This window comes from Chrysoperla carnea, chromosome 2, assembly GCF_905475395.1.
Source record: "Chrysoperla carnea chromosome 2, inChrCarn1.1, whole genome shotgun sequence".
In the NCBI taxonomy this organism is placed as follows: Eukaryota; Metazoa; Arthropoda; class Insecta; order Neuroptera; family Chrysopidae; genus Chrysoperla; species Chrysoperla carnea.
Window position 1 is genome coordinate 29,187,278 of NC_058338.1, and position 60,948 is coordinate 29,248,225.

The window sequence follows — 60,948 nt, forward strand, 5'->3', positions numbered from 1 at the left end:
TAGGTCTAGAAGTCTGGAAAGGATTGTTACTATAGTAGTTATAACAATAATAGAATCGTCAGATCGAATATGGACACCAAACTAATAGTTGTATTTCTAATCCTTTTATCTCTTTTAATGAAGCCTACATCCTTTAATGAAGTATTTGTTTTATTATTTATTCAAACCCAACAATGTTTAATCTTCTTTAATTTTGCTATAGTAAATTTTTATTTCCATCTACTAAAATAAAAAGACAGCATTTTATATTTGTGTTTGATTTTTTAAACTCTTCTAATTTATTTTTTTTTTTTTAAATCACAAAAAAAGCACTGTTATTCAGCACTTTCTATACAGAGTATTTGAACAATTAACGCAGTCAATTGTTTGTTTTCACTTGTTTATTTATTTATAATTATGATGGAATACATGATGTATGCATGAAGAAGATGCACACAGCTGCATCCTTTCAAAATAATTGGGGAGATGAAATAATAAGCGAAAAAGTTGGTAAAACGTTTAGGGTAACACAATGAACCATAAAAGGATGAGTGTCAGCACTGCCAGATCAGGCCTTCAACTTTAACTAGCGAAGTATATAAAAAATTTGATTACAGCATATCAGATTTTGTTCTTTTTCTGGACAAGCATACATCAACTCTCAGACTATGAACAAATGAATGTTTAGAAAGTGGAGACAGAAGGAAAACAAGGCGTCCACATCTATTTGACTGAATACGAATTGTTTTTGGTTACTATATATAGAACGTGAAGTTGTACAGCTGAATAATCAAACGATATATGTTCAAGCATGATGCTGCCCTGCCATACATTTTACATTCTCATGATGATATTTCTCCCTTACTTTAGTAGATCGTCAATGTGTCCACCGCAAACAAACCCGCCTGTGGGTAATCTGCCACCATCATCATGTTTAGTCTCTTTTCAAAGAGAATATCACTGTAACTGTATATGTTACTGGCAATCGATAAAATAAGCCTTGCAGGTATGCATTTAAAGAGGAAACCAACAACTGCCTGCTAAACTTGATAGCAGCAAAGAATTAAAATTTCAAGTTTATTAGATAGTTTGTTCGAGAGTAATAGCGTAAATATCTTTTTCGTAAAGCCGAATTCGGTTACCTACAAATTCGAGATTTTTAACGGCTGTAGTTTCGAAGATTTAGGGCGATATTTGTAGACACCACTCTAATAAAACAGGAAAAACATGTAATGACGAATGATGCTTGTATCATATTATTTTAGAAGTTTGAATTTTTTGGAACTATGTTCCTTATCGCACGTTGTTTACTGATTGGGAGGTAAAACAAATAAAAACGACCCCAAAATCCAACAAGCAGGTTACTTACTTTCAATTTGTATCGTCCAAAATTTAATTAAAAAAAAGGGTTGTGAGTTATCAGAAGTTCAACATAATAGAGATAATTTAAAGTATGTATAAGGAAATTTTATGTGATATTAAATATCCTGATCAAACAACACATTGGGTTGACTACTTAATCAGAAGTATGTCTTTTTTAAACTAATATTAAAATGAATTCATAAAGTATAGAGTTAAAGTAGCTATAATATTTAATAAAGATAGATTATTTTACACATTACCCAGAACATTATAATGTACAGAATGGTCAGGGATTCTAGATTATATACTTTACCGGTAACATATATAATATATATGTTAGGAATTGTGCTGCAATAACGAATGTACAATAACATGAAATGTAGAAACGCGCGCGCGATGTTTGCGTGTTTTAACGTACGTACATTATGTATATCATTCCGCTACATTATTCACATAAAACTTATTTAGCTCGTTTATATGTACATATTTTAAATATTTTCACATATTTTACTTAAATGTTTTTTTTTTTTTTTTATATCAGGTTTTTTTTTTAAACAATGCTTAATTTTGTTATAATAATATTTTTATAAACTAAGCATAAAATAACTGAATTAAAGGTAGATATACATACAGATGAAAAATCGATTGAGATATGTTACCGGCAAGTAGTCAAGGAGCTATGCATCAGATTATTGTTACAAGAACGTGTGAAGGCAAAAAAAGATTTTAACCGAGATTTTTTAATATCCACAATATCTGAAAATTAGATAGATACCCGACCCGTGATAACTCGACCCATATTAACTCAACCTAGTGCAATGAAGACGCTTTTATTAGCTTCATACGTATGTTAGTTTGTTTCGGAAACTTTGAACATGATTTTGACGCCCTTCAAAACGTCGGATTATCTCTAAATTTGGCATACTTATCAAAGATGACAATACAATAATTTAAAAAGGTTATTTATTTATCCTGATCAGGAATTTCAGGAATAACAATTTCCATATCTGAAAATATATACATTTATTTGCGCTCCCACCATATTTATACTGAATTTTTTTATAAATAAATAATAGTCTTAAAAATAATAGCAAACACAAAAGAATATATGTTTAAAAAACTAAATAACAGGCGTTTTTATCTAGCTGAACTAAAAGGTAAAAATAATTTTTTTAATTCAAAAAAATCATTTTATTTTTTTGATATTTTATAATGACTTTACATTTTCCAATATCTGTCTATAAAATATTTACAATAATTTAAATTTAGCACCCCAAGCTTTTTTACAATAAAGCGATTTTTTTGAATTTAAAGAAATTATTTTCTACCTTTTAGTTTAGCTAGTTACAAAAGCGTGTTTCTAATTTTTTTAAACTATTATTTATTTGTTTTGTTAATAGAGTTTTAGTGAGGGCAATTTGGTGTGGTATTTAGTATCTCGTTTAGAATTTGACAGAAAGTACAATCTTCCAGTGACATATCAGTTTTTATGACGTACCTGACGTACTTCAAGAATTTGTTTTGTACATATTAGGTATTGTCATGAAATGGTTTTAAGAAACAACATCGTTTATACAAAATTAAATGTAGTTGTGAGCGTCGTTCTCTTTTATTACAAGATAAATTTTATGTAAAAATAAAACATAAAAACCACCAGATTTTAAATTTAAATAATTTTTCAATTTATAAAATGATGGATATGAACTTGCAATTATTACAATTATATTACTTGTTACACAATATGTCAAAGTTGGATGTATGTTCGAAATATCTAGGTGTAGATATCTAAATAGATATAAACTGAAATAACTCATTTCATGCAAATACTTTAAAAATTAATTATAACAAAATTTAATTAAAACTTATTATAACTATTTATTATTTTAAACAAATGTTTTTATTTCATTTTATAATGTAATAATGAAATATATTTATTATAAATATGCATAAATTAATTTTATGGAAAAGTAGAGTTTTGTATAAGTAGGTACGAACTAAAAAATTAACTTATTTAAAATCAAAACTAATAGACCAAAAGCGAAATTTCGAGTTATGTATCATATTATGTATCATAAACCAGTTATGTAATATAATTTTAACATATAAATAATTACTATGGAAACGAATGGTCAAATAAATATGGCTCAATTCATTTTAGTAATGGTAAAATAATTAAGTAATTCGAAACAATAATTCAAAGGAACAAAGTCAACTCAAATATTTCAATTTCAATTAAAATATTTCCAAAAATTTGTCCCAAAAAATGATGCTCTCTCAGTATCCTTTTCATTTCATCTGATATCCTTGACCATCACTTTGATTTTGATTTAAGAAGGAGTGTTGTAAGTTTAAAGTGTTTATCTGTGCGTCTGTATGTTTGTCAGTGGCATTGTAGCCCCTAAACGATCGAACTGACTCGATTGAGAACATTTTATAGCAAAGTTTCCAAAAATGGGTTTACAAAGAATAAATCGCATTTGCCGGGGGTTTTTTAAATTTTATAAATTTCACTTGTTAGTTCCGTATTTTTCACACCAAAAAATTACAAAAGACTTTATGGGCTTTTCGGAGATAAAGTCTGTTGGAAAATGGTGTGGAAATTTGAATTAAAACAAATATTAATTTCACTTTTAAATAATTATTTCATTTTAATTATTTAATCCACACGAGAGACGTTGGCTAAGTATCGTCAAAAGAATAAGTTTATGAACTAATAATGGGGGATGAATTGTTGTCCAATTTATACAAACAAAATACACTTTTTTTTATTATATCCTTCAACAAGTCACTGAAGTAAATCCTTTTTCGTTTTCTTTTAAAAATACATTTACAAAAATTACTTAAAAGTGTTGAGATGAACAATTATTTTCCTGTATTTCAAAATACACTTTTCATGTAATAAAGTAAATTGTAAAATACCAACGTCTTTTTTCGAAAAGTGTACGGGTTTGGTACAAATTCGAAATGATGCGTGGAATTATTACGGCTATGGCTCTGAAAAATGCCGTTTTTGAGCAAAAGTGATGTTTTTATCACTTTTGATATTAAATTGGTGTTAAAAGTAGTATGCCCTTACAGTAAAGGATATTTATAAAAACTAACGCTAGTCAAAAGATTTTATTATTTTTTCAAAAATTATTACGTATAATGAAATCGATTTCAAATAAATATATCGAGATAAGATAATTTTATGGTTATTTCATTTATTTTTATGTATTTTTCAAAGTCCATTATTATTAAGTATCCACCATTTTCCAAGAAAGAAAATATTTTGTTAAAAAAAAAAAATCCCTAATACAAATAGGTATGTAAAATAAAATAAATTATACCTATTATTCCCTTTTGTAGGATAAAAGCAAATTTAACAAATTTTTTGATAAATATTTTATAAAAAGGATTAGGTCATATAATCCATATAAAGGACTATTTTTAAACTTATTATGATGCACATAAACCGATTATATTCAATGATTTGATTATAAAAGGTGCGTAGCAGATAACAAACTTTAACAAAGTTTATTTGAAAGTTTTTTATGATGTGGATTGTACATTTTGGGAAAGAAACAGAAGACTTTAAATGTGTACGGTTTACATTTATTTGTATAAAATAGCCCCAATAAGATAGATTTTTTTTATACCGATATATTTTTTCACACCGATACTAGACGATACCCGCCAGTTTTGCTCGGCAATTTCTCCTTTTTAAAACAAAGACTATAACGTTATAGCCCTCACTTATCCTCCTCCCTTTGTTCATAATTTTATGGATTTTAATTTTTCGGTGGGGAACTCAAACTTTTTTGAAAATGAAGTTTTGCCCATGATACTCGCTGACGTTGTAACTTTCTATAGGTCCAATCATTAAAGTACCCTAATTTTTATACTTTTTGGATGAAAATTACCCCATCCACTGAGTTTCTTTTTTTGCGTTTTTCTCATTGTAAAAAATCGATAAATTTTTTTAATCTTTAATTTCGATAACAGTCGTAGACATTTCATACTTTATTTCAAAAATATGAAGATACATCAATTATTCCATTTCAATAAAAAGCATTCTATACTAGTATATAAGGTAATTTTGACCCAAAAAGTACAAAAATCGGGTGCATTTGTTGACTGGTCGAATAGTTTTTGAAATACGGTCTAAAATCGATCCAATTATTACAATATCTCAGAAACTCTGCATCCAATCATTAAATTAAACTGATTTTTATACTTTTTGGATCAAAATTACGCCATCTACCGAGATTCATCAAATTCCGAATCTAATTTTCTTTTGCGTTTTTCTCGAAAAAATATTCTAAGCAACTTTTGCAAAAAAAAATTTTTTTTATATCTCTATCTCTGACAAAATATTAGGAATTGGCCTTATTTGCCAATTTGTAGTAGGCTAAAGTTGAAGTTACGATTTCGGTATGACTGTGCAAAATTTCAAATCGATATTCCCGTCTGAAAATGGAATGAAAACATGAGGGTGTCTTCATGTTAAATGCGACACACGATAAACATATTATTAAACCATGTTTTCCTAAATCCAAAAAAAATAAATGATAAATTAAATATTATATGTTCACGTTCATTCATAGAAATACTTCTCCGTAGTGTGGCATCTGTTGCTTGCCTATTATTAAAAATTGTAAAAAAATTGTATTGTTAAACTATTTATTAAATATTCACCGAGTATATTTTCAAGTGGAAGTCCTTAATATCCTGTACATTACTGTAAAGAACCAGGACGATTGCATATTCCTCTCGACTATAAGAAACCCGCATTATTTTTATCTATTCTTAAACATAATAATAAATCAACAAAATATTCCGAATAATGTTTCCTTACACCTTTTTTTAATAAAGAAAATTTAATTATATAAATAATAATAATGGCTGTTTACGTGATGTACAAGGAAGGTGAAAAAAAAAACACAGAGGAAAGTAAACAAGTCAAAAGTGTGTTTTTGTTTGTATATATTATATATATGGTGTGGAAAATCTAGTAGGATGTTCATTTTGTTGTTATCTAAAATTGTTCAAGTGAGTGAGTTGTTAGTATTAGTACCAACAACGAAACCAAACAACCAAGGAAGCAAACCAAACACCACGTTACTCTGTTTTCACAGTACTGTTATAAAGTTTTCACTTCTGCTAAATATTCAATTTTTATGGCAGGCATGGGCGACTTATTTTAAGTCGAAGTCACCATTGTTATAATTTTATTGTGTGCCATAAACTTTATTGTGTGTCTCTTTATCCAAGTCTGCATTGCTCATAGAGGTGGAAACGAGACGTGTATACGACTCTTCTGTCTACATCAGTTTCTCTTAGAGTAATGAGATAAGTCGAAAAAATGTTGTCTCTCTGTCTTACTCGTATTTTTGGTTGTCACTGGCTAGGTTGTCACTGTCTTCCACGTATTTTAGTTACAGAAGTAAGAGGGGCTTCTCCAAGCCATGTTTGCCCATGCCTGATTTATGGTCTAAGAGATTAGGTCAATCTTCACCCATCTGATTACCAGATGAGTCATACTTTTTTTTGAAATTTTATTGATTTTTAAACACTTCTTTTAAAGTTTTTCTATCAAAAATGTTCATGGCTATTTTGAATTAAATTAATTTTAATTCATTTTTTCCATGAACGGTTTTTTCCAGGTAAGCCTATACCATTATTTTCGTAATTAAATTATCTTTCTTCGGATACCAATTTCGATTGGTTAACAGATCGTTGTAGTTACCTATATTGACTTATCTATTCATATGTTATGAACAGATAACTAATCGAAACATCGATTTGTTAACCAATCGAAATTTTTTTCAGAAGAAAAATAATTTAATTACGAAAATAATGGTATAGGCTTGCCTGAAATAAACCATTCACGGAATGAAATTGATTAAAATTAATTTAATTGAAAATAGACCTGTACACTTTGCAGTAGAAAAGCTATGATAAGTGTTTAAAAACCAATAAAACTTCATAAAAAATATGTCTCATTTGTTTATTAGATGGGTGAAGATCAGCCTTATACCGTCTCTTGTACTATTAAAATTATTTATAGATACTAAAGCATACATTATTTGAAACATTTCAAAAATTTTCTAGGCGTAGGTCTAAGATTCTAACAAAAATCTGCAAATTTTTTAATGCGCCGCAAGCTTAAAATTGATTAAGATTCGAGTTTTATTGTTGTAATAAACATTGCAAAGATGCAAATTCATGCTTCACTTGTGCGAACAGTAGTGATGTATGGCGGGGAAACATGGACGCTACCCGAGGATGATAAGGAAAGATTGAAAAGATTAGAAAGGAAGGTAATCAGGGAGAGCTACTTCGGAGGGAATGATAACAACGAATAAAGAATCCGATAAATGACCCGGTCAAAAGCTCAATTTTCGTTCATACTAAATTTTCCTAAATTAATTTTCTGATTTTAGGCAACTTAAGATACTCAAAAACATCATAGAAATTTCACTTCCTTACAGCTTTAGGTCCGTTTAAGCAAAAATGTTTAATAATTATGGTGGGAGCGCATATAAGCATATAAAAACACAATACAATAAATCTTCTTTAATAATAATATTTCAATCAAATTTAATGAATAATGTATGTTTGTACAATATTTCTAAGGACACTAAATTTTCTAAACTCGATTGTATATACAAACGTTACTCTATCAATCGAATGCCCTAACTATTGATCGAATGATCTAGCATAAAAGACAAATGCTAATAAAATAGATTTGAACTTTTCATGATTACTGTATTATGTACTTCATCGTTCTCCTAGTTTGCTACAATAATATCAGTTATAAAAACTGTAAGTTGGCAACAGTGTTTGTTGGCTGGTATTATCTGCTGATATAAATCACTCTTAAGTTGGCACTATCTTGCCAGTACCAAAATGAGTATGAGTGAAGAACACTTTAAGTCCATTTGGACTTATTTAGCATTGAAAACAAAGACAAATGTTATTTTAATGTGCATATCATTTCTGTTATTAAAATTTCTTCTGAGTAAATATATTTAATAACAAAATGTTTTTCTTCTTCTTCACATTTTTTTTTAATATTATTTTTTATTTTATTTAAATTGTCAGAATATATAATCCACACTAAAATTTATTACCTGTTTTTAGAAACGCCCAAATTATTTTTTATGAATGCAATATCATAATGTTATGTGCTTCTGTTTCTCAATTTATTAATTCAATTTTCTTATTATGTTTAGCAACAGTTTTTTTTTTGTGTATCAAAATTATTTATCTAATAGTAAACCATTCATCAAAAAACAGAATAAAAGACAAAAACATATTTTTAATTAAATATCAGACAAAGTTATCATCCTTTTTAAAGCCATTTTTTAAATATAAAAATGGAAATTCGCTGTTAATAGGCCTAAGGCAATGTGTAAGTTTATAGCAAGAATATTCCAACACAGGATTTATATTTATTTCATGATTTAAAATTAAACATCTATCGATTTTAACATATGATCCATGGTACATGATGTGCGTTCAATTATACAATACCAAAGGCCTATGAAACACACCCTAATGTTTCTGATTGCACTGATTTTACCTGTCGATTGTACTTGTGTAGCATAATACAATGTATGGAATTAAAACATTGAAATTTAAACTCTGTTCAAACTCTTAGTCTCTAACAACAAGTCCAACTATTAGGTGAGTGCCAACATTTGTCAATAGCACACTACGTTGTTAGATTCATGGTACACCAATAACCAATGATCTACGATGAATTCTTTATAAAGAAATATGCAATGATCACCTTGTAAACAAACAATCAGAATAATTATTGACGTTTTTCGCAAAAAAATTATATATTTTTAGTTTATTTGAAAAAAATTCCACTTTGACAATCAGTCTTCAGCTTACCTATATTTTGATAAAATTCTTTCATTTCAACATAAATTCTGTATAGCCCAATGCTTCATGGTACATTATATTTTAAGTACTACATCTTACCTTAATATTTATACAAATGAAATATATGGGGTACATTATTTAGATAAATAAATTGTATTTATAGTTTATTACACAAAAATGTTTGATGGTTGAGTCCAAAAAAATGGGTAAGTGGGTAAGTTGTCAAAAAACCATACAAGAAAAGACATATCAAATATTTTCCGTCTTTGTCATACAGCACTTTTAAATAAAGGTGAAAGATGGAAACAAAAAAGAATCATTTTTTTAATAAAAAGATTTATTAAGCCTGGAATCTAAGGAGATTGTGGATATCAAAAATAGTACATGATTTATATAGAAACAACTCATATGTAAAAAAGTGTAAGCAGAGTCACTGTGGTTGGTTGATATTACAGTATAGTACTTAAAAGTAGCTGTAGAAATATTTATTAACCCCCGAACCAAAAAAGGGGTGTTATAAGTTTGCCCGCTATGTGTCTGTCTATGATCCTCAAAATCGATTCAGTATGGAGAAGGCTCTATGGAAAAAGGTAATTTAATGGAGAGTGTTCTTAGATACGTTTGAAATGCAAATTTAGTGTTCCGTAGTCGAAAAATTTCACGGAAGTTTTTTAAATTTTCTAAATTTCACTTGTATATAGATCAATTTATTATTATATCAATTTAAAATATATATTTAGAAATCAAAATTGTAAATTGATTTTGTATGGAATTATTAAAGTAACTTTTTTATTATATCAAACCTACAGCTTCTACATATAATCCGTTTCCATGGTAAAAGTTTAGTACATAATAGAGAATATTCATGTATTTTTTTTATATTTTTTTACAACGCCCACTCGGGAAGTAGACTTTTCGAGCGCTGTATGTCACCTTCAAAATACACAATAATCGCATACTTAACTATATGTGTTTCATAAACGCACATGTTCGGTTATAGGTGTTTCATAAACGCACATGTTCGGTTATAGACTACATAATTGTATGTACTACTGACACGCCATCTGTACTAAAAAAAAATAAGTAATCAATCTTAACCCTCATTTATTAAAGTTACCACACTGATTGTGTCAAACGCGAGTGTTACATACAAAAAAACAAAATTAAAAATTGAAATTAAAATGAACGAGCAATAAAAATTTGTATGCAATAAAATTTAAATTTAAAATAAGTAAATAAATCATTTCTCAAATTGATAAATTTCTCTCAAAGTCAACTTCCCGAGCGATTGTTGTAAAAAGTATTGAATGCTACTTGCGGAATAACTAGCAAATATGACAGTCGTGATTACGGCATTCGCTCTAAGGTTATGAGACATTCTTATGAAGACTCGTGTGGTTGTCGCAACTCGCCTACGGCTCGTAGCGACATCTACCACACTCGTCTTCATAAGAATGTCTCATAACCTTACGCTCATGCCGCAACACCACGACTGTCAGATTATTTGCTAGTTATCCCACTTGTAGCATTAATAACTATTAATTCATTGTTTACACCGTTATAACAAAGTAAAAAATATAAATACTGCTTTAAAATGCTGTATTTAAGTGTAAACAAATATTTAAAATACATTATAATTTTGAGATATTTAAACGCAGTTTTTTGGCGCTTTCTGTTGATGACGTATAAGTACGTGATTTGTCAATTGGTGACAGTTCAATGTATAATTTACTCTTTCAAAAAATGAATTTACAACACAGAATTTACACTCGTTATTATTAAGTTTTCTAATAAAAAGCTGTAGAATAGTATTATTTAATGAAATACCATATAAAATGTAAGTAATTAATATCATACAGTATGTCAACAAATTTGACAAGCCCGTACTATGATGTCACGTCCGTATAAAAATTTGAATTTACGTTTTAAAAATTTTTAAATGCCCTCACTGAATTTGTACTTTTCTTTTATTAATTTTAAGTAATTAAAAAGATATGAATTACTAAAATAATGGTTTAGTTGAAATGTCCAGTCATTACAGTTACGGAAGAAAAATATTTGAACCAAATTTAAAATTCATGAATATTCCCTATTCAAATGTTTATAATTACTATTATATAAATTTTACACGCATAATTTAGTTGTTTCATGATATTTTTTCTTGCGTATAAAATGACTTTGCAATTGATATCTTGCAAATTTATCACAGATTTTCTCTTAGTCTATGATAGACATTTCTCGTCTGCGTATTTTACAACACTTAATACTAAAATCTCCAACTCTAGCTGTGTAAATATGAGTAGCCAAAAAGTGAATCCTTTCATAAATATAAGCATTTATTACAGTCAGTTAAGTGTTTGCCACACAAATAGATTACAATAGATCAACATCTCCATTACGAGTATAAAAGATAACACATTATATGTAAGAAACACATATTGTGTAAGTAAAGTGATATAACTAGTTGTACGAACTTACTAAGATGTGGAAAATGTGTTTTGAATAAATTACTAACTCATTTGCCCACCAACTAACTCTTAAGATAGACATACATAGAATAACTATTATGCTGGTACTAGTAATACAATGTGATTTATTAAACTGTTTGCGCCAGCACGATACAAGTGCACCTCGCTTAAAACTCGTTAAATTTCCATAAGGCAGAAAAATAAAAGTATAGGATTTACAAAAAAGCCAACACCCATTTACATTATTTTTTGTGTTTTATTTCATTACCCGACTGCGTCAACCAAAGGAGTCTGTCTGTCCGTCTGCTATCACGATTACTCAAAAACGTAAAGAGATATCCAGCTGAAATTTTTATAGCGTTCTTAGGACTCATCTTGTAAACTGTTAGAGATAGAACAAAAGTTTAAATGTAAAAAATGTTTCTTATAAAAAAATAAACAACTTTTGGTTGAAACAATTTTTCGTAAACATCACTGTTAACTCGTGAGAGCGCAAATTATGCAAATTAAGTATGTATTATATGGGAATATCAGTTACATATGTGTGAAATGTATGTGTGTGTAATGTGGCAGAGTAATCAATACTGGCTATACATGGTATTTCAATAATTAACTCAGTCAATTGTTTGATTTCACTTGTTTTTTTAAATATGTTCAATAATTTCCGGACAACCGGAAATGGACTAATTAGGTGATTTTATTAACACCTATATCAAAATTTTGTTCGTATCATCAATATCTTTAAGCATTACAAACGTGGGACTAAACTTAATATACCTTGATATGTTTCATACATACATGGTATAATAAATATCTCGAAAATATCGATGTTTTTGACCAATTCATAGTAAAATATGAATGTAATAACCACTACCATGTATTACATACCTGGTAGTATATCACTATGTATGATATTTATACATTTTATTTCTTATCATACACATAAATAGTAACACTACATTTAAGGCAAACAAATGTGTTTACTATATTTTATATAAAGGATGTTTTTTTTAAAAAAGCTTACACCCTAATATTTCACAAACGGAATGAAAAGTAAAAAATTTTTTTTTCTGCATATCTAACGCTAGGCAAAATATTAAGAATCGGTGCTATTTGTCATTTTGTAGTATGGCTGAGTTTAAGTATCTTAAAAAATTTGACCCTTCATTCTGTATGACTGTGCAAATTTTCAAATCGATATTCCTATAAATGACGAAAATATGAGGGTATCTTCATCACGAGACATACAAAATTTACTTTCTCTCTATTGTATATAGGCATTTTTATTACACATATGATATACAAATTACATACTGAACAAAATTATCTTAAAAATCAAATCGGTGTGGTATATATTTAGAACCGTGGGTCTAGTTTTCGTCGTTAGCCGGCACGGTAAGCTTTAGATGAGGGGTAAATCATAGAAATTGATAAAAGAATAAGAAAATTTTCGCCGAGTGATAATTAGTATTTAAAGAATATGCTTATGAAAATTATTTTAGTTGAAACTTTTTAACTACCTTAAATCAGGCATGCCAATAGTTGAAGTCTTGCAAAATAATGTTTTCACACAAAACTTGCTTACGACAAAGAATCAGAATATATTACAAAAATATGTAGTTCAATTTATAAAAAACAAAGTAGAGCCCCGCCTGACCATGAAAACACCCCAGCATAAAAGGTTTAAATACTTTATTTGCATTCCCATTTAAAATGTGCCGATATGTGTTATCGCGTTATTTGATTTTCAGTTCCGTTTTCCAAATATAACGACGAAAAGTATTCTAAAAAAACATCATCCTATACATACATACATATGAGTAGAGAGTGGAATGATATCTTTAAGAATGATATACAACGCTTAAAGATAGATAGACGATATTTGTGTTAATTACCCAAGAAAATATTGTTGACATGATGAGTATAGTTAATGTTTGGCTGTTATGTATGTAAAATATAATGGAAATAGTGATTCACTTCGGATAATAGTTAAGATATGTATGTAAACTTTCAAGAATAATTTGTTTATACACTTGTCGAATATTCTCGTTATTTTAATATGTAAGAAACTATTTTGTAAATACAAACTAACATTCATTAAAAAAAAAACTACGTATCTTTTCTATAAAGAAGAAACTTGACAATAATCTAGCTCATTCATCAGAATAACACATGAGCGAAAAGTTAAACGATGAATTTTAAAAAAAATAAATAAATATATTGTTTTGACATTTCATAAAACAGGGTGAAGGAGATACAATTTATGGACATCTGTACAACCAAGTTTATTAGACATCAGACATTTAAAAAGAAATTGAAAACTGATTATTTGATACATATACTTTTATCTGTGTAAAACAATCGAAGAAGCGTACTGATTGATTATTGCATTCAATGAAAAGAATAGTTTAAAAGAAATAATCATTTTTACATAATACAAAAAAAAATTGTTTGGATACCATACTTAACAGAGCTTTTATAGGGTGATCAAATTTTATAAGGATGAATTCTTGTTGACTTCGAGTTGAAACATAGTTATTGACATAAATATCGAGAAACTCGAAATAAAAATTTTATTTCGAATATCGTGGTATTTATTTCAATAACTCCGATCAAATTTTAATTATTATCAATGGCAGGCTTGGAAAACAGCTAGACTAACATAAATCGAGTAGATGCAGGGACTCTAGAAATTACAGTTTGTATATAGAAGTTGTGTTTCATTCGCACTAGACTTTTTTTGCATTTGATTTGTGTTTATGACAACACAACCATGGTTTATTATTTATATGCGTTTTGTGATACCGGAAGTATATTTTTATATGCTACTTAAGAAAATGTAAATAAACAAAGTTATCATATTGTTACAATCTTTAGTTTGTATTGTACTGTAGCTAAGTGTAGCTATTATTGTAGCACGTTTGAGTAAATTGTCACTATCACTGCCTGGTAAATAGCTTCTATACCCACCTTATTACACAATAACTATACTATAACATTACATCCCTTTGTTTATTTGTTATACATGGTATCATTGAAAGAATATTATCTAAAAAAAACGTGAGCTCAAAAATCTGTGATTCTATTTCTTAATTTGGAAAATAGATTGATAAGCAGGCATTTTAATCCCTATATATTATAAATGTGAAAGTAAGGATGTTTGTTTGTCACACTTTCACGAAAAAAACTACTAAATGGATTTGAATGAAATTTGGCAATAATATAGCTCATTCATCAGAATAACACAGAAGGGATAAGTTATGAAGATATATTTAAAAAAATAAATTTATTGTTTTGACTTTTCATAAAACAGGGTGAAGGGGATACAATTTATGGACATCTGTACAACCAACGTAATCAGACATCAGAAATTTAAAAAGGAATTGAAAACTAATTATTTGATACATATACTTTTATCTGTGTAAAACAATCGAAGAAGCGTACTGATTGATTATTGCATTCATTGAAAAGAATAGTTTAAAAGAATTAATCATTTTACATAATACAAAAAAAATTGTTTGATTAACGGTTAGTTTTAATCCTATTTTAGTAGTCAATAGGTTTCTAAAAAAATTAATTTTTTGTAAGAAGTGCATAGGGGCAAGGCATGATAAACATTTTTGAGCAATATATTCCAAAACTAGAAAGTACAAATTCGATTATTTTTCGAGGAGATACAACTATTTGAAATTTGGGTATAATATTGTGTTAGAAAAATTTTTCTTTAATATTTTAGTTGTATATATTTGTAAAACTAAAAATTGAAAAATTTTTCAACATACCTTTTTATGACAGTGCCTGGTTTGTGCCCCCTCCCCTTAATCTACCCTTAGATCGCCACTGTTTTGCCAAATTTTCTTATATGCTTTGAGTAATTTTCAGCAACATTTATATTGTTGTAACAAAAACAAATGTTTGAACTTCGACATAATAGTATGTAAGCTTTGTTTGACAATTGATCTGAAAGAAAGTAAAGCTTTTTGATCATTTCTGTAATATTATTGTTCATATATATGTCACTAGATTATTGTAAAAAACGTTAGGTTATAATAAATCTAGTCAAACTGTAAACCGGCGGTATATTGTGGACAAACAGTCGCAATTTTTATTTTTTACTTTATTATATTATAAATATAACTAGCGACCCGCCCCGGCTTCGCACGAGTGCAATGCTGATACTAAATACACTACAGAAAAACTGTGAACCTATGTGATTAAAACTGTGTAGCCTATGTGATTAAAATCGATCCAGTAGTTTTGATTTATTCATTACTGCCCGTGGCCCGCACGCGTTAAATTTGGAGTAAAACAATTCCCCTTTCCCTATACCATGAAGATTTCCTGCTATCTTTGGAATATCTAAATTCATACACTACATTTTTACTTATTTACTTTTTACATTTTTAAGTAGTAGCAGTACTTCTCCACTATTTAATGGATGTTATTATACATATAAACCTTCTTCTTGAATCACTCTATCTATTAAAAAAAATCGCATCAAAATCCGTTGCGTAGTTTCAAAGATTTAAGCATACAAAGAGACATAGGGACAGAGAAAGCGACTTTGTTTTATACTATGTAGTGATAAAGTATTGTGATCGAAAAAAAAATCGATATCGGGGTTTCAACGGAAATACACGATTTGAGGGTCCCTGATTCCAAAAAAGTAGTTTTTTAAAAATGTTGCGTCCGTCGATATGTCGGTATGTCTGTTACCAAGCTGGAGCCTTTTATTTTCAACCGATTTTTCTCAAACTCGGTACATAGGTTCAGTTTGGTCATAATTCCAGATGAATTTTTCATTTTTTCCCTAGGTCTTTTTTCAAGGGTTCTCAAAAACAGCTCAAACGATTTCGATTAAACTTGGCACAAGGCTAGACCTTAAGGTGTTCCTAGGATTGATATAAGCCACATATCCGGGAAAATTCGAGAAGGCCCACACCCTAGGGAAAATCTTTCCAAATACAGGAAAATGGGCAAAAAAATTAGCTTACTTATTTATCATTAGACATTCATTATCGAATAATGATTTATTCAGTCAATATAAGAACGCTCTTTATAAATTACGACTTTACTGATAAACATTGTTATTTTATAAACTTACGAAAATAAAAGGCGTAAGATTGTAAATCTAACTCTTCGTTCACAATGTATCGTCAGTTTACAATGTGATTAGATTTATTATAAACTAACGATTCTAACATTAATCCGGTATACATATATATATTATATACATGCATGTATTATCAGAACAAAATCAGTACCATATATATTGCCTATTCTACTATTTAATGTATTTGTTCAATTTTCCAGTTGAGATGGTTTTGAATCCTAGATATAGCTTTTCTTCAGAATTTATGTAATACCTACCATTTTTATCTAATATATCGGGGGCCACAACAAAATTTGTAAATTATTTTTTCGTCTTGATTTGTATGTATGTACACTCAGGCTTACAAACCATTTATAAGGATTTGTGAAAGATTTTTGACGTGCCAATACATGAACATCTTACAAAATATAAATGAACATCTCACAAAATAAATAATAGTTTTTAAACAATTTAAAATAATTTACTTTAAGGTAGTACTATCGGTAATAGACTTTGCATTCAGAATTTAATGAAACTTGGCATAGTTGTCCATTATTATATCATAATTAACCAGTTAAATTTTTAGGGACTTTCAGAGAACTGAAAATCTAAACGTCCAGTTTTGTGAAATAAAATAAAATCTGTGATTTCCCATAAGGATCAAAGTTAAAATATCTTTTTTTCAGTTTTCTGAAGGCTCCTAAAAATTTAACTGGCTAATTATGATATAATAATGGACAACTATACCAAGTTTCATTAAATTCTGAATGCAAAATCTATTACCGATAGTACTACCTTAATATCAGCACACATTATTTTAGCACGTCTCACAAAAAGATTTGAAACTACACGTCCAATTACCATGTAAATTAAAAGTTACTATAAACAAACAGACGAAGAATTATTTGGTTTTCAAAATTAAAATTACTATTGCCAATTTACTATTACGAATAATTACCATTTGATAAAACGAAATATTCGCTTCCAAATGTAGATATTTGAAATTTGGCTTAATATTTGTTTATGTACTAATAATAGGGATTGAATTGTTATCCAATTTATACAATCAAATATACCTACTTCTTTTTACTATATTCTTCAATATATGGTAAATACGCAAGTAAATAAATTTTGATTTTTACCCCAATTTCTTAGAACAATTTTTTGTATTATATAAATACGTATTTCGACTACACCAAATAGTCATCATCAGTATGAATCAGTCAATCGTAAATACTCTTATTGTGTATGTTACTCGTTTCTAATTTGGTGGCGGACTGCACGTTGCTAATTTGGACTACACCAAATGACTCAAGAACAAAGAACAAGACCAAAAGTGATATCAAACATTTTCCTTTGGTGTAACTCAAAAACTATTGTAATCTTGAAATCTTGATATTTTGCATTTAAGACTGTTGTAACATTTACTAAGACTTGTTCATAAAAATTATTTCAATTCTCAAAATGTAGCATCAATTTTTCAGGTAGCAATTTTCATTTATTATATTCTAATAATCAAACATCATATTTTCCAACAAAGTAGAGTTTTTTTTGTATTTTTTTAGAAGTAAAACCCTTTTAGCAGCGATTATAGTACCCCAGCTTTAATTTTACTGAAAATTCTAGTTGATTCACTCTATAGCTGATGTAGACAGCTATAGATATACGAGTACATAACTTACATATAAAAAAATATATGCGAAATAGGTACACATTATTTTTTAGTAAATTGGTTTGGTACCAACTAAACCAATAAATACCCCAACAAGAGTATAAAAAAATTGGTATGTAAGTATTCTCAATGTAGAGTGTAATTTAAGCTGTTTTTCAACAATTTTTATCAGTGCATGCTGAAGTACAAGGCAATAACTTTTCCAATACAATCAAATGATGTCTATTGATGATAGTCACTAAATTTATTATTTTTAAATAAAGAATCAATAAATAAAGTTATAAAATTTATATACCTACAATGTTATTCATTGTAAAATTCTATTTCGAAAATAATATGCTCTCAATTCTACGTGTTGAAATAATCTGTATAGACAATGTTGATTACGCAATCGTTGTTTTCTTACGTCATGTAAGTAAAGAAAGAACTCTTAAAGAGCCACATATACATATACATATCACACAAACATAGCTGATATTACCATATAATACATACTATATAATTTGCGCTTCATTTGCGACCTCACGGATAAACAGTGATGTTTACGAAAAAATGTTTTAATCAAAAGTTGTAAATTTTTTAATAAGGAACATTTTTATTTATTTATCTACCTCTAACGATTTACAGCAAGGGTCCTATGGACACAAAACCCAAGTGATCTATGTTGCTCATTTACGAACTCAATCTCACTTTTTACGTCCTGAGCACGCTATAAAAATGTCAGCTTGATATCTTTTTTCATTTTTGAGTTATCGTGTTTTCGGACGGACGACCAGAAATGGATTTTATGAACTTATACCAAAAGTTTGCTCGTAACATCAATATTTTTAAGCGTTAGAAAATTGGAACTAAACCTAATATACCTTGATATATTTCATATACCTATACATGGTATAAATGTAGAAAACAAACTTAACAAAAAATACTATTTTGAGAACTTTGAATTTTATTAGAATTTTTCATTAAAGGTTTGTTTGAAAAGGTAATCTAGTCAAAATCTTTCATGAAAGTTTTTAATTTAAATAGCGAATACCTGAGAGATCTCATTTGTGGTAAATCCGTCCGCTTAATATATGCATGGTACAAATATATATAATCACGGCCATATATAATACACGGTACAAAACATTAGCTAAATAATCCTTAGGTATATTGAAAATACAAAGAAAAGTACAGAAATTTTATAGAAAATATAGTAACTTGAATCTCAATTTTAGCAATAGCAACCAGAACCAACTATCTTTCATTGTAGGATTATATTATTGGCATTGATTCAATTGTACGATACTATCTTGAAATACAAAACGATATAATGAAATCGAAACATATATTTCTTTCTTTAAGAAATCACGAATTGTCCGTTTCCAATATTTTCATAAGCAATATAAAAATAAAATAATAAATTACCATTTGTTTATATTTAAAATTGTAGTCGACAGTAGTATAATGTTTTTGTAAACAACTTATATATTATGTTTTTTTTTTTTTTTTGTATCCTAGTGTGTACAGTTTTTACAATTATTGTAGCTAGAAAAATATCATTTTATTACACTAATAGCTTTAGAGTACCTAAGTAGTTCTAGTTACTTTTAGTTCTAGCTAGACCAACTCTAGCATAAAGATCACTCTAAATTTAATCTACTTGTTGAAAGATAACATAGAGTCGAAAAAAATTCATTCAGTGTTTATTAAAATGTATAAAGATTTCCAACGTGGTCAGAAATTTTCGGAAAACTTTTGAACTTATGGAACTATGAAAGGGAAATTTCGAATTGTGAGACTACACTTTCTAAAACTTCCAAAATAAACTTTTGAAGGAAATGTTGATGGAAGAAATCGCTGAAGAACTGGAAGTTATAAAACAGTATTTCTGTTTTGCCACCTCATAAAGACGAAACGTCACAAAACGTATACAAAGAACCACGCAACACAAGAAAGAGATTTTCCGTAAAATTCTACAACATGTAGTATAGTCTACATACATGTTCAAATATGTCTCTTCGTAGATTTATTCTACGAGAGCTCTATACTACTCTGCCTAGGGCAAGATACAGCACAAGCTAAGTTCAGCTAGAATTTCTCTACCTAAGCTAATTCTACGTAGAGCGAGAGTAAATCTAGCTTTAGTAAATAAGTGCCCTAATAACTTTACGAATACCTTACTAATACGAAATGATTTAGAAAATAATTTGCATGTTTGCAAATAATTCTAATAAAATACCTGGTATATGTAATTTTAGAGTACGTTCTAAACATGATTTGTTACAACAACAAAAAATAGTTATGATCCGGTCAATTTAAACATTCAAAGGTACAAAAATTACGCCATAATAATCCACTGCAAGTGCTAGCGACGATTTTATTGTCCCAACCATGAATATGCATCCAACGTAAGTAAAAATTGTATTACAGCTTCAGTAATGTATATACATAGCTTATACATATTTAACGATTAAACTCTTCCTACTTATTGAATCATTATATCTCAGAAACGGTGCCTCTTGGTGGAAAAAAAAGTATTGAGACATGATTGTATATAATTAATCTGATCTACAATTATTATTTGCGCTGGTTTTATCATAAAAATTACCGTTTTGCTGAAAATCACAAAAAACCAGTTTTTGTAACCTTTACCCCCGCGTAAATTTTTTCCCACGTCTCGGATCGATGAGGACTTTTTAGATTTCATTTATGATGGTGTTTTGAACAATCTTACCAAATTTCAGCCGAGTGCAAATTATAGTACATTCAATCATATTTTTTTTAATTTTATTTTGTCCGGATCATTAATATTTCTGAATGGACTATAGTATCATTTAATAATGTCCATAATAAAAACATATTTGATAGAATAAAAATGTAATGTATGTTTAATAAATTGCAATTTAACTTTAAATGTAACTTTTTTCTTTTCTTTAAATCACTAATTCATTGTATGTAGGTAGGTAGAGCAATAAGATTTTATACGATTGGTGTTTTATATATATCTATCCACAAAACCTTCAATAACCAACAAATAAAATATTTTTCTCCACAATGTAATTGCATTGCACTATACAGAATGAAACAAAAGAAAATTTTAACTATCAACATTTTTCCAGTTCCAGAAACTGTCATGCATCCCTGTGTAAAAATCCTAGCCATCTGATGGTTATTAAGTTAATATTTGGTGATAAGACTTTTGTTTCCTCTACAATTGGTTTGGAAATTAAACGTTTTCAAAATATTCAATTTTCACCTAGAACTGGAAAAGATTTAAAAAATTTTACATGGCCAGTGTGTAAAGTGTACCAAACGAATCTATAACCACGTAGTGACACAAAAACCTTAATTTAAACCCTCTTTTTGGGGTTAAAAAGGTGAAGCTACATGGAGCTAAAATTAAAATTATCCCTGTGTACTTTTTTAGAAAATTATATATAAACTATATCAATTAAAAGTGTGCACCCACGGTACATGAAGTGTGGCCCATGAAAAATACCATAATTTACTATGGATCGGGGTCAAATGTACCTAGGATCACCCCCACTGATTGTACCTGAAGAGGCTTTTCAAAAATACAATCGTTCCATGTCATTGCTATATTCTTATAAATAACCCTCTTTTCACTATAAATGAAATCCAGTAAGGCACATTGAATCAAGGAACATTTGAATCTGGATACAACATCTTACTCAACTATATTTTGGCGGCAAACATAATATGACGATAAGTCGATACAAATATTTAACTTTGTTCCGGCCAAAAGAATTTTAAGAAACCCTGTAGATAGAGCCTAAGAGAAAAAACGTCTAAATAACTTGCATATATACATATCAAAATGTTGTTTTTTTATCCACTTTTTTCAGAAAATCTTCCTTCAGATTATCATTAATGGAAACCTATTGTTTTTTGCGTGTTTTTTTTTTTTTCCTATTATTTATTCAAAAAATCCCTGACACATTCTGTGGATGTACAATGGTGATTGAACGAACGATCTTCTTTTATACTCGTGCTTGGTATTTGTTGGCTTATGCTTGTCTACAATTCTCATCTATCGACTGTGATTGTTTAACTGTCCATATCTTCTTTTCAAATGTATAGATTCAAGTTCTTTACGAAATTTATTTGGATAAATTAATTGTATAACAATAAATACACTCGCATAACGTGGAGGAATGGCCTCACCAAAAGTATAGTAAAATTTTCCAAAAAATTAAAAAATTAATCGAAATTTCTTGGCTTCATAAGCATCCAAGTAATTTAGAACTAAACAAGTATTCGTATAATACGTTCCAGACTACACTGTAGGCATTAAGGTCTACTATAATTTTGATTTTTGTTCATAAATTTCTGGATAAAAGGAGAATAGATATTTTGCTATTTATTGCCAATTGATTGTATAACAAAAAATGAATATGTAAAATTCATTTAAAATATTTAGTCCCCGTTGGATATAATTGAATCGTCACAAAAAATCCACAAAATATATAGATACTGTTACATATGTCACATATAAATGATGTTGAAAATGACTGTAGTAAAATTAAAAGGGAAAGTTTGAAATTTCCAGCAATCCGAAAGTACTAGAACGAAATTGACGATAAAATTGATGATGTGATGACGAGCATATTCCCGACTCTTTGGCAAAAAATTATTTCAAGTCATAGTTTCAAAATATCTTAAAAATTATTAGTTTACTATAATAAGGTAATTCAACCAAAGCAGGTTACTTTGGGAAAAAATGCATTCTAATCGAAAATCTCACGTTGATCACGAAGATTTCATTTGAGACAAATTACGTTCGAAAATTATTTTGATTTAACGATTTAGAGTTAGTAGATTTTCTTAACGAATGCATAGTTTACCCAGAGCTGTTTTTTTGCAATTGAAAGTCCATTTTTATAATTTAAAGACCCTGTTACTGGGACTGTTTTGTTTTCTGTGATACCAGTGTCATAACTATGAAACTATGATCTACTCTCATTTATCACGGAATCCAATTTTACTTACCAAAATATTATATTATCAAATAAAATTTTCAGCAAAATAAAACGACCCTTAGATGTTTAATATCGTAAATGTATAATGTACAAAGAAAGTTTTTGATATTAAAAAGGACTTCTGTTACACCTACAAAATGATAAACAAGCAAAAGCGCTTTTGTCTGCTATTATGTGACAGATGATAACTAATGTATCATTTATAAAATTTATAACTTGCAAAAACGGTAGTCCAATTTATTGGCATCATTCCAGAAGCTTTCTGAATTTTACAAACACTCATTCAATTCTAAAGACATACAAATAAAAATAAATATGTAGAGGGTGTATTTTTTAATATACAAATTGTTTATATATATTGTTTTAAGAACTACGATTTAAATAATTACTATCGGATATAATCAATATTATAAGTATTACTAACTAGAATGTTTAAATCTCAGAAATATTTAGTTTGAAACTGAATTTATTGATCTTTAATTCACCGAATTTTACAAATTTCAATCGAATAATTCATATTAAAATCACAATCAAACAGATTGCCCAAAGCCAGTATATAATTTTATTTTTAACTCTTTAAACGCCTCAGTTTTCTTTTCTAAAATTTACATGTTTAAAAAAAACTAATCCGTTAAATTACCTTTCAAATGAAACCAAAAAAATTAAAATCGGATCATCCGTTTTGGCGCATTAAAATGCCACAGACAGGCAAACACACAGACACACACACATAGCGGTCAATTTTATAACAACCCTGTTTTTAGTTTGAGAATTAAAAAGCAAAAACATCAAATTAGTTTTAAAAATTACAAGAACATTAATTTTGTAGTCTCAAAAAAGGCATCAAAAAGTAAGCATTGGTAAAATCACTTCAATAAGCGTTGGTTTTTCGTATATTTAAAGACGTCCTGTATAAACAAATAATGCTGTATCCTTTGTCTTACAGTAAACAAACTCATTTAGAATAAATATCCAGCTCTGAGTATATGAACATTAAACATTTGTTGTCTATGTCATTATATTCAACAATGTGTGGCTTCTATGACCTATGTAAATATTATAAAAAACAAGTCACGTTTTTCTCGATCATTAAGAAAAGCACATTTTGGAAAAACAGCTTTCATTAAGTTCTATGATTTTTGACGTTTAAATGATAAATACCTAAATAGTTAAAAACTGAAGAAGTCTGGCTCCATTTCGCAAATCACCTGATGTAAAATTTTCATCATTATTAATGCATTCACTGCCTTGAGCGAACAGAATTTCCTTGAGCGAATTTCTTCGCGCGCGCGCACATATCAGCACACTTTATGATCAATATGACTGTGTTCTACAACCTCAAACAAACATTTTAAGCTGGGTCCCATAAAATATCATACTATTTCAAAGAATTGCAACTTTTTCCATTTAGAATTTCCCCCTTTTGAACGCAAGAACTTTCCTTTAAAATATTTTACTCATACCCCAAACTGAAGATAATCAATTTGAACAATACCTTCAAAAAATATAGCCCTTACATTTTGCGATGTAAATCTACTGCCTTCTATTGAGAAGTAGGGATGTCAGAAAAAATTCAAAATAGAAATAAAAAACGATATTTACATTATTGTTTAATGAATTATGATTTACTTATAATATTACATTATTGTTAAGTAATTCTTTTTAAATATACAAAATAAACTTAAAGAAAAAACAATCCTTTATTCAGAGAATTTTAGTATTTTCCTAAAGAAGCCAAGCTATTTGTCTGTAAAAAAAAAAAAGAACGATAAATAAAAAAATTATATTCAACAATACAAAAATTCATTCAATAAATATTATGAAATTCGTAAAAGTATTACTTTTGAACGTTTTATAACTTCTTCTTGAGCTTCTTTCACGTTTTTATCTTTACCATCCCAAACTTTCCATGCAGTGAATTGTAAAGCACGTCCATAACAGAATGTTAATGTCCATGGACATTTGCTACCTCTTTTATCGATTGTTAAACGAGTTGCAGCTTCTTTTGTAACAGAATTTAAACATAATGTAGCATCTGTTTCGGATAGTCCACCAGAAAGGAATACAATGCCAGGTACAGCGGCTGGTACGGTCCTTTGTAAAGTTGATATTGTTGCGGCACCAATTTGTGCCATAGTTTTTGATTTTAAAACAGAAAGACCTGGGGTCACCTATAAAAAATTATAAAAATTTATTAGATATGTAAACGTTTTCAATAGTTTTCTATTGGGTCATATGGTACGGCTATTATATTTTTCTGTATGTCGAAGTAGAAAAAGAGTTTTTTAACGGGTTTTTCGTTAAATAATATTCATGCAGTATCATAGTAGCATTCTCTATGAAATTATCTTTTAAAGTTGATAATATGGTCAAGCTATAATGATATGAATAAACAGGCTCTTTATACAAGAGTAAATATAGATATTTGATTTTGAAATGGTTATTATAAAGGCTATATACACCATTTTCCAATCTGATGTATCTACTTGTGAAAATGATGTTGTTAAATTAACTCCCATCACTTTATATAGAGGGTCTCTAAAAGGCCTGTGCAATGCTCTACCACACATAGTACAACAGGTCTATACGACTATTTAGTTACACTGACCTTAGCATCAAGTTGCTTCGTTTGGGTCCAAAACCGAAATTCTACTTTGTTTTGTTTTATAGGCCAAATAGCCAAATAAAAATTAAGTTTATCACCAATTCATTGGCGTAAAAGTGGGATTTGTTAAATTTCAAACTCCCCATATTTCAACGCCCATGGGGTTAAAGGATTTATGAATTTAAACTATTTTTTGCGCTTAGTATGTTTTTCTAAGCACATTTACAACGATAGTTTAAGGTATAAGCTTTGTCATGAAACCGTTTTTAAGATATTCTAGTTTGATAAAATGATTACTTGCTAATTCTAAGCAGTACAAATTTTTGAAATGAAAATGCTTATGAAACGTCTGCTACTAAAAACAATGAAAAGTTCATCAAAGAAACTTTCGGATATTATTATAAACAATTATAAACAATCTTCACAATTTGGGCAAAACTCTCTCCGGGAGTTTCTGATTTTTTTAACAATAATTACTTTGAAAAATTTTTAGGCAGACCAGAGACAAGCTGTTATTGCAACAAAATTGGCAGGGAACTGCAGCAGTTTCCAATCTAGCAACATGAGTTTTTTGTTTAGTTAAGGTCTCACTCTCAGATATAAAAATCAGTTAACAGATCTTATTCTCATATTTTACATACCCAACAAGCAAGAGTTTATCTAATTTTATAAAGCTCTAAGAAATTTATATACTTACAAATGCTGTTTTTAATAAAGTTCCTTCTAAGTACACTTTATAATCCACCAAAGCTTTATAAACATGTGATAAGACCACTTCATAAACTTTTTGACATCTTTCCAAATCATGATTACCTTCAATTGAAACATCTGGTTCAACAATTGGAACTAAACCATTCGCTTGACATATAGAAGCGTATCGTGCAAGTATTTTAGCATTTTCTTGAATTGATAGCATTGATGGTGTAGTTTCTGTAATTTTATACGCTACACGCCATTTGGCAAATCTTGCACCCTCTTTTTTATATTCAGCACATCGTACATGTAAATTATCCAATCCTTGAGTAGCAACATCTTCGGTAAATGGTAAATCCACTAGACCACCATCAACATTTACACCCGGTATTATTCCTTTTTGGTTTAAAACATCCACAAATCGAACACCTATAAACAAAATTATTTCATAATTTTTAAAAACTTCCAACATTAATAATTAAATTCGAATATAGCTTTAGACATAACTGCCCCAGTCCACCACCAAATTAGCAACGAGTAACATACACAATAAGAGTAAATACGATTAGCTAATTCATACTGATGATGACTACTTGGTAGTCGAAATACGTTTTTATATAATACAAAAAATTAACAACAATTTTTTGTTTTTTTATTCTAAGGTCAATATTCAATAAGGTCAATAAGGTCAATACATTATTCAACCTGCTAATGTTTATGTTTATTATCTTGTGTTAAATCGGGACTTGGAAACAACTAATGCACAGTATACTTTACAACAAAGAATTATATATTTTTGAAGAATTAATAGTTAAACATGAATGATGAATAAGTTACACTTAAATCAAACCATATATCGATAAATCAATTTAACCGAGGAAAATACTTCAAACGGAAAATGTTAGTTTCAAAGCCACACATCTTATCGGCCTCGAATTCTAAGTTTTCAGGTTCAATTAAAACCTCACTCTGATATTCATAACTGGTAAACATTAGATGAACGCTTTAAACTATAAAGTTGTTCTCTATAAACACGCTGCAAACATTTTTTTTGTAAACCGAATAGTTTAGACAGTAATTTATAGCAAAAATCAAACTTTTTGTGGATTTGTTCATTCAATTTGAACAAAAATGGTCTTTATTGAAAAACGAACCACTTTTATTGAATTTATTTCAAAAATTTTTTCGGAGTGTCTAGATTTCGCAGAAACAATTATACGAAATAACAATTTTGATACGAAAAAACAATTTTGGGTAACTGTCCAGTTCGTTTTTATACCTAAAATGTTACTTTTTGAATCAATAGATAAAAACTTTCTAATTTTAAGTGTTCATCTATCGATTACGAGTTATGGAGTAGAGTGAGCTGTTCATTGAGCTTGAAAACCTAGTTCAAGTATAATTATGCCTACGTAAGATGTGCTCCTACACACCCTACATTTTTTGGTTGAAGCATTTTTATCGATAAAAGTTATCTTTCAATTAAAAAAAAAAAAATCGGATTACAAGGGGCGTCGGATTAGTCAGGAGCCGGATTAACGGGGGTTCGCTGTAATTATAAAATAAATGTAAATAAGTCTAAATATGAAAGTTTGGATGTTTTGAATCACGCGAAAATATGGCTAAACGGATTTAGATGGTTAACAGATACTTTTATAATTTTTGCCTGGATTACCTGGATGCGATACTTTTTATCGGGGAAAAATGTTAGGTTCCTGTACGATTATCAAAAAACCAACTATAGGACGTAACCGCTTGAAATTTGGAATGTATGTGTCAAATCGAACATGATTTCGGGATTATAAGTAATTACTACTTATATTTTAGAAAAATAATTTGGGTTCCCAACGAAACAGGGGGTACCTGCTAATTATAAATTACAATTTAAATTGTAATAAATGATACTGTATTTACCGTTAGATGTTTTCTGATAAAGTGTTTCAGGTGTCAATATAATTCCAGATACATAAAGAGCCATTTCCTTGTCAGCAGTAATAAGTAATTCACGATATTTACGGCGATTTTCAACAGTATTTTCTAATCCAACATTTTTTAATTTTCGTCCAATATCATCAAGTGCATCATCAGCGGCTATTATTCCTTTTCCTTTAGCTAATATTGCACTTGTTACCTTTGTTAATTCCAAGCATTGTTGTTTCGATAAATGTTGTACGTTTGTAGTCATTGTGGTATATTTTAAATGTATGCACTGCTGGTTGTTTACTTAAAAATATCGTCGTTAATAAAGCAAGGGAAGTCACTGCATTAAATTTTATATTCTTAATTAATTTTATTACTAATTTATACCGGGTGTCACACAATAATTTACCTCCAGTAGTAATTATCTCAAAAGTTTGTGCTATGCAGAATTAATTTTCATCTACTATGTACATGTACCTACAGATTACGTAATAAATAAGTGTCGCGTTTTCTATACTTTTCAACCCTTAGGCCTTAACATGTAACGCCATGTTGATATTTAGTGGACCCTCTCCCCAAGACCCAGTCATACATAATTTCTGTTAAGTAACTTTTAATCGTCTAATATGGTAAAATTAATCGAACGATTAAAATAAATACGGCCAATTTTTAATTAATTACACTTCTTTAAATAACTTTTATTTAATATAAATAATAATAATAAAATGAATAGTAACAAATAATTAAACATCTGCATCATCTGTTTATGTGGGACTCAACTAGTTAATTATCGATTTATTCGATTTATACGTAAATTAAAATTGCAAATTTTAACAGCTTATATTTCAGCTACGTGCAAAGTCGTTAATTGTATTCAAACAAAAATTCATTTCAATACCCGTCAACTTGATTGCTTAAACATGTAAAAATTAAGTACGAAGTATTTGGATATACTTACCTTTCAACAGATTTATGTTACTTTGTACTACATTCCTACGCTTTTGTACCATATCGTATACAAAATATAATTATCAAGGATAAAATCACTTACCTTGCTAAAGGTCCCTTGAAATCCGGTTTACAACATTAAATTATTTTTAAAATATTTTTGATTTTTTTAAATAGTTTAAATTATAAAATAAGTGACGTCGTACCAAGGAAAGGGGGCTTCAAAACTGTAACCATCTGTGACAAGGGGGGGGGGAGTTAAAAATCGTAAAATTGACGTGACGTAATTTATGGATGACCCCTTATGTGCTTATGACGAAATTCAATTGCACACCAAATATTTAAAATATTTACAATTTAGTATGGAAGAGCCATCCTGTAAAATGTTATCTATTTTCTTGTTATTATTTAAAACTAATCTGTTATCAAAGCTTATTTTTAAATAAAAAAATCTAAGGGTCATTCGATTCTGTATATTTGTTTTCAAATAAAACTACCAAGTTCATTAAGTCATCATTATTATAATCATCAATACGTTATGTTTTGAACTTTAAAGCTAATGTATTGATGTAATTATAGATTCGAAATTAAAAACTATATACTAACCAGATTTCTTCGAATGTTTACCGGCTTTAAACAATATTTTTGAAAACTTCACAAATAATTCATTTACGAATTTGAGGTTGATTTATTTTAAAATTTCTCAAAAATTTTGTTAGCGAATGGTACTAATTTTATGAATGGTATTAATTTCCAATTACTACCGAGCTATTACGCAATTTATGCTAAAAAAATTTACATGAATAGCCATGTGCTTGCAAGTCTGCATGAAAAAACATGTTTAGCTAATTGCTTACCAAAGCTTTTCTGTTAAGCAAAATATGACACTTTAAAGACTTCAGTTTAAAAAAATCAGATTAATTATTATTTTGAATATTGTAGAGACTGTAAAACAGGGAGTAAAACACAGATGATAGAGCGCTTGCTTAGCATGCTAGAGGCACCGAGATCAATGCCCGAGACCTCCGCGTTACTTTTTACTTTTTTGAAATATAGAAGCTTCTCCTACCAGTTAATATGCTTTCTATTAGTAGAACTATAAAATCAAATTACCTTTTCGTAACAAAAGTCGGTGTAACTCAAATTGTAGAGAGCTAGCTTTGCATGTATTTAACACGTAGCAATATTTTGCTTCTTTGAAAATTTAAACTCATCGCCCCAATAGTTTTTTATGGTAAAAGAACAAATTCGACAATAACACATCCAAATTAGGAAATTAAAAAAATTATGGCTCAAAAAGTACAACATTAGCTTAGAAAAAATACAAGGGATACCCGGACTGTTACGTGACAGCTATAAATAAGCCTTATGATTTTTGAAATTATAAAGTAATATCCAAAATTGAAAGCATTTTTTCTGATATAGGCACAACAGTAGGTTTATGTTTAACGTTTATTACAGCTTTTTAGTAAAATATTGACGATTAGAATTTAATATGTAACATATTGATCAGATCACCCTATATAATTATTAATCCTACATCATTATCTGTTTTTGCAATGATATCAAATATTAAATAAACTAGATTTGTATAAACAGTATAATTAAAAATTTAAAACAAATGATATAGTTGCCAGGTATCTGGTTTTCACTCGAATAAATTATCTTTTAAACTAAACAAATTTTAACTTTCTTATAGAAAGTTGTTAACAGTTTTCACTCCACAAAACCAAATCAAAAATTTAATGATATTTTTGATATTTTTAGTGACAACGTATATGTAGTCGCGCTGTAACTCCCAAACAAATTATCCGAACTAAATGAATTTTTCACTGATCATGGATTCTTTCATGTGATGATGGAGACTTTAGATCATGGCATTTTTATTTAAAAGTTATTTTATGTAAAAAACCTCCTTTTTTCTACAAAATTTCTATCATTTACGTGGTAATATATTAAGGAACAATCCTGTATAAATAATAATGCTGTGTTTCAACTTTTATAAAATTCTCTGATATATCCTTAAATTTCTTAAGTTTCCGTGATATTGCCATAATAATGTTAGGTCGAATTATATTCCTTGATAATTTCAGATTTTCTCGTTTTGCAAAGTCTCTAGTCTGATTTAACATTTAGAAATTTATTATATATTTTAAAAATTGCCATAAAAAGAGTCCTCATAAATTGAATAGTATCAAATATAAATGAAACTGCACTTTTCATCAATATCGATTTGATTTAAATCATTTTTATTGGAAAATTTAAAAAGTTTACAATTAAGTGACTAAGGAACAGTTTTTTTAGTTTTATCAGAAATTGTATATTTGTCATAGCTTTTTGTTGGATCATACGGTTCCCATCTACTCGCAGGGAATATATGTTTATTACGTTCATACCAGCTTCGCAACAAAACTTTACCGGCATGTGATTCTTCTTTTTCAACGGTAGCATCACTAACCATTCGAACATCATCATGAACATCAAACTGGAATAATGGACCACTTTTTCCACGAGCCTATAATCAGTATTTAAATTTATTTCAACATGTCATTCTAACAAGATAATAAAATATAGTACGTTTTTACCATGTAAATAAAGGGTGTCCCAAAATTAACGCAAGAAGTAATTTTGATGATTAACCCCATAATTTGAGTACTCTATCAATGTCCAATCTCTTTGAATTTTTTTTTGAATTTATCTTTTCACATTTGATGAAGCTAAAACACTATTTTAACCATAGTTTATACAAAAATCGCGAACTGTGGCTGCTTAATGCTCTAAAATGCCAGCTGTCCCGCTTTTTCATTGTCAACACTATACCACGTAAATGGGCAAACATTCAAATCTTGCGCTAATTTTGAGACATCCTATATTAACGGCCGATTAAAAAGTGTACAGTGTGTAGTACACTAAAAACTTTTCTAATGTAAATTACTTTTGAAATACACGATTATTTCTTCAAGCTATTTTCATTTTCTTTAAAATTAAACAAGAAAAATAACTCTATTGTGTTTTGTCACGAAGATAAGGTAAAAATAATAAATTATATGTTTTTCTATTTTCCGTGTTTTGTCTCACGAGATAACTGCAGTACTTAACAATCCATCCATGTGTGGAGAATTGTGAAGTCAATAAAGTGCGAGAACCGAAAGTAAGTAAAACTTTATAAGTATTATTAAATAGAACTTAGTTTTCCTACCTTTGTCACAATAAAATCATAAAACGTGTAGTGATGCGGTAGAATTAAATCTTCCTTAACATACATTAATTGATCAGCCATTACAGTTTTCAATTCGCTAAATTCTTTTCGTAATAATTCTAAACATTTTTGTAAAAATTGATACATGGAGTTACCTAACAAAAGAAAAACATTGTTAAATTGATCATCAATCAAAAAATTATTACAAAATATTTTCTCCTCGATTATTTGAAATAAATTCGCCCACTTATAAAATTAATTTTATTCAATCTGTCTTTAATACCGATTATATTTAGTACAACATGTTTCAGTAATCTATATAATCATGTGTAATAATTAATGTCAATGAAAAATTAAATTAATTTTTTTGATAATAATACTGAACGTTTTATCTACGCACTGGGCGAAAACAATACTCCTACGTCAAGGGATCACAAATACTACAAATTTTCTATTAAATTATCACTGTACCTAGGAAAAAATTTTTAAGAATTTGTCCAAAATACTTAGCATAGCAGATTTTAAATTTTAAGAATAATTAGAGTCGTAATTATTAAGTACCTTTCTTCATTCGAACAGTTCGCCTGTGTCCAGATCCATCCCAATAACTGAATGTAATTTCAATTTCTTCTTCTTTTAATTTCGTTTGTTTTTCAGCCCATTCTTGACGTAATTCTTCACGTAATCGATTTTCTTCTTCTTCTCTTTCACGATCTGGTAAAAAACTTGTATCCACATCCGGATTTTTACGTATTTTCTTTTTTGGTGGTGGCAATGGTGCCTCATTTGGTATTTTTTCTATCCATGATTCTTTACTATTACTGTCATCTCCATCATCGTCATTTTCTTCAGTTTCATCTTCATCCAAACTAAATGATAATGCTTGAATCTACATAATAAATGTGCACAAAACTTTCTTAACATTATTTAAATCTGTATTTATTTTCATATTCAATGTAATAGGTCTGTTTTTTCTTTTAAAGTCATTATTTTATAAATTTGAATCAACTAAGTTGAAAAAAATTGAATCCCTTATTTCTAGGAGCGTTACCCGGTTTATGGGTGCTATAAACCGCGTAACGCTACTAGAAATAAGGGAGGGAAAATAGCAATTGGTTAAGATTATTATCATTGTCATGTAACAATTTTCTCATTAATTTCTAAAATAATAATCTTAAACATGCCTAATTTTTTAGTAATAGAGAGATTTTATTATGGAAAGTTCCATAACAATGGGCCGAGTGTGCTCATTCCAATCCCAAAAAAATATTATTAACCAATAAAGCTATAACTTTAATTTACGAATTTGCCGTTCAATAATTTCCAATTAATTAACAGCACAAATAACTATAACCTACCTTATTCTTTTTAATATAACGTAGCTTAAATATAGCTCAAAATAACATTTTTTAAAGCGAAAACAGACCTATTTATATTTCTGAAATTTCAATATCTACTACTTACTTGTTTCTTTTGTCGATTTTTTTCAGCTTGTTTAGCTTCTAAGGCTTTTTGTTTTTCTCGTTCTTTTTCGGCTTGTTTTTGGGCTAATTTTTTTTCTCGTTCTTTCACTATATTTTCTTGTTTTGCTTTCATTTCATTCAGCGTCACCAAACCAATGGTGGAACTCTTTACAAAAGTAATAAATTCATATTAAAATTGATTGAAATAGTAATCTTAAATTAATCTTATTTTGTTATAAATTTTCAGCTTTTTGATATTAGGCCTCGTATATACCTTAAGTTGTTGTTCAACAGCATCATAATGTGTTGCAAATTTATTTTCAATATTATTAATCTTCAAGTCCTCTTCAATTTTCTTTTTACGTAGTTCAATTTCCTGAAGTGCTTGTTCACGTTTTTTCATTAATTGCATAGCTCTTCCTGCTTCGCTAGCAGCTCCCTTATAATGAGCCATTCTATCAGAGAGAAAAAAACAACAAATTTAATGTAATTTCTTAAGTTTATAATTTATCGATATTAATTAAGTAAAATGTGATTGGAGTGAAACTTACTTATAATTTTTCTTTTATTTATTTAATTAGAAACCTTAAATTTTTGTCTGCTACTTCGTATCGAATTCTCTATATTATAAAATTACGTGTAAAACTTCCAGAAATATTTCTTTTATACAAAATTGACAACTGTCACCTGGAGTCAACAACTCAACAAGCAGGGATTTTAGCAGATTTTAGTTATATTTGCATTTTTGCAGGTTTACCACAGCTATCATGGACGTATTAGGATGGACTACCCAATATGCATACGTACGGCAACGGGGTATAGAGATAATACAGTTAGAGAACGCCAGGGGTCTGCTAGCCTGTAGGTGAATGCGATATGCGTAGCGAGAGAAAAGACTGCCAGTGAGTTCCCTTGTGTCCTTGTAATAATCATATACCGATAGTAAAGTAAATCTTTAGACATGTATATTATATGAAGTAAGAAGAGTTACGCTGTGTTGTATGTATACTACTTCAAGTCATGAGTCTGAATACCTATACATGAACACAGCTGGCCAGACTCATCACTTGAAGTTGCACACATATAACCCTCACTGAGGTTGAGACTTTCTAGACTTTTGAGACTTTCTAGAAATTTTCCTTCTCGATTTGATAGTACCGCAGAGAAGCGTAAAACTATGAAAATCGCTAAAAACATGATATTTTGATATAAAAGAGGGGAAGGTATAACTTTCGAAGGGGATGAGAAAGTGGTAATCCTTATAAACGCAAAAAAAGATTGTATGTATATATACATAAAGGGGAAGTGTGGCTGGAGGCTTGACTTTTCTAAAAGGTACTACCTTCAGACTAACTCAAACTTCATGCAAATTTTCAACTTTTTAACTCAGTTCGGAGACACTGTAGTCGTTTATGTGCACAAAGCTGAAAACCGAAAGAAAGCTAATTTTTTCCCAAAGGAATTTTCTGCAAGTTAGTGATATCTATCCCCGCTTTTAAAATATGTTCCACCTATCAAGCAGTTCTAAATACCAAATTTCAGGTCATTTGGGTTAAAAGGATCTCTGAAGTGGCCAAATATAGCTTGAAATAGATATATATTAGACATTCCCAAACCCCATAAAACGTGTTTCAGAGGTTATGAAACGGATTTATAACGTCTTAATTAACTTTTTTCCTAAGAGACCTATTAGACCTTCGATCTAAAGCATAAGTCGATATTTTCGGGATTATATTACAAAAATTAAGTTTACTCAGACTTTTATCTACTTAGAAGACTTTACAATTTATTAATATTACAATGACAATATACATACATTTAAAATTTACAAAACAAATAAAAATTTTTATCAATTATATCATCATTCTTTGCTAAATTTCTTTTCAAAATTACATATCACAATAATTTCCAATATCACTTAATACATATGAACAGCGCAAAATTTTTATGAGTGATGCAATATGCAAATAATTAAAACATGGCCAAATTGTACAAATGGCAAAAAATTTTAATACAGTACATTTTGTATTTACGTATAAAATATAATTTCGGGTATTTGTCCATCTTCTACAGATGTGCCATTGTTATTTCCTGCGGCGTATGAAAACTGAAACGTTACACGCGAATCACCCGAACCATCGATTGTAATTTTTCTTGCTCCTTTAGTTCCATAATGTGAATCTGGGCCCTAAAATTAATAAGAAATTTACTCTGAAGTTCTATAAATATACGCACAGAGTGAGGCATAAGTAGAAATAATGTAAATCAATATTATGAACTAATGTATTGTATAAAAAATAGAAAAAAAGTATGTGCGTTTACTTGGTTCTCAACGAAATGAATTAATTTCCTATATCTAGACATTCGGTTTTCCGAGTACCTGTGCATGATTTATGAAACATAAAATATTGATATCAAAATAATTGATTTAATTAATTTTTTTACACTGGGAGGATAAATGAAGGTAATACTTGCCTTAAGTGTGGCACTAGCCGTATAATTTGTATTTGGTATAATTTCAATTGGTTCCTTGAACATCACTCGGAACGTATAATTTGACCCATCGCAATTAAATGAGGTTTTATTAGAACCGCATAATCTGTTCGTTGCCGTGTGTATCAATTGTAAATGCACATCGTATTCTGCTGGTCCATGAATGGAACCATATAAACCAAATCCCACAACAAAAATCCGCCGATCAACAATAAATCGAATGCGATCGCTTGTACCGCTGTAGCCCCAACGACTTTCAATTTGTTGAAATCTACTCACTGATTGTTCTTTGCCAGTCATGCAGCATCTTGGTACGTCTAAAAATCCAACAGATGGTTTTGGGTTTACTGTAAAATACAAAAATAATTGTACAACTTCGCGATCCGTCAATAAGCCACTTTGTGCTGGTCCAATAGCAAATTCTTCAATCGACATCAAGGGGAAACGTATTAACGTTAATGCACGCCCTAAAACTGAACGTTGATTTTCTGGTGTTAACGGTAGTTCTTCTCTGGTACATTCAGCTTCGGACCACCGTACAATAGCTTGAAATAATTTGGATTCGCCAATTCGTAATGTATCACGCTCTAAAACAGCAATCAAAGTATCCAGGTCTATATCGGTAAATCCATCAGCAGCCAAAGCATCTGCTGTGTTTTTATCAATCATGTCCAAACACAAAGATGCTAATTGTGGTTCATCAAATAAACGTGCTTGGGTCAATAATAAAAAAGCATTATCACTACCCAAATTGCTTTTTAAAAAATCGACACAATGTTTTTCTAGTGCCGGGACAGCGTATTTCTTTGCGGTGTATAAAGTAGTCATCACTGTTTCTGGTCCAATTTGAACTTCATCCGAATAAACAAATTTAAGTAATGCCAAAAATGCAGCGGGCTCGACGTCAGGTAATTCAATTTCATCCGATTTCGTAGCTAAAGTACCATTAAACATCGCATCGAAAACAGCACTTCCAACCGACAGCACAAACTTGTGAGCCGGAATACGTTGTTGTTGATTATCTCTTCCCACAATAAAATGAACGTCAGCTAATATTTCATTGTTGAACATGAAAGTAAAACGTTCTTTAACTGTTGTTTTTAATGCTTGCCAATTGTAAACAGGTGCACCACTTGGTCCCGTTATTGGAGCTGTCGATGTAGTACTACATGAACTTGTGCTGGCAGAACCAATACTATTTGAACGACGTGGTAGGCTATTATTTTCAGATTCACGATCAAGGGATGCTTGTTGAATTTGACTTGCATGATTTGATGGCAATGGTAGCATATTTTGTGGTTTATCCGTTGATGATGAGCAACAAACCTCCTCATTAGTATTGTTGACAGCATTATTTCCATTTCTTGGTTCACGTTTATCGGAGTTTCCTGCATTTCCCAAAGGATCTCGATCAGATGACATATTTTTGATATTATTTAATCACTTTATGACGAAAAAATTGAATTGTTAAATTCTATTAATGCATGTTTTCACTTTCAGTAAATTTTATTATTTTCAAATAAATTTACAACATAATATTAGTATTAAATTGCCAAAATTTTAATTTATTTTAGTTAAATAACTACTGAATTATTTTTAGCTTTTTTTGTTTGTAAACACCTATGATTTTTAATTAGAATCAAGTATTTTAGAAACGTCAATTACGTCAAATATCTTTTTGCATTTGCCGAAGTTTTGTGATAAACCACTACGCAACGGCGGCGCATTCAGTCTGCAATGTTGTCGTTTTAACTTTTATAATATGAAAGGATAGACCATTTCGATAAACAATATAATTTGTTCTTAAATCTAGTTCTGTTTAAATTTCATAAATAACAGTCAAGTTAAAAAGCAAAATAATTAAAAATATATTATGAAGTTGTCAATGTTGTCATTATACCGGGGTGTATACGAACAAATGATTAACAATCAAGGGGCTGGTAGTATCCGTTGAAATAAATCTTGAACCCATATCCAACTTTTGAACCAGGAGATAGAAATTTTTGGTCAAGAGGAAGGCAAATCAGAAATTTTAAGTAAAAAGGTTTTTTGAAATAAACATACTCAGCAAAAAAATCTATTTCTATAATTATTCTAAATCTATAAGCAAATTCAAGTCCACGCCAAGAGGGGGCAGGGGAAAGTATTTTGGTTTAAAGAACATTGCCCGGAAAGCTTAGCTGAGTGCCGAATCCATTTCAAAAATTTTTTTTATTAAGGTTGTTGTCTATACCTGCCTACAATATTGTAAAAATGTTTTGGACTATATGCACGGTATAATTATACAAATACCTTGAGACTGAAATTAGAAAATGATTGAAATATTATCACTTGATATGTAATTTGTCGGATTACAAGGTATTCTTTTTCAAAAAGTTCCAGACTACAGAGAATTTGTGGCAGTACTCTATAGTCCGACAAATTCGATAATTCGACATCACCTTGGAAAATGTTTGTCGGATTATCGCGGGTCCACTGCATATATTTTTTTTGAAAAGTGCTAATTACGCCCTTTCATTTGATACCTAACACGGCAACATTAAATTAAAATTTATTTTTAGTTCATGACTTTATGTTCCCTAGTAACGTCGGGCGATCAAGACGCTAAGACGCTTTTAACAATATCTCATTTGTCAAATTATGATAAATAGTTTAGAAGTTTTGAGGGAACAAATGAACATGCATACATACATACCAGTCAAACACATAACCCTCGCCGTCGTCGGGGTAATAATAAGACACAAAAATAAAAGCTGGATGAATATGTTTAGTTATAAATAAAACGCTTTGTCAATGAATGCAGTGTTACCCTGTTATAAATAAATGCATTGCCCTAAATGCATCTCTCTAAAAGTAATTATATAACTAATTATATATAACTATCATCGCTTATGGGGATCATGATTTTGTTTGATAAACTATTATTTTTAACGTTGTTTTTAATTTTGGATGCATTTTTTGAATTTAACAAAAACCCTTGCCAATCCACTCAAAACAAAAAAAGGTAAATAGGTAAATAACATCCATAACATATAAATAATTAATTTTTTTATTAAATTTATGTTCCTCAATCTTTAGCAGATTACAAGAATGGTTTTGTATAATAATTATATATATATCACAATATTCTAATGATTCATCACATAATTCGGATGAACCGTTCATAGTTTTGGATTTAATCCAGAAATTTCAACTCAAGTATAATAATGGATGATAATATGTACTTAAAGTACTGTCTCAGATAAAAATACTGTCTCAGACAGCTTTGTCTCATTTTATTTACTCATTTGCTGTTGTTGATCATGAATTAACTGTGTTACAGGTGATTTCATATTCATACCATGTCGACTTTTCATATGTTTGTTATAATTAGACCAATTTGCAAAACGATGATTACAATCTACGCATCCATATGGTCTTTCGCCTGTATGTTGTCGTAAATGAACCTAAAATAAAAATATCATAATTTCAAGTCTGTTTTGCATACTGGCAGTGACTGAGAAACTTGTTTGGGATTATATTATACATGTGCTAATTCTTATCTTTACTTAAAAGCAAATTATCACCATTAATAAATTTACCTGAACTATTGCAGGATTAAAAATTGTTTGCATGGAAAAAGAACTGTCCATGAAATTGAAGAAAATGACGTTCTTAGGGCTTCTAAGTCAATTAAGGTAGCTGAGACTAAAGCGGATTACCTTAGAGTTGCTAAATGTAACTGAGGTCATGAAAACAATTCTCACTACTATACCTAGGGGTGATAACCACACTACTATTTGTTTAACCATCTAGTGAGTATTTTGCATCTAATATCAGTAAGCAGTGGTTTTCAAAACGGAAATTTTCATTTTGTTGAGACTTCGATACGCATAAGGAATTAAAGAATCATTTAAAACATCTAATTGAAAACTGTGATACTCTATAATAAGTACTAACAAAAAATAAAATTACCTTTAGTAATTGCTTTAATTTAAAACCTTTTTTACAATGTTCACATTCATATGGAAAATAATCCGAATGAATTGCTTTATGATCGTTTAACGTTTGTTTTGCACGAAACGTTTTACCACAAACATCACATTTATGTGGTTTAACATTTGTATGAACAATATTATGTCTTTTTAATCGTCTTGCAGTTTTAAAACTGAAATTTTAAAATGTATAATATAAATAATTCAGAGTTTTTATTCGTTAGATGCAGAACAGTTTTTTAATCGCTTACAGGGACAGCCCATAATTATAATACGGCACCTAACCGTGATAACCGTATTGTCTTACTTTTGCCACCCACCACGCGTTGGGGTGTGCGGCTATAAAAACTATCTCTATTGTCCCTACATTAACACTTCAGTATATATTTTTACACTAAGTGTAAAATACAGCAGGCGTAATTACTATATCAGCCAAAAAAACAAACTTATAGTTTAAAAGTTACAAAATTTGCTATCTTTGGTGCCAGCTGTGTTCTGTGTCCAACGAATGATAAAAATAATAAAATCATATCTACCTCCGAGGACATAAATTACATTGAAATGGCATTCCTTCTTCGTGTAACGAAGCATGTTGTATTAAATTAGTTTTTTGTGCAAATATTTTACCACAAACATCACACGTATGTTCTTTAATACCTTAAAAAATAAAATAAAATTTATTTTAAAAACCTGAACTGGACATATAGAAAGCTTAGTTTAAGCCGTTTTGTCTAATTTGGTTCCTCTATATAAAAATAATAAATCTCGAAATAAAAATTAAACAAAACCTACCAGTATGTAATTTTTTATGTGACCATAAACTAGCTTGAGATGCCAATTTCTTATGGCAAGTATCACACTCATATTGTTCCCTTAATTCAGGTGGTAAATGCAATCGTTCATGAATTTTTAGGGAACCAGGAGTTTTGAAGGAATTGCCACATGTCGAACACATATATTTTCGTTCATTTGAATGTGTTTCTTTATGCCGTTCGTGATGTTCTTTGTTATAAGAGAATTTTCCACATATTTCACAGCTAAAAAATATTACCACTTTGTATTTACAGTAATTTCTACATCAAATAATTTAATTAACAAGCTGTATACCAAAATTTATGTTGATTTCGATGATTTCTAACATGTTTTTGAAATCCATCATATTTATCTAGAACTTTCAAACATTCTAAACATTTATAAACGGGTGACTTTTTATGAACGTCTTTATAATGTACTCGTAATTCTTTTACTGATAAAAATTCTTCTGTACAATCACTGCATTTCCATTTATAATCTTTCCATTCTAAAATATACATAAAATAAAAAATCTTTCAGAATAAATCTTTCATCATTTGAAAAGTAGAAAATAATCTACTAAACATTTTACATATACTGATTGGATATGAGATGTAACACAGCAAGTGAGCAGTGTACTGTTATAACTTTATTTTTGTATTAATTTGACTCAAAAACTTATTTATATGTTCAAGGATGTCGCCAAGGGACCCCAAAAGAGTTTAATCAAATGCACAATTATGTAATAATATAGGTACTAGAAATGCACATATGTAATATAGGAGCTAGCAACTCTCAAGTTTGGCGACGCCCTTTTTATATGTACCCATAATCCTTTACGATCGAAATACGTCTAAATGGTCTAAAAAATAACTTAAACCGAAACAGCTGCATTTATTAAAACTAAGGATGTGACAGCCACGCTCGAGTTTATTACGGATGCAATAATACTTGGTTTACGCATCAAATTAATTATTTAAATGATATTTATTGTGGATAAAAATAGATTTAAATAAAATCTAAACCTCTTAAAATCAGAAGTGCTCTGCGATCTTCTTTTTTAACTGCTTCACTTCCTAAGCGTTTTCTGCGAGCCGTGTTAATCTGTAAAATAAATTGAATAGTATTTGACTGGTTTCTGGAAATCATCTGAGGTTATTAAATATATTTATAGAGCCTATAAAAAGTGTTTACTTTTAATCATTTTATAAGCATTTTTCTTTAAATTTACAAATAAAAATAATATAATGTAGACTATTAACGAAAATTTGTGACATCATAAATATAATGTTTTATATTAATTAGGGTGTCTTTGTCCAAACCATTTTCACAGACTTTAAAACTTATAATCTGTACATATCATTAATTATGACAATATTTTCCATATTGCCAAATAGCCTATTAATAAAAAATCAATTTTTTGTCGCACCTGTGTTCGTGTTTTTCTTTTAGTATTTTTTAAAGTTTCTTCATCTGTATCGTCATCCTCTTTGAAATTTCCTATAAATAATTTGGACTTTGGATTAACCTGTGATCGTGTTTTTCTTTTAGTTACTTTTGAAGTTTCTTCAAGTGAATCATCATTATTTTGACTTTCTAAAATGAAAAAATTTGGCTAATTATTATTTAATTTATTTCAACAGTAAATAAATTACAATATATGTCAACTTTATAAAATAAGAAAAGGCTAATAGCCTAGTATATGCTGAGTAAAAGGACGTCACCAAACAGGAGGGGGTTGGTCGGGGCAGTTATTCGCCCCTAAAGAAAAAATTAACCAAATGTTAGTAATTTACTGTCCGATTTACAATTTCTGTCCGAAAGTTCAATTTTTGTCAGTCTGCGAGATTTTTGATTTCGCGAAACTTATCTTTACTTTTATCAACTTTACTGCATACAAAAGGGTCATTGTTCGTAATATTAAACGAGAAGTTTTCAAAATTATAAACGATAAATAACAAAGGCCTATAATAGGCAGTAAAGTTTAAATGAATAATAGGTAAAGCTTATTTTAAAATTAATAATTGCTTTTGGTGAACACATTAAATTTTTCAAAATATTTCGACCCAAACATTTAGAAAAAGTACAATTCTGAAAGTAAGATTCTTTCAATACATTTGGACAAAGATTTTAGGAAGTATGCGTAAATTGAACTCGAATTGAAAAATTACATTTGCCTAACTATATAATTTAATTTTAACACTGTAAAAATGAAAATTATTTATCTTGTTTGAAAAATAATTAGGGGCCTCCTACTTCTTTGTTGCCCTAGGGCCTCCACACTTTTAAATCCGGCCCTGTGGGAACTAGAATATTACAACTTAAAAGCATGCTATATCGCAAACTGAATGATTTGATTAAAACCACAAGATGGTTTACACCCCGAAAAAATTATTTGGAAGTTGCTAGGTAGGTCATCAAAAAGAATGAACTGTAGGTAGCACAATCTATCATATGATTTCATATAAACTTGAATCAAAACTGTCCTCAAATGAACTTAAATGCAAGCTCTATAAGATTAGTGTACGTAGACGGTAGCAAGTTGACATACCATTTTTAACATCTATGAAATCGCAGTCATCAACTTCAGGAATATTGAAAGTAGGTTCATTTTCATTTTCATTATTATCATTATCATCATAATATTCCAATTTTAAATTGTCAATCATATTATCACCGTCAGGTGTTAATATTTGGGTACCCAGTGATCTATGTAATAAATCTTGAGCTTTATGTACTTGCTCAGTAAATTCATATGTAATATCAACTTTCTGATAGCATTTCGAACACACAGTTGAAGGTAATTTATCATCTTCGACAACTTGTATTTGAAAACAATAATAAATTTTATATTCTAAGCTTGGATTCAAATCAGTTGGAGTTTTTATATCAATTAAATCAATTAATGGTTTTACGTTTGCACACAAACGACATTTTGTTACATCAAACATTTTCTATTTGTGAATAAATTTTATTTATTTTTGAGTTCTCTTTTAAAAATTATAAAACACATTAATAATTCTAATGTTTACGTTTTATGGGAAAGAATGCCGATCAACTTTAGATGTCATAATCAGCTGTTTATAGTTAGAGAACGAGTGCTTAGTACACGATATCTTAGTACAAGAGTGAGAAGGAATATTAGAAAAATCTATCAACTAACCGTCATAAATTCTTTCTACCTTTCAACAACGACCAGATTTTCCAGCGCCATGCAATCATGTGTAATATTTTATTGTATGATGGTTTATGCAAACAAAAATTTGCACGTACCTCTTGAATTTATTTATAAAGGCTAGACCTCATACATATAACGGCGCGTTTTTCAATAGACTTTTTAGGGCTATTTTTTTTCGGACCAGCAGTAATAAGTTAGGCTAAGATAGAAGATACTTGTTATAAATTTTATCGAATTGGTTATCCATCATTTAGTTGATTTAGTCCAAGAGAAAAGTAGCCATTCATAATTCGTTGCATGCAGAACCGAATTGAAACTGCCTTGCATAAATTTTTACAATATCACAATCTATCGGTAATTCCATAGACAATTTTTAATATTGTAATATATTGCATTAAAAATAAATTGTATCATGTTTTTTTTTTCAAAAATCTTTATATAAAAAAAAACCACCTAAATATATTTTTCTTAGCAACTAATTATTTTCCAACATAATTATTCACTTTTTAAGCTCTTTATGTATAAATACTGTAGAATTAATATTATTTTGGATCTATTAATTTTTTGCAATTTAAACAATTTTTTACTGGCGAGAAAATTTGCATACCTTACCACCGACTAACTCGGACTTTTTAGCGTCAATGGATCGGAGCCTGAAGTTATAGCCTAATCTATTGCATATTCTTTTTGTATCCTAGTGTATAAAACATTTACACTGAGAAAAGAGGATAGTCTTCTGAATTAGGGTTCCACTTCATTAACACGGTGAGGTTGCGGAAACTATTAAGAAGCCATGTTAATTGTCGTCAAAGTTTGCGGTGTTACACAAGTGATAGCTTCTGTTTGATTACTGCGTTCTAAGCCGTAAATTACGGCTTAGCCGTTACCGTTTCAATAGAGATGAGTATTTTGTATTTGCGGAAAGAGGCGATGCTTACAAAAATGTTTTGTGAGCTTAGAAAAGCAACATTACTCAAGGAATTGTTCTAGAAAATATGAAAAAAATGCCGAACTAAGAAATTAGATTCTGCGAGATTCTGAAAGCTCCATAATGCCGGTGAGTAAGCATGTAATAGATGGCTTATTATTGAAGTTTATATCATATGGCGGTTTAACTTAGTTTATCATTAAATGCATTCATATTTGTCTTTTATGCGTTCGAAATTTTGGTAGGATCTTCAGAGGACTCCCACGAGATTTTCTGACCTACATAAAAACTTCTGGAGTAGCTGGCTATGCTATTATACATTATACAGTATATTGCGAGCGCAGCGAACTCCCTGTCCATAAATCTAAATCTATTAAAATTTTAAATCTACATAAATAAATAAAAATGAGTATTTGTATAACGGAAAAACGAAAAATATTGCGTATCAAAAAATATATTATACTACGAATCGCTCTTTTACTTTATGTGGCTTTGCAACGCAATTTCCAAGTCTGCTAATCCCTATATATATTAAAAAATATGAAATTAAGGTTGTTCGTTTGTTTACTTACTTGTTTGTAACACTTTCACGCTATTGAATGAGCTATAATTTGATAAGATATGTTTAAAAAAATGTTTATTTATTTTATATGTCTGACATCTTAGTATGCTATCTATGAGCATCATTTTTGACCATAAATTAATGATTTCCGTAAAAATGGTAAACGAACGCATATATTTTACCTGTTTAAAACAATCACTACCTTTATTTTGAGTGTTATGGAAGAGGGATAAGAAAGAGCAAGGGAAGTGAAGGCTATAACGCGTGGGCGGGTATCAAGCTAATGAATTTAAGAAAACAAGTGTATTTAAGTTTAAAACGTTTTATTTTTATTGAGCATTGTAGTAAATAATAAGTACAATGTAAATAAATAATGTTTTAATTATTAGAACTTTACTAAAACTCTTTACATTGATTTTTTTTATATTTAATTTATATTATATTTATAACTTACTGTTTACACAATTACTTAAATATTTAATTTTAATATAATCACACTAAAAGATTTGTATAAAATAAAATAGGAATGAAATTATTATACAATAATTAATATTTATGGTGTTCTAGGTGACTCGATATATTCAACTTCAATAATTTCGCCAATATTTGTCTGTAATGAAAAATAAAACAATAATTTAAAAAAAGTTGTAAATCTTTTTTTTTTTATGGAATTATATAAATACGTATTACGATTATCATGTAGTAATCAGTGGTATAAATTTGCTAATCGTAGTGTTACTCGTTGCTAATTTGATGTGGGTCTGCATAATGACGTTTTGGTATGTGGGCAATTTATACTTTTCCAAGTATCTAACAAATTGTGACGTCGAGCAATCCTGTTCGATCAGATAATACAGTCATTGGCTAAACCCTAATAATTTAATCGAAGCTGATTCACTGCCATCATAATTTGGTAGATACTTGGAAAAGTGTAAATTATGCACACTCCAAAACACCAGTGTGGCGTGTGAAAATCATCACCAAATTAGCAACGAGATAAGAGTAGTTAAGATTAAGTAATTCATACTGATGACTACATGGTATTTGAAATACGTATTTATATATCTAGGGAATTGGGCAAAAGTCGAAATTTAATCATATATCGCATTATACAAATTATATAATTATACAGTTTGAAATATTTTTTGTTTATAATACATACTTGAATAATTTTTCTTTTTTCTGGTTTAATTTCAAAGTATGGTGTTGAATAATCTTGCGACGATGCATAATCATCCTCCTGATCTGAATATTCCGGTGATGATGATGCATATTCAGGAGTCGGTGAATAACTTGCTCCAGCATTGAAAACACTTGGTATACTTCCTTTTTTTAAAATCCTCCGACGTCGAGAATCTGTAGTGAAGTCACTTTTTAAAAAGTGATCAGAACATATTCTGTGATTAGGTTTTGGTACTACATGTACCAGACTCTTAATTGCATTTACCCATTCATTGCACAGATTTTCATTCGTTAGTGGAAATCTAAAAAATATAATCATTAATTAACCAATAAAACTAATTATAAATACATATATTTTTTTTAAATTTTATGTACCTGTGAAAACTGATGTGTGGATGAAGTTTTTCTTGATTTTTACAATATGGTATAACACACGATTTAACCATATTTACAAATCAATGTGTTTATTATTTTTATTTATTGTAGATATTAAATTTTTCGCTGACAATAACAAATTTCTAAAAACTAACCAAGTTGTTAAAACACAGCCGGTTTATATCTATGACTTGGGTTTACTCGTGTATATTGTCTATGGTATAATCTATATATTTTACCTCTATATACATAAAATGAAATAGAGAGGTTTTTAATATTCCAAATTAATGTCTATATTTTTTATTTATATTAATACTTTAATAAAATATATTTTATATTTCTTCGTCAACAGTCCCTTGAAAATGCAAGAGTTTTGATTCAGATAAATGTGAAAATGATATTGCGTAAAAGTGGGACAATTTTATTCTTAAAAAAAAGTGTAGACAGATTTGTTAATTTATTGACGGGTACATCAAATAATTATACATACAACTAACAAAAAAATGCCAAACCAATATAACTAAAGCCAACATAGCTCGACGTAATTCGCCGTAGTTTGTTTAAATAACTGTCATTACGCTTAATTGGTCAAGCTATCCCTTCTGAGTTTTAATTATTATTGGTTAGTTATTCCGAAAATTTTTGGTTTTTATTATAATCAAGATATAGAGGTAGATTGAGTGTAGGTTGGTTGGTGCGTTCAACATGCGCATCGTATATAATAATGGCTGCGTCCAGCCGATATGAGCTATCCTGAACGGAAAGATAGTACCACCGATATATTCTCTGATAGTACTGACACCAGTATCCAATTATCATAGATGTCTGTACATCAGCACTTTTTAATTTTTTGTATCCTTTAATAAAAGTTGTTCAATCGTTTTAAAATTTTATTACTAATGAACACTTGTTTAGCGCATGGGATATTTTTGGAACTATATTTTCTTTTGTTTTTAAATTGTAAAGTTTCTTACTTCTTAAGCTTTCCATCTTTTTTTAGTCAGCTGTTCATATTGAAAACAAGTGAAATTTACAAAATGAAAATTTAAAATACCCGCGACAAATGTGTTTTTTTCCTTGTAGCGCTCTCCAATTATCGATTTCGTTATCAGTAGATGGTTAATTTAGACACTAATACGATAATAGTATATGAATGTGTTGTCATGACATTAATTATCATTATAAACACCACCATCTGAATCAAGTTTCGTTTCGTTACCTATAAGCTGAACTTTAAGATTACGATGAGTGTCTAGCCAATAAACCCATTTTTGAGGTGGTAGCAATTTTTGAGTTGGTAACACTTGAGTTACTGTATCATCTAGAAATTCTCAAAATTAAAAACGATAACTAAGTTTTATTTTGTTAAGAGCGAGTCAGGTCGAACGCGTTCAGCAAAATAATTTGTTAGTGTGGATCCGGCTTTAGAATTTCATTCCCCAACTTTACTTACTTTCTGCTTTTGCTGCCATGATTTCAAGTGAAGCAACATATGCTTCAGGTTCAATACTCCATATACAGAGTATCCCAGGAGTAGCGGACGACTTTATTGCATCAGGTTAGTTATTTATTAAAATAGGCAACCAATGAAAAACGCGCGCTACTGCGAGTGAGCAAGTGTGTGCATTTGCAGGAAGGGGCGAGTGTAAATTTATGGGATAAAAAAATGAAAGAGGATTTTTCGTCTTAGAATTTTATTTTCTTTCCTGATCCGCAAAGACCGTCCTTTATTCCTGGGTACCCTGTAGATTTTATAAAAGAAATTTATGGTAAATGATGCACGACAAAGAAACTACATGAATAGACTAATACTACAAATAAATTGTTCTGTCATCTTCTTTCAATTGATATATTTAACTATTATAAAAAAATAATGATAAAGTAAAGAACTAAGAAGTCTTTTGTTGATATTATAATTTATTATAATTAATTGTATTCAATTCACTATTCAAATGATCGTTACAAAATATTAAATATAAATGACACTCCCAAACACATGCGCATTATCCTTAAAATTAAAGCATATTGCACGTTGATTGGACGTCAATCTTTATCCCCTATTTCCTTCAACGATAACCTTAAAAACCTTATGCAACATTCTCTTACTTTTCATAAGTTAACGAGCGTTGTACGTTCGCGTCTTGTTCGTTGAAAAGTAAAATATAAATTGGTTATCAATAAAATCAGTAAACAATAAAATAAAACTTTTTTTTTTTATATTCCATTTAAAACTTCTCTCCTTTAATTAATTAATGAAAAGTTATTAATTAATTTAATTATTGAAATACAACAGTTGTAAAAATGGAAAAAGTTGACGGTAAAACAACCTCAACAGGTTCGTATAAAAAAGTTTCTGATTCTAAAGAAGGTACCAAATAATTATAAGTTATGTATTACCGTAATTAATTATAAATTTTTTTGAAGGCTTAAAAGAATTAAATTCAAAAATTGATCATGATGCATCAGAAGATAAAATGCTGGAAGAGGATACAAAATTTGTTACGAAGAATGAAGCAGAATTGAAATTCATATCTGATGAGAAAAAAAATGGTGATGCTAAAGTGGATATTGGTAAGTTATTAGCTTTTTATTTATTTTAAATATAAAGATATGACTTCATGTATTAGTCTTGACATGTTGGCATATTTTAACAAATGCTTGCCTTTGGACCAAATGCTTGCTTATGAGTGATATTTATTAGTTCCTTGTTATAAACATGATTTTTTTTAACTCGTTGATCAGGAATAGTAGGTAGTTAAATATTGAAAAAAGTGATCAATTATTTTTAACACGAAAAAACTCAATAAGCTACATGGCGAAAGATTAGATCGGTATAAACTTGACCTCATTCAAGGCATGACCAACCCGGTGATCACAGGGTAAGATCATTCGAGAGAAAATTCTCAATTCGTGACTTTAATTATATATCCACGGATATCCGTGTATGGAATTATAGGCACGGATGTATTATATGTTAGTTACATACATTATAGGCTCGGATATTCGTGGCAGGTGGCAATAGACACTTCAATCTATGATTCAAAAAAATTCGAAAGATATACATCGATTTTGATATAAAGCGCTACCACCTCCTATTCACTGTTAAAATTTCAATTGCAAGAGCGATTTTTTTTTTATAGTTTTTGATTAAAAAAATTAAAAATACATATACATTTAACCAATCAAAACATAACTAATATAAAAGTTGCAGAGTTTGAATGGGAAACATCATGCTCTGACATAAGATTTGGCTTAGTTAGGTTTCGGAGGAAATGCAAACGTTAGCTTTCGGTGGTAATGCGACTAAAAATATGTCTTGATTGCATTTAATCGAAAGAAAATACACTTAAAGTTTATCTACAATTGTAGGTCAAAGTAATGGGCACAACTTTTCGTTAAGTCATTTTTCCGTCATGATATATTTTTAAGTCGCATTTCCCCCGAAATCTAACGTTTTTCGAAAATATCTTTTAAACAAAAATTGTTAGTTTTATTTTATGAAGATCAACTTTCTAATTTAATGTGTTACTCTATCTCTTACCGTTTAGGATCTTAATTGGCTACTAAAGAAACCCGAAGAACTAGGTCCAATACTTCAATTTGATGCCAGAACATGATGTTCTCCATCAAACTGTGCAACTTTTGTATAAGTTATTTTTTAATTGGTTAGCTACCAAACGAGATATTTAGGTGTATAAATTAAAATGGCCCAGCCTGTATATGTTCAAATGAGTTAATTCTTGTCTAGTTCTATAAACACTTATAGTATCATAAAAATTTGTCGCCCAAGAAATTGATAGCTTCCCAAAATTATAAACAATAAATTGTTTCAACATTCGGTCTTATGATTTCACCATAAGATCAGATATTTTCTGACCGAGTACATTAAAAAATTATTTGGTTTTGAAACGAAAAAGTAAGAACACTTTATAATACTCCATCGATATTATCGTGGAGATTACTATTACCGAAAACTAGAAGTTTTCATCGATTCAGAGACAGGATCCTTTTGAAATTTTGTTGCGTCTTATTTTCAAGTAACCAATTATATAATTGATTACTTCTTGTAACACTGAAATTTTTATCGTACGAGTTTCATAATTACCTCTAGAACCATCGGGAGATTGAAAAAAATAGTGGCTTGCCTTGATTCATTTTTTTCTTCTTTTTTCAATTTTTTGTCTTTGGGTTAAATTGTATATTTTATAATTGTTTTTGTTTACCTTTATTTTCATAAATTAATTTTTTTTTTTAAATTGTATGCTAATGAAACTAAAAATTGATATTTAAGCTTGTTTGACAAGTCATTAATGATAATACAACAACGTGCGCGGTGGCATTACCACTGATTTCACGTGTTTTGTAAATCATTATTGTCTTAGAGAGATAATTTTGGTCGTCCATAGCTTTCGGAGATAAAAATATTAATTAAAGTACTTTCACTTCTAATTAGGGCGTAATAGACCATAAGATAGTGAATCGTTTTTTTGCTTGTGATTGAAGGAACCTTTAAAATATATCAATGTTGGTAAAAATGGGGAGAAATTTCCGAGAAAAACAATGGACTCTAGCTTACTTGGTCATTCGCAAGCCTTATGCCAATATTTCTGCGGATCTGAGGAAATTCACTCTAAAAGTTAACTCCCCATTGGAAATTACAAATCATTTGTCACTGGTAATCTTTATGCCGATCGTTTTCTGATGCCAGATTCATACAATTCATTGCGAAAAAATATCAGAACCAAGAAAAAAGTATTTGTTTCGAAAAATGATTTTTGAAACTATTTTTTTGATATATTATTCACGAAATCTCCCTGCGAGGCCGAAGCCAGAAAATGAGACTCAAAATATGTTAACTTTTTTACGGTCTATGGAATAAATATTCATTATTTTTATCGTTATTGCATTAAAAGTATACATATTATTTAAACAATTTTAAATATTATTTAAACAATCTTAAATATTATTTAAACAATTTAACATTTATTGTAAATTATTTTGATAATTTTCAAAAATTATTTATAAATAAATCAGAAATGTGTAATTCGAAAAATTATTCTCGAAATATTACTATTTTATTTTTGAAAATTCATTTAACAAAAATAAAATGAATTTAAAATGTCTACAGGAGTTGTCTAAATATTTCCGAATTACAGTAAAACCTGGTTAAATGAGATATCCAGAATCAAATTATCCAGGTATAAATAAATATATGTTTCATTTAAAGAGGGTTCCATTAAAAAATTTCAAATTGCTTTGAAAACTATACCATATCTTTTTTTAAAATCTTCCAACCATTGTTGCTACAAAAATTATAAATACCGAGCCTTCGCATGATATCTTGTTCGTTTTCTTTAATCATGGGTCCAGTTACCGGAAAATAAACTAAACTAACTTTGGGTTTGAAACATATATCAAAATTTCAAGAACCAAAAAAATCCATTTAGTGAACATATTTATAAGATCTTGCCTGATGTTTTATTCATGATCATTTGCAATTCAACTTTTTTTAATAAAAACACTTTTTTTTATTATCTAAGCCCATATTAATATTTTTTTTAAACTACTGTTTTCATTGTAAATTACAAAAAGAGATTTTTAATTTATCTTCAAATTATCTATCTCCGAGCTCGTCTTCAAAGTCAAAGCTAAGGTCATCATTAGTTTCTTGATTGAAAATTACTTAAGTTTGACCTTGGCTGATTAACCCGATGTAAATGAACCTGGGTGTATTAATAAAACCCAGTACTTAATAAAAACAAACACAGATGTCACACATTTCGCTTCTCCGGCCCTGTTATCTCAGTGGCTGGACTTGATAAACTAGGTAATTGATTACTTGTTTCACTAGGGTTTTGTTCGCTAGGGTTTATCATACCCTGGTTCATCAATAATACGACATAATATATTAATATTTATTCTTTAGAGTATTATTAAGGTTTTAAAAATGTGCCAATTCGGGCCCATAAACAGTTTTGTTTTATCAGAGAAAAAATTTTTTTTTTTTTTTTTGACAATTTTCAAATTTATCAAAGACTATTGAATCTCATTTTATAATAACCGGATTTTCATTTTTTACACAAATAACAATAAGTAATTACAAAATCATGTAAAAATAAATAAAAACTTGTCAAAAACAGGGTACCACACGCCCTGATTCACTGACTACCGTAACTCCATATAGATTCATTCACGCCGGGTTAAAAAAATGTTTCAAATAAAAGTTTCAGCATTATCTTTTAGGCCAAAGATATTCGAGTCAAAAAGTCAAAATTAAATTATGAAAGTAAATAATTTGATTTAATTAATTTTATTTCATTGTTTCATTACCCAGTTTTGAATGTAGAATGTAGATGCTTTCATAGGAATCTAATTCGCTAGCTTTAGGTATTGATTTTAAAAGTTTTAAATTAGATTTGCCGATTTAATGATCATTCCCGACTGTTGTTTGTTGTTTACTTAAACCTTTGGATTCCCAATTATTTGTTTTAATTTAGTTATACTTATGGGATCATATTCTCCAACGTATTTTGCTATTTTATTGATGCATACACTTTCAAGTGTCTGAAGTCTCCTATATCTAGTATTTAAATAAAAATTAAGTAATTTTAATCATTATTCAATTAAAACTAATTTAATTGACTTTATTAAGTACATAAAAGTTTTTTCTTATTTAAATTGTATAAACTTTTAATTAAAACAATATTTAAATTTTTTTTTAGGAAACTTAAAAGCTGGTTTTGTTGGAATGGGAAAAGAAGAATTAATGCGTTATGCAAATGATCCATTTTGGATACGTTTACGATGGATTCTTTTTATTCTTTTTTGGCTGGTCTGGTTACTTATGTTGGCTGGAGCTATTGGAATAATTATAGCCGCACCAAAATGTACTGCACCGCAACCACGAAAATGGTATTTTAAAATATAGTTTAAATTTTTATAAATTAATTTATAATAATAAGTTTTTTTTAAATTATCTTCGATAGTTTACCAATTTTTTCCTATTTAATTATGTTTAATAAAAAATAAAAATTAATTTTTCAGGTGGGAAGAAGGACCTCTCATCGACTTGAACTTCTTTTATAATAGTGAAAATAATGATACCAGCGTTTTACAAAATATTGGTGCTAAAAATTTAATTTTATCTGGCCTAGAAGAAACATATTCATTAGATAACGATAAAGATTCATATGTACAAGATATAATCAAAGCGGGTTATAAAGTTATTTTAGAATTAACACCTGGATCCACTGAACAGTGGTTTAATGCATCCGTTTATCGTCAAGAGCCGTATACAAATTATTACATTTGGGCAACAAGCATTCCAAAGCACTGGGTAATTTATGAGTTACTTAACATTAAACAATTTTTTAAAATATTTATTATTGTGTCGTATAAATGTATCAAAAAATAGGTTCACCAAATAATTGATTAGATTTCCGCTGTCTGAATTCGAACCCCCCAACCTATTTCTAAGTGATTGATTTACTTTGTGGTGTTGATTTGTTTTTAGGTGTTGAAAAATAATATAACCATTTGTAATAAATTCTAAGTAGTTACAAACGGTTAAAGCCGATTAGACTCGATGTATGGTATGCAAAACACAATATTGTAAACATTTCCGTTGAATATTATATTTCTATGCGAGCTAACACATACAGTTCTTTTTCTATCGCTAGTTAGAGCATTAAAATTCCATAAAAAATTGTTTAGTATGTGTACAGTGGCGATAAGACTAATTCCAAAAATTTCCAATTCTATTAATATTTTCATATATTTGTAGGTATCACCAATACGTAATAGTTCATCATGGGTATTTTCGGATGAACGAAATGAATATTATTTGAAACAGTATGAGAAACCCGATTTAAATTTCCGTAATAAAGATGTCGTGGAAGAATTTAATAAAATTATACGTCATTGGTTGAATTTGGGTGTATCAGGATTTCGCCTATCTAGAGTTGATCGATTATTAGTTGATCCTGAATTACGTGATGAATCAATTGGAGGAGTCAATTCAAAAGCATCATTTGATGAACCTGGTTACTATACACATAAGTACACAAGGAATCAAGAAGATTTAGGTGAAGTGTTATATCCATGGCGTCAAATTGTTCATAATTTAACAAATTCTGAAGGTAAAATGTTTTCACCATTTTCATCATAATAATCTAATTGTGCCTGTTAGAAAGTTTTATATTGTTTGAGTCAATTGATGTCTCGCAGATTAGAAAGACGAATTTGTGAATATTTTATAATACCAAGTACTTTTTCAGTCTATTTATCTTAATTTGTTGAGAATTGTAATTATAAAATCGAGATTACCTAATCTTTAATCCGTAGTTAATTACATCTTGATGTTGTAGTCCGTAATTAATAATCCGATTACTAATTCAATTTTAAGTAATTGTAATTAGTCATTGAATACCGGCAATTTCTCTAATCGTCATAACAGTATATGATAAATTTTTCGAAAGCTTAGAAATAATCCTAAAGCATTTTATGCGATTAGTTTTTATTAGTTTATACAATTTTTTGGATCATTTTTTTAACATGATAGCGTGAATGTCCGAACATATAAAGCTAAGGAAATTTTAGAATAAATTTTATAATTTTTTACGTGATCTTTATTATTAAATTACTTTTAGTCAAAATTTATGAATCTTATAGTAAAACATTTAATATTTACATAAACAATCAATACTTAATACGCAACTTAATACTTAATACGCAAAGCCCTTGTATTATAATGCATTCTCTGATCCAAAGACGATACTGATAAAGACTTAATGTTTTTTGATTACAGGTGTATTGATGTTAACTGAAGATACAGAAAATTTACAACCCTACACATACAATGATACAATTTTAACAATAGATTTACCAAGCTATGCACCAATATTCAATTTAGAAAATCGAACATATTCAGCATCAAAACTTGCACGAGGAATTCAAGATTCATGGGCCGTTTTAGGATCTGATAATTGGCCAGCATGGAAAGTACGTAACACATTACTTTAAAATTTTAATGTATTATTTAAAAATTTAATTTTTTTTGATAGTACAAAGCTGGAACATTGTCTGAAGATGTTTTACAAATTTTAACATTTTTATTACCGGGTACGCCAGTCATTAGTACAGATATTGATAAATTGAAGAATTCAGTTATATTAAACGATTTAATTAAACTGCGTACATCACAAACAGTTTTGTTTGGAAATTATACAACGTACCTGTTACAAAATGATACCATTTTCGCTTATACAAGGTAATTGTAATTTTTTTTAATGAAATTATTTAAAATATGCATCATATACTAGTAGAGTACTTTATGCCCTCTTTTTCATAGCTCTGAAATTGTTTTATTTTCTTCTAATAATCAAGGAATTTTTGATTGCGAACCGAAAATATTTCGGTAAAAAAATTAACTTTAATTAATTGCTATAAATATATTTAGTGTTATATCCATGGCGTCAAATTGTTCATAATTTAACAAATTCTGAAGGTAAAATGTTTTCACCATTTTCATCATAATAATCTAATTGTGCCTGTTAGAAAGTTTTATATTGTTTGAGATACCTTAATTTTTAGCAAAAAAGTGTTTATTTCTTGAATTGCATTTCTCAATTGATGTCCCACAGATTACTGTCCCACTTTTATTTATTCATATTCAAGTGTTACTTATTTTTTTATTTTTACTAACTACTAATTTATTATTCTATTCTTATTCGCTGCCGGATATATAACAGATTATGGTAAGACATTACAACTTTCTTAAGTAGAAATTTTTAATTATTTCGTAACTTATATTAGACTTGAGAAGCAACTGTGAAACGAACAAAAGTAATTTTTCTTCTGCAAATAAATAATATTTTACATTCTTTTTAGGGAAAAATCTGGACAGCCTGGATACTTAGTCCTTTGTAACCCAACAAGTGAAATTGTCACAGTAGATGTTACCAGCATTCCAAGTATGTCTGAAGATTTAACAGTTTCAATTGTTAGTCAGAACTTTACTACAGTAAAACCAAAGTAAGTATATTTTAAAAAAAATTTTTTTAACGACTATTCAAGCCCAAGAGCTTACATTGGTATGAACCCAATCAAATATTATTTTAAAGTTAAACATTATAAAAAATTATTTGTCATAATAATATTTATAATACATGTGCCGTGGTGAATGGGCAATCATGTCAATTAAACCTCTTTTCCCACTGACAATTTCCATAAAGGTAAGTTAAGTTAGGATATATTGGCTGTCCACAAAGGACACACTTCCCATTGTGATACCATATATGTGTTTAACCACTTTTTCCAAGGATAATTTCATTTATCAGCTCCTTAATTATTATGAGAGGCACCTCCTTCATGCATATACCATGCACTACACCAGCCCATCATAACTATTAATTAAATTCCGCGAACAGAATTGGTTACGCTTTAACCAACTGAGCTAGTATTCCATAAAGGTAATTTAAAAAAAATTACAGATCTTTTTCTATCAATTGATACCATTGAAAATGAAAAATCAAATGCTTCTTTGTCTATTTGTTTGTATGCATTTGTGCTGTTGTAGCTGTGGATAGTTTTTTACAATTTCGCATCTAAGAAAATGCAATTTTGGTATAATTCTGTGTTTAATAATATGTTTTTCTTTTAGGTCTAAAGTTTTAGCAACAGCTATTACAGTTCCGTCAAAATCAGCTGCTGTTTTTACTTACGTTCATGCTGAAAATTAAAGTGTCAAAATATATTTCTCGCATTTTTAATCTAATAACTTATACGCTGTAATTGTAATTATTTTTTTCTTTTTTTGAAAATATATTGTATTTAAAGCTTATTTTATAATCCTTCTACTAAAGGTACTTCAAAGAAACAACTTTTCTGCTTAAAATTATTTGTCAACTTTTGTTAGTGGTACTTGAAAGTATCACCAAAAATTTTATCGATGGTTTCTACATTCCACACATAAGAGTCTTATAATAATATGGCATTTTGTTATTTAAGACAGCTTAGTGGTTAAGAGAGAAATATATCCAAATTCTCACTTAAATAAATACGGGTTAAACAATAAAGGATAAAAAATTATAACTCATAAAATGTTTAAAATAATAAAATTGATTAGATTTCATTACCTACCCTATAAGTTAACCATTTGTTTAAAGAAAAAAAAAAAAAAAAATTGTAAGCAGTAGTAAATTTTTTAAGTACCATTAGTACGTTAAAAGGATACAGGGAAGTCAATATTAACTTTTAATTAATCGTACATCATCATCTCATAATTAAGTGATACATGTTAATTTCAATTTTAAATTTTATATTTATGTTAAAAATACAAGTTTTGTCCATCATTTAATTACTCTCGTAGTACAAGAGACGGTATAAAATCGATCTTTACCCATTCGACAACCAGATGAGACATATTTTTAATCCAGTTTTATTGATTTGTAAACACGTCTATGATAGCTTGTCTATCAAAAAGTATTCATTTCTATTTTTAATTAATTCTAATAAATTTTTTTTCACAGCGATTTTTGCAGCTCATATCATTGCTTTCGTAATTATTATCTTTCTTCACAAGTCAATTTAGGTAATAACTATACCGATCTGTTAATCAATAGAAAATGGTTTCAGAAAAAAGATAATTTAATTTAGAAAATAAAAAACCGTTTTGAAAACAAATTAATTTAATTAAATAAAAATAACCACAAACATTTTGATAGACAAGCTTTCACATACGTGTTTATCAATAAATAAAATCCTTTGAGCAAATAACAAAATTTGGTGTGAACCCCACATTACCTCTGTACACGAAAATCGTACACAATTACCAAATATGCTTAAGTTGGCGAACAAAATAAAATTTAGATTAAATTAATTTTACATCAGCTCGATGATTACATGCATTTAATTAAATGTTAATTTTGAATATTCGTTAACGTAAATGTGGTTTTACGATTTCTTTTTTTAAATAAATTTTTTTAAGTATTGAAGCAACAAAGTAACATTTTTATCTTTTCGAGTACCTCTAAATTGGAAAAGAATTGGACACTGTTATTTGGGAACATTGAATAAAATTACTTCAAAGTTATTGATATCTTACATGATTGGATTTATAAATCGAAAATGATAATCTTAAAAAAAATTCGAACTGAACCGAGCTAGTTACAAAAATCTCGTTTGTTTGAATAATCACTTGTTTATTCAACATTCGATGATTCGTAAATACACTACGTTGCAATTACAGTATAGGGTACCTTATACTCGTTATAAGAATAAATGACTGGCAAAAAGTACCAATTGTAAAAAGTTGATACCGTAGAGGCATAAAAAAAAAGTTGCATACGGAGATTTCTATTTTTTTCATGATATGATATTCTATTTTATGATACTTACCAAAATTATTATTATTTTATTTCTGTATTATATCTACCTCCGATTGCTTTTACGAGATCGAGTTTTGTGCCAAATAATAGATAGGACGATATCCTTGGCTGGTATTAAAATCGACACGACACAACCATCTCGCATGATTTTTTCCGTGTATATTCCCATTTTCTTTATAGTCCCGGACTATAAAGTATCCATGGAAATTATTAAACTCAATATTTTGACCATGTGAAGAATATTTTATTGTCTAATAAAATTTTTATAAAATATTTTTATCTATTATCTACACGCACTGGATATGGAAGAAAATGAATGTTTTGAAACGCCACGAGAGATTTTATCACAAGAAAATAATTTTCATGTTCCGTATTCAGTAATGAATCGGTGTGCGATTAACAATAATACGCTCGATAATGGAAAACCAGTACAAGATATGTCACGATTATCGGAAAGCTTTTTATGGAATCGTAATGTATGTTATAATAGGGGTGAACCATTATTAGATCCAGTATTATTATACCAAAATAATAACACAACAAAATGTAATGAAGACAGTGGAAAGATTTATGAAGAATACAAACTATTACAAGATCAATTTAAAGCTAAATGTATTGCGTTACAAGAAATTCTAAAGCAAAAAATGTTATTAAAAGAAGAAAATCAAAAACTTGTCGCAGAGTAAGATATTTGAAGTATTTATTTCTTGCTTCAATACACTTTGAATTAATCATTTCCTGTTGTCTGTCCGTCATGAGAGAAAAATAATAATAATTTTTTATTAATTATAGATTAGCAAATGAAAGAAAGAAAGCGGTA

General features: G+C 28.9%; 6 protein-coding genes across 7 annotated transcripts; 1 reads left to right on the top strand and 5 right to left on the bottom strand.

Moving 5' to 3' along the window:
- Positions 1-25,111: 25,111 nt before the first annotated feature.
- LOC123292449 (fructose-bisphosphate aldolase-like) lies at positions 25,112-28,981 on the bottom strand. The gene is made up of 4 exons (XM_044873115.1): positions 28,643-28,981; positions 26,733-27,157; positions 25,272-25,601; positions 25,112-25,177 (listed from the first exon to the last, which is right to left on the bottom strand). Exons 1-4 carry the CDS (start codon positions 28,911-28,913, stop codon positions 25,145-25,147), a joined length of 1,059 nt encoding a protein of 352 aa, XP_044729050.1. The 5' UTR covers positions 28,914-28,981; the 3' UTR covers positions 25,112-25,144.
- A 2,875-nt stretch (positions 28,982-31,856) lies between these two features.
- On the bottom strand, positions 31,857-35,013 carry LOC123293156 (protein FAM50 homolog). Its single transcript, XM_044873879.1, has 6 exons — positions 34,810-35,013; positions 34,533-34,713; positions 34,260-34,424; positions 33,357-33,684; positions 32,796-32,950; positions 31,857-32,111 (listed from the first exon to the last, which is right to left on the bottom strand). Exons 2-6 carry the CDS (start codon positions 34,710-34,712, stop codon positions 31,881-31,883), a joined length of 1,059 nt encoding a protein of 352 aa, XP_044729814.1. The 5' UTR covers position 34,713; positions 34,810-35,013; the 3' UTR covers positions 31,857-31,880.
- A 1,111-nt stretch (positions 35,014-36,124) lies between these two features.
- Positions 36,125-38,318, bottom strand: LOC123291659 (BTB/POZ domain-containing protein 1-like). The gene is made up of 2 exons (XM_044872020.1): positions 36,734-38,318; positions 36,125-36,446 (listed from the first exon to the last, which is right to left on the bottom strand). Exons 1-2 carry the CDS (start codon positions 38,171-38,173, stop codon positions 36,288-36,290), a joined length of 1,599 nt encoding a protein of 532 aa, XP_044727955.1. The 5' UTR covers positions 38,174-38,318; the 3' UTR covers positions 36,125-36,287.
- A 1,516-nt stretch (positions 38,319-39,834) lies between these two features.
- Positions 39,835-44,468, bottom strand: LOC123292610 (zinc finger protein 124-like). The gene is made up of 8 exons (XM_044873324.1): positions 44,069-44,468; positions 42,947-43,113; positions 42,543-42,621; positions 41,833-42,025; positions 41,518-41,762; positions 41,262-41,382; positions 40,706-40,898; positions 39,835-40,197 (listed from the first exon to the last, which is right to left on the bottom strand). Exons 1-8 carry the CDS (start codon positions 44,466-44,468, stop codon positions 40,027-40,029), a joined length of 1,569 nt encoding a protein of 522 aa, XP_044729259.1. The 3' UTR covers positions 39,835-40,026.
- Positions 44,469-46,694: 2,226 nt separating this feature from the next.
- Positions 46,695-47,902, bottom strand: LOC123293708 (THAP domain-containing protein 1-like). The gene is made up of 3 exons (XM_044874610.1): positions 47,743-47,902; positions 47,348-47,669; positions 46,695-46,795 (listed from the first exon to the last, which is right to left on the bottom strand). The coding sequence occupies exons 1-3, from the start codon at positions 47,811-47,813 to the stop codon at positions 46,739-46,741; spliced, it is 450 nt and encodes a 149-aa protein (XP_044730545.1). The 5' UTR covers positions 47,814-47,902; the 3' UTR covers positions 46,695-46,738.
- A 2,067-nt stretch (positions 47,903-49,969) lies between these two features.
- LOC123293385 (neutral and basic amino acid transport protein rBAT) lies at positions 49,970-59,659 on the top strand. Of its 2 annotated transcripts, none has more exons than XM_044874190.1 (9): positions 49,970-50,077; positions 50,167-50,313; positions 54,465-54,654; positions 54,787-55,078; positions 55,526-55,880; positions 56,549-56,742; positions 56,805-57,010; positions 57,631-57,774; positions 58,403-59,659. In XM_044874190.1, the coding sequence occupies exons 1-9, from the start codon at positions 50,044-50,046 to the stop codon at positions 58,479-58,481; spliced, it is 1,641 nt and encodes a 546-aa protein (XP_044730125.1). In that variant the 5' UTR covers positions 49,970-50,043; the 3' UTR covers positions 58,482-59,659. The 2 variants fall into 2 exon arrangements, with proteins under 2 accessions (XP_044730125.1, XP_044730124.1); XM_044874189.1 differs by having other exon boundaries at positions 50,003-50,110.
- The last annotated feature ends 1,289 nt before the right edge of the window (positions 59,660-60,948 follow it).

Excerpts from the sequence above, each read along its gene's own strand:
- LOC123292449 (XM_044873115.1), bottom strand. The coding sequence starts at position 28,913 with ATGACTACAAACGTACAACATTTATCGAAACAACAATGCTTGGAATTA. Across the intron at positions 25,602-26,732 it reads CTTTATTAAAAACAGCATTT|GTGACCCCAGGTCTTTCTGT; the intron begins GTAAGTATATAA and ends AATTTTTTATAG. Across the intron at positions 25,178-25,271 it reads AAGTTATAAAACGTTCAAAA|ACAAATAGCTTGGCTTCTTT; the intron begins GTAATACTTTTA and ends TTTTTTTTACAG.
- LOC123293156 (XM_044873879.1), bottom strand. The coding sequence starts at position 34,712 with ATGGCTCATTATAAGGGAGCTGCTAGCGAAGCAGGAAGAGCTATGCAA. Across the intron at positions 33,685-34,259 it reads AAAATCGACAAAAGAAACAA|ATTCAAGCATTATCATTTAG; the intron begins GTAAGTAGTAGA and ends TTTATTATGTAG. Across the intron at positions 32,112-32,795 it reads ATGATTTTATTGTGACAAAG|GCTCGTGGAAAAAGTGGTCC; the intron begins GTAGGAAAACTA and ends TACTGATTATAG.
- LOC123291659 (XM_044872020.1), bottom strand. The coding sequence starts at position 38,173 with ATGTCATCTGATCGAGATCCTTTGGGAAATGCAGGAAACTCCGATAAA. Across the intron at positions 36,447-36,733 it reads CGGCTAGTGCCACACTTAAG|GGCCCAGATTCACATTATGG; the intron begins GCAAGTATTACC and ends TATTAATTTTAG.
- LOC123292610 (XM_044873324.1), bottom strand. The coding sequence starts at position 44,468 with ATGTTTGATGTAACAAAATGTCGTTTGTGTGCAAACGTAAAACCATTA. Across the intron at positions 42,026-42,542 it reads AGCACTTCTGATTTTAAGAG|AATGGAAAGATTATAAATGG; the intron begins GTTTAGATTTTA and ends TGTATATTTTAG. Across the intron at positions 40,198-40,705 it reads AATTAAAGCAATTACTAAAG|GTTCATTTACGACAACATAC; the intron begins GTAATTTTATTT and ends TTTTTATTTTAG.
- LOC123293708 (XM_044874610.1), bottom strand. The coding sequence starts at position 47,813 with ATGGTTAAATCGTGTGTTATACCATATTGTAAAAATCAAGAAAAACTT. Across the intron at positions 47,670-47,742 it reads CCACACATCAGTTTTCACAG|ATTTCCACTAACGAATGAAA; the intron begins GTACATAAAATT and ends TATATTTTTTAG. Across the intron at positions 46,796-47,347 it reads AAAAAAGAAAAATTATTCAA|ACAAATATTGGCGAAATTAT; the intron begins GTATGTATTATA and ends TTTTCATTACAG.
- LOC123293385 (XM_044874189.1), top strand. The coding sequence starts at position 50,044 with ATGGAAAAAGTTGACGGTAAAACAACCTCAACAGGTTCGTATAAAAAA. Across the intron at positions 55,079-55,525 it reads CAAGCATTCCAAAGCACTGG|GTATCACCAATACGTAATAG; the intron begins GTAATTTATGAG and ends ATATATTTGTAG. Across the intron at positions 56,743-56,804 it reads ATAATTGGCCAGCATGGAAA|TACAAAGCTGGAACATTGTC; the intron begins GTACGTAACACA and ends TTTTTTTGATAG.